This window comes from Oncorhynchus clarkii, chromosome 18 (genome assembly GCF_045791955.1).
Source record: "Oncorhynchus clarkii lewisi isolate Uvic-CL-2024 chromosome 18, UVic_Ocla_1.0, whole genome shotgun sequence".
Classification (NCBI taxonomy): domain Eukaryota; kingdom Metazoa; phylum Chordata; class Actinopteri; order Salmoniformes; family Salmonidae; genus Oncorhynchus; species Oncorhynchus clarkii.
In genome coordinates this window covers 11,648,274-11,717,086 of record NC_092164.1, presented here as the reverse complement: position 1 = coordinate 11,717,086, position 68,813 = coordinate 11,648,274, and the positions used below count along the sequence as shown (strand labels likewise).

The 68,813-nt window shown below is 43.6% G+C and overlaps 7 protein-coding genes across 13 annotated transcripts in view; 4 read left to right on the top strand and 3 right to left on the bottom strand.

Annotated features, from left to right (window-relative positions):
* Positions 1-10,960: 10,960 nt before the first annotated feature.
* LOC139372992 (serine/threonine/tyrosine-interacting-like protein 2) lies at positions 10,961-22,839 on the top strand. 2 transcript variants are annotated; one of them, XM_071112909.1, is made up of 6 exons: positions 10,961-11,116; positions 12,375-12,541; positions 15,041-15,159; positions 17,323-17,554; positions 18,219-18,436; positions 19,532-22,839. In XM_071112909.1, exons 2-6 carry the CDS (start codon positions 12,429-12,431, stop codon positions 22,285-22,287), a joined length of 3,438 nt encoding a protein of 1,145 aa, XP_070969010.1. In that variant the 5' UTR covers positions 10,961-11,116; positions 12,375-12,428; the 3' UTR covers positions 22,288-22,839. The 2 variants fall into 2 exon arrangements, with proteins under 2 accessions (XP_070969010.1, XP_070969011.1); XM_071112910.1 differs by having other exon boundaries at positions 10,969-11,116; positions 12,404-12,541.
* Positions 22,840-23,565: 726 nt separating this feature from the next.
* Positions 23,566-32,229, top strand: LOC139372990 (POU domain, class 2, transcription factor 1-like). Of its 4 annotated transcripts, none has more exons than XM_071112907.1 (13): positions 23,566-23,640; positions 26,548-26,610; positions 26,894-26,976; positions 27,618-27,809; positions 27,911-28,019; positions 28,110-28,198; positions 28,328-28,504; positions 28,804-28,945; positions 29,093-29,247; positions 29,425-29,671; positions 30,679-30,913; positions 31,012-31,070; positions 31,300-32,229. In XM_071112907.1, exons 1-13 carry the CDS (start codon positions 23,595-23,597, stop codon positions 31,566-31,568), a joined length of 1,866 nt encoding a protein of 621 aa, XP_070969008.1. In that variant the 5' UTR covers positions 23,566-23,594; the 3' UTR covers positions 31,569-32,229. The 4 variants fall into 4 exon arrangements, with proteins under 4 accessions (XP_070969008.1, XP_070969007.1, XP_070969006.1 ...); XM_071112906.1 differs by having other exon boundaries at positions 23,570-23,640; positions 31,012-31,082; XM_071112905.1 differs by having other exon boundaries at positions 23,570-23,640; positions 27,911-28,037.
* A 3,320-nt stretch (positions 32,230-35,549) lies between these two features.
* Positions 35,550-47,834, bottom strand: LOC139372991 (T-cell surface glycoprotein CD3 zeta chain-like). The gene is made up of 7 exons (XM_071112908.1): positions 47,586-47,834; positions 37,230-37,330; positions 37,053-37,100; positions 36,888-36,962; positions 36,754-36,783; positions 36,568-36,657; positions 35,550-36,257 (listed from the first exon to the last, which is right to left on the bottom strand). Exons 1-7 carry the CDS (start codon positions 47,644-47,646, stop codon positions 36,192-36,194), a joined length of 471 nt encoding a protein of 156 aa, XP_070969009.1. The 5' UTR covers positions 47,647-47,834; the 3' UTR covers positions 35,550-36,191.
* Positions 47,835-48,247: 413 nt separating this feature from the next.
* Positions 48,248-51,350, bottom strand: LOC139372989 (protein CREG1-like). Its single transcript, XM_071112903.1, has 4 exons — positions 50,962-51,350; positions 50,020-50,139; positions 49,710-49,910; positions 48,248-49,380 (listed from the first exon to the last, which is right to left on the bottom strand). Exons 1-3 carry the CDS (start codon positions 51,253-51,255, stop codon positions 49,710-49,712), a joined length of 615 nt encoding a protein of 204 aa, XP_070969004.1. The 5' UTR covers positions 51,256-51,350; the 3' UTR covers positions 48,248-49,380.
* Positions 51,351-54,799: 3,449 nt separating this feature from the next.
* Positions 54,800-59,133, bottom strand: LOC139372987 (histone-lysine N-methyltransferase SETDB2-like). 2 transcript variants are annotated; one of them, XM_071112899.1, is made up of 9 exons: positions 58,991-59,133; positions 58,740-58,853; positions 58,515-58,667; positions 57,513-58,362; positions 57,211-57,380; positions 55,844-56,119; positions 55,427-55,632; positions 55,266-55,354; positions 54,800-55,150 (listed from the first exon to the last, which is right to left on the bottom strand). In XM_071112899.1, exons 1-9 carry the CDS (start codon positions 59,016-59,018, stop codon positions 55,033-55,035), a joined length of 2,004 nt encoding a protein of 667 aa, XP_070969000.1. In that variant the 5' UTR covers positions 59,019-59,133; the 3' UTR covers positions 54,800-55,032. The 2 variants fall into 2 exon arrangements, with proteins under 2 accessions (XP_070969000.1, XP_070968999.1); XM_071112898.1 differs by having other exon boundaries at positions 55,266-55,632.
* A 747-nt stretch (positions 59,134-59,880) lies between these two features.
* Positions 59,881-64,164, top strand: LOC139372988 (uncharacterized). 2 transcript variants are annotated; one of them, XM_071112900.1, is made up of 8 exons: positions 59,881-60,056; positions 60,260-60,470; positions 60,658-60,780; positions 60,960-61,192; positions 61,806-61,943; positions 62,182-62,455; positions 62,564-62,647; positions 62,741-64,164. In XM_071112900.1, the coding sequence occupies exons 2-8, from the start codon at positions 60,284-60,286 to the stop codon at positions 62,923-62,925; spliced, it is 1,224 nt and encodes a 407-aa protein (XP_070969001.1). In that variant the 5' UTR covers positions 59,881-60,056; positions 60,260-60,283; the 3' UTR covers positions 62,926-64,164. The 2 variants fall into 2 exon arrangements, with proteins under 2 accessions (XP_070969001.1, XP_070969002.1); XM_071112901.1 differs by having other exon boundaries at positions 59,887-60,023.
* Positions 64,165-67,063: 2,899 nt separating this feature from the next.
* The window catches only part of LOC139372441 (coagulation factor VII-like), a 2,962-nt gene continuing 1,212 nt past the window's right edge, over positions 67,064-68,813 (top strand). The window contains exons 1-6 of the mRNA XM_071112157.1: positions 67,064-67,221; positions 67,545-67,717; positions 67,825-67,849; positions 68,246-68,359; positions 68,476-68,619; positions 68,811-68,813. The exon at positions 68,811-68,813 is cut by the window's right edge and continues 92 nt beyond it. Coding sequence (XP_070968258.1) covers positions 67,125-67,221; positions 67,545-67,717; positions 67,825-67,849; positions 68,246-68,359; positions 68,476-68,619; positions 68,811-68,813 — 556 coding nt within the window. The 5' untranslated portion in view covers positions 67,064-67,124. The remainder of the gene's footprint in view (positions 67,222-67,544; positions 67,718-67,824; positions 67,850-68,245; positions 68,360-68,475; positions 68,620-68,810) is intronic.

Genomic DNA, 68,813 nt, shown 5'->3' with positions numbered 1-68,813 from the left:
TCAAATATTTAAAGGGCAGATGTGATTCCACGTCATTATCCAATGAAAATGTCAGTCAAATGCCAACCTGTCGACAGAAAACTGTATGTGTGTCTGTGTGTCTCTCTCTGTATTTGTGTGTGTGTGCGTGTGTGTGTACTGTACTAGTCAAAAGTTTGGACACACATACTCATTCAAGGGTTTTTCTTTATTTTTACTAATTTCTACATTGTAGAATAATAGACATCAAAACAATGAAATAATACATACGGAATCATGTAGTAACCAAAAAAGTGTTAAACAAATCCAAATATATTTGAGATTCTACAAAGTAACCACCCTTTGCCTTGATGACAGCTTTGCACACTCTAGGCATTCTCTCAACCAGCTTCATGAGGTAGTCACCTGGAATGCATTTGGTCTCCGTGAGGTTGTGGCCCATTTGCGGTGGGCCTGGGATCCTTACTTGGGTATCTTCACAGATGGATCAAAGGATCCAGGCAGTGGGAGAGCAGGGTTTGTTTCGGATATACTAGGGGAGGTGGCTGTCTGATGGAGTTTGTCTTCTCTGCTGAAATGCTAGCACTAGTGTGGACATTGGGATGGGTGGAAGAAGTGGGGACTAAAAGAGTAATTGTGTGTTCAGACTCTGCTGCCAGCCTGGTTGCACTGAAAGAAGGGAAGTTAAAGGCACACCCAGACCTGATAATAGATATGTTGATGGTTCTTCATAGGGTGAGGCAGAAAGGGTGTAAAGTACAGAACCAAAGTTTGGACTCACCTACACACCTCATTTCAGGGTTTTTCTCTATTTGTACTATTTTCTACATTATAGAATAATAGTGAACACATCAAACCTATGAAATAACACATATGGAATCGTGTAGTAACCGAAAAAGTGATAAACAAATCAAAATATTTATTTTAGATTTTAGATTCTTCAAAGTAGCCACCATTTGCCTTGATGACAGCTGTGCATACTAAACAAATAAAAAATATATTTTAGATTCTTCAAAGTAGCCACCCTTTGCCTTGATGACAGCTTTGCACACTCTTGGCATTCTCTCAACCAGCTTCATGAGTTAGTCACCTGGAATGCATTTCAATTAACAGGTGTGCCTTGTTAAATTTCTTCTTAAAGCATTTGAGCCAATCAGTTGTGTTGGGACAAGTTAGGGGTGGTATACAGAAGATAGTCCTATTTGGTAAAAGACCAAGTCCAAATTATGGCAAGAACAGCTCAAATAAGCAAAGAAAAATTACAGTCTATCATTACTTTAAGACATGAAGGTCAGTCAATACTGCAAATATCAATAACTTTGAAAGTTTCTTCAAGTGCAGTCGCAGAAACCATTAAGCGCTATGATGAAACTGTCTCTCATGAGGACCACCACAGGAAAGGAAGATCCAGAGTTACCTCTGCTGCAGAGGATATGTTCATTAGAGTTATCAGCCTCAGAAAATGCAGCCCAAATAAATGCTTCACAGAGTTCAAGGAACAGACACATCTCAACATCAACTGTTCAGAGAAGACTGTGAATCAGGCCTTCATGGTCGAATTGCTGCAAAGAAACCATTACTAAAGGACACCAAAAGGTGAAGAGACTTGCTTGGGTTAAGAAACACGAGCAATGGACATTAGACCGGTGGAAATTTGTCCTTTGGTCTGATGAATCCAAATTTGAGATTTTTGGTTCCAACCGCTGTTTCTTTGTGAGATGCAGAGTACATGTCTGGTTCTCACCGTGAAGCATGGTGAAGGAGGTGTGATGGTGTGGGGGTGCTTTGCAAGTGACACTGTCTGTGATTTATTTAGAATTCAAGGCACACTTAACCAGCATGGCTACCACAGCATTGTGCAGCGATATGCCATCCCATCTGGTTTGCACTTACTGAGACTATAATTTTTTTTTCAACAGGACAATAACCCAAACACACCTCCAGGCTGTGTAAATGCTATTTGACCAAGACGGAGAGTGATGGAGTGCTGCATCAGATGACCTGGCCTCCACAATCACCCAACCACAACCCAATTGAGATGGTGTGAGATGAGTTGGACCGCAGAGTGAGGGAAAAGCAGCCAACAAGTGCTCAGCATATGTGGGAACTCCTTCAAGACTGTTGGAAAAGGGGGTTCCGGTGACACAACTTAGGAAATGGCTGCCTAGTTTTTCACACTGCACATCGGTTGGGTATTTCCCCTCCCCCTAAATTCAAGTATTTACTCTGAGCATTGTAATAACTTACGCAAAATTGAAAGGGGAAAATAGGAAAAGGTCGCGGAGCTACAGCAACAGCCCGTAACAAGACAGCAGAAGATATAATCGTTGATGAACCCGAGATGGCTAATGCCAGCGCAAATAAGATAGCAGCAGCAAAAGAACCCTCATTTCGTGAGGTGATAAAGGAGGAATTGCGCGAGGCGCTCACAGGCTTACAAGAGGAACTTCGAGAAGATGTAAGAAAATAACTAAATGAGTTCAAGAAGGACATTAACCAGAAACTTGGAGAAAACAAAGAAGAACTTCACAGCATATCTACAAGAATGGGTGTTAGGAATTTTATGAATAATGACTAAACAATATCCCCATTTTAAATAGAACTGTAACTAAGTAAACTTATACTCTGTTTTATTATATCTGATTAACAATATGAATTCATAAGTGAGGGATTGTGGAGCCTGAAACAGGGGGTAATTACATTAAATAAATACCATTCCAGCCAGGTTGGAGAAGATTGGAAGTGTTTTTTTTAAGTAAGCAGAAAGGGTAATTAACCTATGGTTGAACCGACTCAACTTAGCTCTGGAATGTTCAGATAAGGCAGTATGTGTCTTCTTAGGTTTTCTATTAGCTGGAACTGTCTGCTGAATGGTGATGGATGAAAACTTCGGAAGGTTTATCTCGAATGAACTTTTGAACTTGGGAGAAAGAATACCTATGACGTCATATTTTGTATATAAACTGTTGTTCGTGGTTACATGGCAGCGCGCTCCGAGAATAAATACTATTATCTATTTTTGATAAGACTGGTCTCTGTCTATTTTATACAAATAAAAATCTTACAAATTCTCATAAAATAGACTAAGTGAATTCAATTAATGAAAACATATTGGAATAATGAAATTATACTAACAATGGGGGACACAGAACAGCGCATTGGGCAAACAGACACATGGAACTCTGCAGTCAAGGAAATACTTGAACAGTCACTGAAAACCAACACGCACTACAGGTAAAAGTGACAGAACTCGAGGGTTTCTCACATCGAAACAACATTAGACTTTATAATGTAGTAGAGGGTGCAGAAAAATACTCTATGCCCAAATTCGTGGATGGTCGATTCAAAGACATAATTGAAGACGACACTGACGACACTGGGAATTGAGAGAGCACACCGAGCTCTGGCCCCAAACCCTCTCAGCAGCGCCCCACCAAGACCCATAATAGTACGGTTCCTAAAATTCTCAGTCAAAGAGAAAGTCTTACATGCAACCTGGAAAAAGCCTGTTAGCTTCCAAGGCCAACGAGTGTTCTGTGATCATGACTAAGTGGAAGAGATACTGAAAAGAAGGAAAGATTACACCCCCATTAAGAAAGCACTTAAAAAGAAGGGTATTCGCTTCCAAACACCATTCCCTGCAAAAATGTGAGTATTTCTGGAAAATGACCCGGTTACATACAAGCATGCAGACGAGGCGGCTGAGGATCTGAAGTCGAGGGGCATCCCAGTGGAGTATACCGCCAGGAGAAAGGCGACATCACCGGCGGAAAGACTCGAGCAGGCTCTCCTATGGATCGTTGTTGACAAGCAGAGTCATGGCGAAAGAGGGAAACCACCTCGGAGAGAGGACGTTCACATCCGAGAGAGACTCAGGCATTTCCAACGGGAAGGTGGAAGACGCTGAATCGGATTTAACCGAATTAATAGTTACCGCGAGCGGTAAGCGGGTTGTTACGGTTGACATGGCAATAGGTATAATATCTCCCCTATTTTCCCCCCAATGCTGAACAAGGGTGAGTAGCCAAAAGTGTGTTCTTTATGAACACACTAAGTAGCATCACGTTAATAACATGTATTTGAACTAAGGATTAATGACACATTGACAACGGGGTGACAGAAGGGCATATTGAGGGGAGGATTCATGATATGCAAGCATGACCGATATAGTTTTCACTTGTAATTAACCGATGTGTATAAGCAACGAAATAGGCGCCCTTATTATTTTCGGTTCCACCAGGTCTTGTTTGTGACTACGTCACGCATTTTCATATCTGAGCAAGGGGCCCATCCTGCGGACAGGCTCATCCCCTCAAACCCCAGAGGCAAGAGACAGTCCTCTGACATGGGAGTCCCACTTTGGTTTACTTTATTATCGCTCTTGAATTTTAGTTCATTTTTAGGTTCGAGATAAGCAGGCAGATATGGTGCACAGGTTTTTCAAATTTATATCGATGCATCATGTGGAATTTAAGCTCATAATAAGTCTCAACGTAAACGGACTGGGGAGTGCCATCAAGAGAAGTAAGGTCATAAGTCTCAATGTAAACGGACTGGGGAGTGACACCAAGAGAAGTAAGGTCATAGCAAAGATGAAACGGGAGAGAGGTGACATACTATTCTGGCAGGAAACTCACTTATCCACACCTGAACACGAGAAACTCAAGAAAATGGGAAATAGGAACACTTTTTTTCTTCTTACAAAATGGGTAGAAGGGGAGTTGAACGCTTGACACCAAATTCAGTTAATTTAGAGTTTATGTCAGAAATAAAAGACAAGGAGGGTAGATTTTTACTTGTTAAATGTAAACTGGATAACAAGGAAGTTACATTTATTTAATGTAAACGTGCCCCCATGGAGTGACATGGTCTTCTACAGGAAGGTGTTTGATTTAATTGCCACAGAAACCTCTGGCACTCTTATCTGTGGGGGGGATTTTAACACCATTTTAAACTCAAAATTGGACAGCACAAATCAAAATAGGAAAATGAGTCTAGTTGCTAAAAAGATCAATAGGATACTGCAGGATCTAGGACTGCTCGATGTATGGCGTGACACCCACGAGACCGATAAGGAATATACTTTTTACTCAGCCCGCCACACTGAATACTCCAGGTTAGACTATTTTTTCATGTACAGTGCAGATAGACACGGGCTTAAGGATTGTTGGATCAGGCAGAGCGACTTATCAGATCATAATAGAGTTTACCTTACTCTACACCTTGATAGCAAACCAAGAAATACTCTATGGAGACTTAATACAAGCATGCTAAATGATCCAGCATTCAAGGAATCAATAGAGTCAGAATTTAACATCTATCTGGAGAATAATTATAATGGGGAAGTATCTCCTGCTATATTGTGGGATGCAGCTGAGGCGGTTATTAGAGGAAAGATCATAGCCACATCATCTCTCAAGAAAATGATTAAAGCACAGAAACTGCTGAAATTACAGGAAACCCTGTTCTAAGAAACTTAGAACGATCTCATAGTCAATACAAAGACCCTTTTATATTATGAGAGATTCAAAAGGTAAAACAGGAAATTGACCAGATTTATAGAGAAGAAGTAGAGAAAAAGCTCAGGTTCCTGAAACAACAATGTTATGAAGCAGGCTCAAAAGCAACCAAATTACTAGCATGGGGACTCAATGCAATGAAACAACAAGCACAGAATACCATTTTCAAAATAAAAGACCCCAAAACAAAGAAAACCACATGCAAATTAGATGAAATACAGAATGCATTTGAATCATATAACACATCTGTACAAACAACCAGAGAAGGCAGATGCACAGACAATAGAGCATTTTTTGAACTCACTTGATCTCCCCTCAATTGGGGCAGAGCAACATGATGGACTACCTTAAGAAATATCCACTGAAGAAATTAATAAACAATATCTCAACTAAAAGTAAACAAGTCTCCAGGCCCTGATGGCTTCCCTTCAGAATGGTTCAAGACCTTCAGAGAACAACTAACACCTCTACTTAAGGCCCTGATGGCTTCCCTTCAGAATGGTTCAAGACCTTCAGAGAACAACTAACACCTCTACTTAAGGCCCTGATGGCTTCCCTTCAGAATGGTTCAAGACCTTCAGAGAACAACTAACACCTCTATTTAAGGCCCTGATGGCTTCCCCTCAGAATGGTTCAAGACCATCAGAGAACAACTAACACCTCTAATTAAGGCCTGTTTTAACTGGACTCTGCGGGAGGGGGGTCTCCCACTGTCTTGGAGAGAGGCCATCATATCTGTAATCCCAAAAGAGGGTAAAGATAAGAAGGAATGCAGTTCATATAGACCTATCGCAATTCTTAACACGGATTATAAACTATATGCATCAATAGTAGCCAAAAGAATGGAGAACATAATCCCAGAATTGATTGATGGAGATCAAACTGGTTTCATACAAAATAGGCAGACACAGGACAATATAAGGAGAACACTACAGTGCCTTGCGAAAGTATTCGGCCCCCTTGAACTTTGCGACCTTTTGCCACATTTCAGGCTTCAAACATAAAGATATAAAACTGTATTTTTTTGTGAAGAATCAACAACAAGTGGGACACAATCATGAAGTGGAACGACATTTATTGGATATTTCAAACTTTTTTAACAAATCAAAAACTGAAAAATTGGGCGTGCAAAATTATTCAGCCCCTTTACTTTCAGTGCAGCAAACTCTCTCCAGAAGTTCAGTGAGGATCTCTGAATGATCCAATGTTGACCTAAATGACTAATGATGATAAATACAATCCACCTGTGTGTAATCAAGTCTCCGTATAAATGCACCTGCACTGTGATAGTCTCAGAGGTCCGTTAAAAGCGCAGAGAGCATCATGAAGAACAAGGAACACACCAGGCAGGTCCGAGATACTGTTGTGAAGAAGTTTAAAGCCGGATTTGGATACAAAAAGATTTCCCAAGCTTTAAACATCCCAAGGAGCACTGTGCAAGCGATAATATTGAAATGGAAGGAGTATCAGACCACTGCAAATCTACCAAGACCTGGCCGTCCCTCTAAACTTTCAGCTCATACAAGGAGAAGACTGATCAGAGATGCAGCCAAGAGGCCCATGATCACTCTGGATGAACTGCAGAGATCTACAGCTGAGGTGGGAGACTCTGTCCATAGGACAACAATCAGTCGTATATTGCACAAATCTGGCCTTTATGGAAGAGTGGCAAGAAGAAAGCCATTTCTTAAAGATATCCATAAAAAGTGTCGTTTAAAGTTTGCCACAAGCCACCTGGGAGACACACCAAACATGTGGAAGAAGGTGCTCTGGTCAGATGAAACCAAAATTGAACTTTTTGGCAACAATGCAAAACGTTATGTTTGGCGTAAAAGCAACACAGCTCATCACCCTGAACACACCATGCCCACTGTCAAACATGGTGGTGGCAGCATCATGGTTTGGGCCTGCTTTTCTTCAGCAGGGACAGGGAAGATGGTTAAAATTGATGGGAAGATGGATGGAGCCAAATACAGGACCATTCTGGAAGAAAACCGGATGTAGTCTGCAAAAGACCTGAGACTGGGACGGAGATTTGTCTTCCAACAAGACAATGATCCAAAACATAAAGCAAAATCTACAATGGAATGGTTCAAAAATAAACATATCCAGGTGTTAGAATGGCCAAGTCAGAAGTCCAGACCTGAATCCAATCGAGAATCTGTGGAAAGAACTGAAAACTGCTGTTCACAAATTCTCTCCATCCAACCTCACTGAGCTCGAGCTGTTTTGCAAGGAGGAATGGGAAAAAAATTCAGTCTCTCGATGTGCAAAACTGATAGAGACATACCCCAAGCGACTTACAGCTGTAATCGCAGCAAAAGGTGGCTACAAAGTATTAACTTAAGGGGGCTGAATAATTTTGCACGCCCAATTTTTCAGTTTTTGATTTGTTAAAAAAGTTTGAAATATCCAATAAATGTCGTTCCACTTCATGATTGTGTCCCACTTGTTGTTGATTCTTCACAAAAAAAATACAGTTTTATATCTTTATGTTTGAAGCCTGAAATGTGGCAAAAGGTCGCAAAGTTCAAGGGGGCCGAATACTTTCGCAAGGCACTGTACATGTCATGGACCACATTACTCAGAATAAGACAAGTGCAATATTAATCAGTCTAGATGCAGAAAAAGCATTTGATTCAGTGGGATGGGATTACCTATTCCAAGTTATGGAAAGATTGGGTTTCAACAAAGAAGTGACACAGTGCATCAAAACACTATATTCGCGTCCGACCGCTAGAAAAAATTGACATTTGTCACGAACGATAAAATTAGAGCGAGGGGCAAGACGAGGCTGTAATCTTTCACCCACACCCTTCTCCTTGTACCTCGAACCATTAGCACAGGCAATAAGACAGGACCCAACTTTAGAGGGAGTAACAATAAGAGGCAGTGAACATAAGATATGCATGTATGCTGATGACGTTCTGTTATTCCTTAAAGACCCAGGCTCAAGTGTACCTGGATTGATGGATGTTTTACAAACATTTGGAACATATTCAGGTTATGTGCTTAACGTACACAAGACCCAAGCCCTAGTATATAATTATACCCCACAGGAAGAGCTGAGGAGCAGGTATAACTTCACCTGGACCTCCTCATCCATTAAATATCTGGGAGTATGTCTACCAAAAGATACTCCCAAACTTTGACATGAATTACCATCACATCAACAAGAAAATATATGACGACCTAGACAGGTGGAATTCACTTCCCTTAGATCTTAGTAGTAGAATTGAAACAATCAAAATGAACATCCTGCTGAGGTTCCTGTATTTCTTCCAATCACTGCCCATAGAAATCCTGCCTAAACAGTTGAGGTATAAACGGATATCAAGGTTAATCTGGAACAGTAAGAGACCAAGAACTAGATATGCAACATTACAATTACCAAACAACTGTGGGGGTATGGCCTTACCAAACCTAAAAGATGATTATGTGTCAGCCCATTGAGACCTCTGGTGTGTTGGCGCAATTCAGAATACGAATCCAAATGGAAAGACATGGAGACTACTTTGACAGAGATACCCATACAGTCAGTTTAGGGAAATAAGGACATGATAATAAAATATACAGTAGACAAAATCAGTGGATTCATTTCTCTCTGAAGACATGGTTTAGGGTAGTTAAGCAAAATAATTTAGACAGAGAGATCAAACTGCTGAGTTGGCCCGCATACGACCCCAGCTTCATCCCTGCAACTCAGGACAGCAGATTTAAACAATGGACGCAGAAAGGCATCACATCATTCAGTACAATTATAAGGAATGGGGACCTAGATAACTTCCAGGACCTAAGTAAAAAACATGACTCGGATAAACAAGATTTTTACAGATACCTACAAGTTCGACACTATTTCTCAAGGGAGATAAAAGTGACTGACCCTCGAGCACTTCCAAAATTAATCCAAGTATTCACTAACGCATACAACTTGGGGAGTAACAAAAAAACTCTCAAATCTCTACTTTGGTTTTCAAACCTCAAAGAAACATTCTACTATAATAAAAATAAATGGGAGGAGGAACTTAAAATTGAAATAACTAATGAAACATGGTTGAACATATTAGAGACTCAACAAAGCTCCACCAACTCAAGGTCATGGAGAAAATTCTGTTGGAAGAATGTTATACGTTTCTTCATAACATCTAAACTGAAATCAAAACAGACTGGTTCCCTACATCCTTGTTGGAGAGAATGCGGCCTATCGAGGGTGGACCACTCTCATATCTGTTGGACTTGCCCCGCAATCGAAACTTACTGGGGAGAAATAAGATCTATCATTGGAAAAAATAATGGGATTTGACATAGAACAAACATTCATTTCTTTGTACTTGGGTGAAATACCTGATAACTTACACAATTGAGAAAAGTACCTCTTGAAGGTCCTACTGGCAGCCAGTAAAAAGCCTATCACTACTAAATGGCTACAAAAAGACCCTCATACAGTGACACAATGGATAGACATTGTAGAAGAAATACACCACATGGAGCATATGACCTTTGAACACAAGAGGAGAGAGGTCAGGAATACTGGGAAAATGCGTTTCGTACATGAAAAAGTTCAAAACATTCAAAGATGTCAATGTAACTAATATGATGAAGGTATGACGTGCACTGTAACTGCCAGATCCTTTTTGTTGTGCTTTTGTTTTACTTTATTTGTACTTCCGTTGTGTTCCTACAATAAAAACAAAGTATATAAAAAAAAATGTACGACTGTTGGAAAATCATTCCAGGTGAAGCTGGTTGAGAGAATGCCAAGAATGTGCAAAGCTGTCATCAAGGCAAAGGGTGGCTACTTTGAAGAATCTCAAATATAGAATATATTTTGATTCTTTTAACACTTTTTTTGGATACGACATGATTCCAAATGTGTTATTTCACAGTTTTGATGTCTTCACTATCATTCTACAATAGTACAAATAAAGAAAAACCCTTGAATGAGTAGGTGTGTCCAAACCTTTGACTGGTACTGTATGGGTGTGTGTCTTGGTGTGTGTTAGTGTCTCTGTGTGTGTGTGTTTCTGTGTGTATCTCTCTGTGTGTGTGTGCGTGTCCTTGTGTGTCTCAGTGTGTGTGTGTCTATGTGTGTGTCTCAGTGTGTGTCTCTGTGTGTCCTTAGGTAGGTGTAAGAGCCCGACCCAGTGACTAGCCTGCATTCTCTCTCTATATATATATATTTAGAGCCAGACACATTGTCAGCTGGAGATAACACAGACTGCAGACCCCCTAAATAGAATGACAATCAAACACACACACACACACACACACAAATAATAACAGATTTATAAGACGAATCAGAAGTGCATCCATTGTCCATCTAAATAAACAGATATTTGTGTGTGTTTAACCAATTGCTGCACCTTTGTATCTGGACTTGGCTGGACCCCAGGCTCACAGGATTAATAATGTTCCTCTGAGAGAAGCTGTGGTGATGTCACAGGGGTGTAAGGTGTCAGGGGGAGTGTCCACAAAGGGGTAAGGGTGGGGGAGGGGGTGGCAGATAGGGTTGGGGACTCTCTTATAAGTTTGGTTTAGGTCTCTCTCTCGGCCCCCTACAATCCCACAGTCCCAACGTCCCAACAGTGAAAGGCGGACCACAGCTATAACCAGCTCAGGTAAGAGACAACGTCTGAGGTTAGGGGTCGAGGTTAGGTTCACCTTTGTGGGGGGAGGGGTGGTTACGGGACAGAATTGTGGTATCTTCACCCTCTTTTCACTGCTCTGTCACACCACTGGGCCTGAAGGCTCTGTGCAGCTGTCCTTGTTGCTAAAAATAAATACTCAGGCTGACATACACACACACACACACACACAAAACACATACACACACAAAACACATACACACATTCATGCTTTCAGTATAATCTCAGATGATTGCAGTTTTTCAGATGTGACAGTAAGTGACTGCCTGTTGACTATCAGTAGGGTTAAGAGTGATGAAGCATACGTACCTCATCATATTTATTGGGTTTATGTGATGAACAGTTGATACAGCCCTTTTCATCTCTCTAGTCTGTCATGATCCACAAATGGAGGCTGTGTGTCTTAGATGTTTATGTGGCTGTGAAGAAATAGCAATATGTTAGAATGATGAACTTCTTATGAGGCAAGGTTAGCACTTAATGTTATGGTAATGATAGAGACATTCAGGCTTTTAATGTTATGGTAATGACAGAGACATTCAGGTTTCCTTAATGTTATAGTAATGACAGAGACATTCAGGTTTTAATGTTATGGTAATGACAGAGACATTCAGGTTTCCTTAATGTTATGGTAATGATAGAGACATTCAGGCTTTAATGTTATGGTAATGACAGAGACATTCAGGTTTTAATGTTATGGTAATGACAGAGACATTCAGGTTTTTAATGTTATAGTAATGACAGCGACATTCAGGTTTCCTTAATGTTATGGTAATGATAGAGACATTCAGGCTTTAATGTTATGGTAATGACAGAGACATTCAGGTTTCCTTAATGTTATGGTAATGATAGAGACATTCAGGCTTTAATGTTATGGTAATGACAGCGACATTCAGGTTTCCTTAATGTTATGGTAATGATAGAGACATTCAGGCTTTAATGTTATGGTAATGACAGAGACATTCAGGTTTCCTTAATGTTATAGTAATGACAGAGACATTCAGGTTTCCTGGAACATCTTTCCAGGATCAAGAACTAGATTTTTTTTGAAAGAGTAATGTCTGCTTTCAAAACACACATAATTGTGTTTGGGAATCCAGTGAAAACACAGTAACTATCAACCATATTCTGTGTGTATTTGTGTCTGCAATAGTTTGTGTTTTGTCCATTAGTACATTCCTTGAATTCTAATCTGAGATTGTTTCACCAATGAATTTCCTCTGTGAATCAGAGGAATTTCTGTTTCCCACATCCTTGAAGACAAGAAAGGAAGGATTGCGTTGCCATGGCGTCACCGAGCGAGGGCGATCAGACGGTGCCTGATGGAGAGAGAGAAAAGGAGGCGACTAAGGTCAAATCTATTCAGTCCCACTATCTCCGCTGTCCCTCCCCCAGCAGGTAAGCATACGTGGAGACCCACTGTTCTTGTAGTTCTGTAATGGGAAATGACCCACCCAGGGCTGTCACGGCTGTTGAAGGAACTGGACCAAGGTGCAGCGTGGTGAGTGTACATTTTCTCTTTTATTCGAAATGACGCCAAACAAAACAATAAACAATACAAAACAAACCGTGAAGCTTCAGGCTTTGTGCCATCAAACAAAGATAACTTCCCACAATCACAGGTGGGAAAAAGGGTACCTAAGTATGGTTCCCAATCAGAGTCAAAGATAGACAGCTGTCCCTGATTGAGAACCATACCCGGCCAAAACATAGAAGTAGAAAATCATAGAAACACAAAACATAGAATGCCCACTCCAACTCACGCCCTGACCAAACCAAAATAGAGACATAAAAAGGAACTCTAAGGTCAGGGCGTGACAAGGGCTCTAATAGTGTGTTAAATAAATGTATTGTCCAACTTCAATTCAGCTTCCAAGCACAATTTGTTCAATTTGTAGAGAGTATAGCCATGTCAATTTTATAGCATATAGAACGTCTTTCATCAGAAGTGCTCACAAGAACTGATTACTACTGTCACACACTATGATGCACTCTAGACCTGGATCAAATACATACAGTTGAAGTCGGAAGTTTACATACACCTTAACCAAAAACATTTAAACTCCGTTTTCCACAATTCCTGACATTTAATCCTAGTAAAATTCCCTGTCTTAGGTCAGTTAGGATCACCACTTTATTTGAAGAATGTGAAATGTCAGAAAAATAGTAGAGAGAATGACTTATATCAACTTTTATTTCTTTCATCACATTCCCAGTGGGTCAGAAGTTTACATACACTAAATTAGTATTTGGTAGCATTGCCTTTAAATGGTTTAACTTGGGTCAAACATTTTGGGTAGCCTTCCACAAGCGTCTCACAATAAGTTGGGTGAATTTTGGCCCATTCCTCCTGACAGAGCTAGTGTAACGGAGTCAGGTTTGTAGGCCTCCTTGCTCACACGTGCTTTTTCAGTTCTGCCCACACATTTTTTATAGGATTGAGGTCTGGGATTTGTGATGGCTACTCCAATATCTTGACTTTGTTGTCCTTAAGCCATTTTGCCACAACTTTGGAAGTATGCTTGGGGTCATTGTCCATTTGGAAGTGTCACGACTTCCGCCAAAGTCGATTCCTCTCCTTGTTCGGGCGGCATTCGGCGGACGACGTCACCGGTCTTCTAGCCATCGCCAATCCACCTTTGATTTTCCATTTGTTTTGTCTTGTTTTTCCACACACCTGGTTCCCCCATGTCTGTGTGTGAAATTGTTTGATGTATAGTGCTTGTGCACTCTGACTGGTTCGCGACCGGATATTTTGTACCCATATTTTGTTGTTCTGGGTACCATTGGTTTTGCTTATTAAACTGCTCCGGTTATTACCCAGTTCTGCTCTCCTGCGCCTGACTTGCCTGCAGCCAGTCACACGCCCCTTACAGGAAGACCCATTTGCGACCAAGCTTTAACGTCCTGACTGATGTCTTGAGATGTTGCTTCAATATATCCACATAAATTTCCACCCTCATGATGCCATCTATTTTGGGAAGTGCGCCAGGCCCTCCTGCAGCAAAGCACCTCCACAACATGATGCTGCCACCCCCATGCTTCACGGTTGGGATGGTGTTCTTCGGCTTGCAAGCGTCCCCCTTTTTCTTCCAAACATAACGATGGTCATTATGGCCAAACAGTTCTATTTTTGTTTCATCAGACCAGAGGACATTTCTCCAAAAAGTATGATCTTTGTCCCCATGTGCAGTTGCAAACCGTAGTCTATCTTTTTTATGATGGTTTTGGCAGGTGGTTTCTTCCTTGCTGAGCGGCCTTTCAGGTTTTGTCTATATAGGACTCGTTTTACTGTGGATATAGATATTTATGTACCTGTTTCCTCCAGCATCTTCACAGGGTCCTTTGCTGTTGTTCTGGGATTGATTTGCACTTTTCACACCAAAGTACGTTCATCTCTAGGAGACAGAACGCGTCTCCTTCCTGAGCGGTATGGCGGCTGTGTGGTCCAATGGTGTTTATACTTGCGTACTATTGTTTGTACAGATGAATGTGGTACCTTCAGGCGTTTGGAAATTGCTCTCAAGGGTGAACGAGACATGTGGAGGTCTACAATTTTTTTCTGAGGTCTTGGCTGATTCCTTTTGATTTTCCCATGATGTCAAGTGAAGAGGCACTGAGTTTGAAGGTAGGCCTTGAAATATATCCACAGGTACACCTCCCAATGACTCAAATGATGTCAGTTAGCCTGTCAGAAGCATCTAAAGCCATGACATAATTTTCTGGAATTTTCCAAGCTGTTTAAATGTCCCAAAAGTGCCACCTCCACCCACCCTGCATGTCAGGCTAAATCAATCAATATTTGACATTACATATATTTGCCCCCCCCGGGGCAATATTAATATTGCTTAGTAATTATATTCATATGGTTATGACTATGTCTCTATACTTTTGCAGTTTCTCCGTGATCTCTGAGTCCAGATTCTCCATGATATCAGGGTCAGATGCCGAGAGCATCTATATGGAGCCCATTCACCTGTCCTCAGCTATAGCTGCCAAACAAATCATCAACGAGGGTGAGACACAGATTCAAAACAGCCACCACTAGTCCTGTTTGCAGGTTCACCTTATACAGATCAGCTTGGTGCAGCCTAGTGGTTATAGTGTTGGGCCAGTAACCGAAAGGTTGCTGGATCAAATCCCAGAGCTGACAAGGTAAAAATAACCCCCTGTTCCCTGGTAGGCTGTCATTGTAAATAAGAATTTGCTCTTAACTGACTTGCCTAGTTAAAAAAATACTGTACTGGTGCCAAGCACATTGCGTGTGCCTGGCTCCACATACATATTGTATTTGTCCCATAGAGATAAAGCTGTGGTTTGTCCCCGAATGGCCAATTTTGGCCATTCGGTTGGTTACACAATGTCTCGGACAAAGATACTTATATTACATACAAGGGTTAATTGTATTTAGCTTAAAAAGCAGTTAAATAATCAATCCAAGACAGTCCAGAGAGACCTTGAATACATACAGCGTGCACTGCAATGCTCTATTATCCAGGACCTATATAATAGGCGGTGTCAGAGGAAAGCCCATACAATTGTCAGACTCCAGTCACCCAAGTCATAGACTAGCAGCACGGCAAGCAGTACCGGAGCACCAAGTCTTAATAGCTTCTACCCCCAAGCCATAAGACTGCTGAACAATTGATCAAATGGCCACAGGACTATTTACAATGACACCCCCCCACCCTCCATTTGTTTTTTACACTGCTGCTACTCGCTGTTTATTATCTATGCATAGTCACTTCACCCCTACCTACATGTACACTGCTGCTACTCGCTGTTTATTATCTATGCATAGTCACTTCACCCCTACCTACATGTACACTGCTGCTACTCGCTGTTTATTATCTATGCATAGTCACTTCACCCCTACCTACATGTACAAATTACCTAGACTAACCTGTACCCCTGCACACTGACTCGGTACCCCCTGTATATAGCCTCGTTATTGTTATTTTGTTGTGTTACTTTAAAAAACATTTTTACTTTAGTTTATTTGGAAAATATTTTCTTAACTCTTCTTGAACTGCACTTTTGGATCAGTGGGTCCCACAAGGGACGTTTGAGCTAACGTACGCTAATGCGATTAGCATGAGGTTGTAAGTAACGAGAAAGTTTCTCAGGACATAGACATATCTGATATTGGCAGAAAGCTTAAATTCTTGTTAATCTAACTGCACTGTCCAATTTACAGTAGCAATTACAGTGAAAGAATACCATGCTATTGGAGGAGAGTGCACAGTTTTGAACTTGAAAAGTTATTAATAAACAAATTAGGCACATTTGGGCAGTTTTCATTCAACATTTTGAACAGAAATGAAATGGTTCATTGGATCAGTCTAAAACTTTGCACATACACTGCTGTCATCTAGTGGCCAAAATCTAAATGGAACCTGTGCTGGAATAATACATTATTGCCTTTCTCTTGCATTACCAGATCTAATGTGTTATATTCTCCTACATTCCTTTCACATTTCCACAAACTTCAAAGTGTTTCCTTTCAAATGATATCAAGAATAGCCCTATCCTTGCTTCAGGGCCTCAGCTACAGGCATTTAGATTTGGTTATGTCATTTTAGACAAAAATGTTTTTAAAAAAGGGGCGGATCCTAATGAGGTTTTAAGGGCTTGTAAGTAAGCATTTCATGGTAAAGTCTACACTTGTTGTATTTGGTGCATGTGACAAATAAAGTTTGATTTGATTATACTGTAGCATTAGAGTAATCACCTCTGTCTCTTACCTGAGAATACAATGTGTTCATTATGGCAATATCCAGCTAGAGACGTCCAAGCCATTATCCATAGCTAGACTGTCTGATTGGGGTAATGCGTTCGCCAACACACCACAATTATGCTCCTAACTAACTTTGAATAGGTTACTTTGCTTTCTAACAGTGTGTCCCTGCAGCAGCTGTCTATCCTTAACGGATGCTGTCTGCAAATGTGACATACTCCTGGTATGGTTTGTAAAGACTGACACAGAGGGTGGGGAGTTTTGCAGCACAAAGTTATTTCCTTCAATCTAGCCACTGTCTGTAGCCTACTTACACGTTTAGATGCAATGAATTATGTAATATTGTGGATTAGGCAGTAGGGTGTGTGTGTGTGTGTGTGTGTGTGTGTGTGTGTGTGTGTGTGTGTGTGTATCTGAATAGTCTGCTCTTTCCTTTCCTCAGAGCTCCCAAAACGGGGTATCAGGACAGAGAGTACCCCAGACAGCATGTTGGAGACAGCGGAACAGCTGATGGTGGAGGACCTCTACAACCGAGTGAAGGACATGATCGATGACCGCAGCCCCTATAACACCCCCTGTGTGATGGACATCCAGCGGGCCATGGTACAGGACCGCCTGGAGGCCCCCAACAACCCCGTGGACGAGGTGTGGAACAACATATTCATCGCTGAGAAGTGAGTCACTCACTGTGCCGTGGAAGTTACTGTATGCATTACATATCCCCATACACGCATCACACACAAGCACACACACACACACACACACACACACACATGCTCCGCCCTTCAAAATACAGCGTTATATGCATAGCTCATGGAACATCATTCCAGCCAGATTTACCCCCACCTCACTTTCACCATAGACAACTTCACTGAGTGTCAATAGAATGACAGATAGATAGCTGTTCACCTCCTATGGTATAATTAAGCAACAAGGCCCGAGTGGGTGTGGTATATGGTCAATATACCATGGTTAGGGGCTGTTCTTATGCACAACACAACGCAGAGTGCCTGGATACAGCCCTTAGCCGTGGTATATTGGCTATATACTACAAATCCCAGAGGTGCCTTATTACTATTATAAACTGGTTATCAACGTAATTAGAGCAGTAAAAATACATGTTTTGTCGTACCCGTGTTATACGATCTGATATACCACGGCTGTCAGGCAGTCAGCATTCATCCCTCGAACCACCCAGTTTATAATACTTTGTAAACGAGTCTATTTCGGGTCAGTGTACTTGTCATGGATACTCCATGTCCTTACCAGCCATTTCATAACCGTGACTCTATGACCACAACAACAACAGCGTTGCTTGTTCCTTCCTCTGTTTTGCAGATCCGTGGCTGTCAATAAAGCTCGTCTGAAGCGCATGGGTATCACCCACATCCTGAACGCTGCCCATGGTACCGGGGTCTACACAGGGGAGGCCTTCTACGCTGGCATGAACATCGGCTACATGGGTATCGAGGTAGATGACTTTGCAGAGTCTGACATCTCCCCTCACTTCAGAACCTGCGCTGAGTTCCTGGATGAGGCCCTGTTGACACACAAGGGTGAGTCAGTGTTCTTTTGTGTGTTCTTATTGGTGGATCAAGGCCCAATTCTCAATGGACCCACCTCAGACCCTACAGCCTATGCATTTGTAGATCTACCTGGATTTGATTGATGAAAGTAATATGGTGAAACTTCCACCTATCCTACCTGACAGCGAGGGAGAGCTATTACCAGGATATTTAATGGATACGATATGAACGTCTTCTTGTGTGATCTCGTGTTTTTCTCCCATTTCCATGGACCTTGAGTCTGGGCTAACCTGGACATAGTAGAACCAATCTCTGTATTGTTTGCTTTGGCTTAACTGGACTCAGTGACGATGAGGCTTGGAATTCAATCTCTAGACCAATCCAGAGACTACTTGGAGTTCCATCTAGATTCTAGACTAATCTATAGACTACTCCTAATTACTCATCATAACCAGGGGTGGCCGTCAGTCTTATTTTAGGGAGGTCATTCAGAGCCAATGGACAGGGATAGCCTAGTTATATCTGGACTCTGTTTAGGCGGGTGAATCATCTTCTAAAGCTTTTCACCCCCCCCAACTCTAATTAAACCCCAAATAGATTAGATCCACTGACCGCTTGAGTTAAATAAACACATATTTGTTAAGAATCAGGTTAAATGTCAGGCAGGAGTAACTAGTATTCATGTCATAGGTTTGGGTCTGCGGGGCCTCGCGGTCCTTTCCGCTACAGAGAGGGAGTAGGCAACGTATCACATTTCAAACCTGGCACCTTGGGGGTTATCATATCATGGGTTATGATGTCAGAGTTTATACCTGGGGGGGTACAGTGTTTAGGAGTGATACAGTCACAACTGGAAGGGAATACAGCCCTCTGCTGGTTATAGAGTGTCCTTGCAGAGCAGACAGTTCTACCTGCACATGAAATGTATTAGCCTCCTACAGCTACAGCTGTTATCATCAATCTGGTACCTAATACTTTCAGATTCATGAAATCAGTATTGTCATTTGCTTATCCCTTACGTTGCAAATGTATCTTTAATTAACTACATATAAACACTGAAAAATAGTTATTTCTTATGTCAAGTGTAACCAATGGGAAGTGTGTTTTTGTCTTCTTCTCCTGCAGGTAAGGTCCTGGTGTCCTCTATGATGGGCGAGAGCCGCTCCGCTGTGCTGGTGGCTGCCTACCTCATGATTTTCCAACACATGACCATCATGGAGGCACTGACCACTCTGAGGAAGAAGCGACCCATCAACCCCAATGAGGGCTTCCTAAAACAGCTGCGTCAGCTTAACGAGACGCTACTAGAGGAGCGTGATGACGATGATGACGACACCCTCAGCCAATGCTCCGTCATCGACGCCCACACTCGCGCCCACCTGTTTGACGACGAAGAGAGCATGATGGGCGTGAAGGCCCACTCCATCATGATGGAGGAGGAGGAGGACAGCCAAAGCGTGATGAGTAGCGTGGCCTCGTCTGCGGCAGCCGCCGCCCTCAGGGACGGTGTTTTTGGAGGGCTGCGGATGGGCCTGGAACGGGCAGAGACGACAGAGGGCCTGGCCCTGCCTGGAAAAGACGCTGGCGACGGTGGGGAGGATGCAGAGGATGGGGATGAAGATGGCATGAGCATGATCCGCGAGTGGCAGAGGAGGAATGAGAAGTACCAGAGCGAAGAGTGGTGGGAGCAACAGCTGATGAGCGAGGCTGGGGACGAGGAGTCTCTCCTGGGGGGCATGCGGGGTCCTGGGGCAACAGAAGACCTGGAGAGCGTGACCAGTGAGGACGTCCAGGCCATGAAAGAGCGCCTGAAGCGGCGCCCGCGGCACTCCCCCTCAGAGTCAGTGTCCACGGCCAGTTGCAGCAGCTACTCTGACCTGTGGAAGCAGCGTCTGAAGGAGATCGAGGAGCAGGCGGCAGCGCGCTACCGCAAGAAGGACGACGACAACAACAGTGAGAGCACGGCGATGGAGGGGATACAAAATAAGAAGCAGACAATCAAGGACGACGTGGAGAGCGTGCTCTCTGACACCAGCTCCATGTACAACTTCTGCAAGAGGAACAAGGAGAACCTAACTCCCCTGGAGCGCTGGAGGGTGAAGAGGATCCAGTTTGGCTGGAATAAGAATGATGAAGGGAGGGATGGGGAGAAAAGAGCCGGGGGTGTATGGGGCAGTGGGGAGCAGGGAGATGGCGATGCTGAGGCCCACACTCCGGCACTGGAGGACGTCAACCTGACAGCCTACCAGACCTGGAAGATGAAACAGGCAAAGCGGCTTGGAGAGGACAACAAGGCAACAAAAGATGACATTGTGGAGATGAGCCGTGGCGAGGACTCGGCCACAGCCAAGAGGAGACAGAGGCGGGAGGAGCTCCTGGAGCGCTCGCGGAAGACACTGGAGGAGAGTCAGTCCATGTGTGGCTGGGAGACGGAGAGCTCCATGAGCGGAAGCACCCTGCCGCTCTCTGCCTTCTTCGCCCAGCCTGACGGCTCACAAGCCGGACGTGTTGCCAATGATGACAACATGTCCATGCTGAGTGGCAGGTCTTCTGTATCCCAAGCCCGCAGCACCAGATCTCAGGCCTCTATGGGCTCAGGAATTCCACAGGGCATTCCCCAAGTCCCCATGATCCCTGTGCCCACAATGCAGGGACCTGGTGGGGAGCCCATGGTCGACCTGTCCAGCATTCAGAACTGGATCGCCAATGTGGTGTCCGAGACCCTCATCCAGAAGGAGCGTGAGATGAGCCTCCCCCCGTCCCAGGCTGGATCGGTGCTAAGTTTCGGTGGGACATCTAGTGTGTTAGGGCCAGCAAGACGTGGCTTGGACGATGACAAGGCTTCTATGCTGAGTGGAGCGTCCTATTCGAGCTCGCTGGCTCATCACGGTGTCAGTGCTGGCAGGGCCGAGTCTGTGCTCTCTGGTAGAAGTGCTGCTTCTTCTACCAGTAATCTCTCCAGCATCTCCGGTCTGGGCTCCCGCAGGAGCAAGATCACCACCACCAGCGTGCCCCTCTACAGCCTTTTTGCGGACCAGGTCAACCTACAGAAGCTGGACTCCATGGACAAGCAGATGCAGTCGGAGATGAGGAACAAGATGGCCTGCTACGGGGTGAAGAAGATTGTCGAAGATAACAAGCGCAGCACACTCTACAAGAAGAAGAAGCCCAAGGACGAGGGCGAAGAGGAGGAAGAGAAGGAGGATGACTATTTAACAGGAAAGATAAAGACGTCTCTCCCACCTGCACCAGAGAAAAAGAAAGCACCGACGCGAAGCTATGGCCTTTCGGGCTGCCTAAATCTCTCCACCGCTCTGGAGAAAGAAAAGAACACCAGTGTTGATGATTGGCTAACCAACGTCATGCCTCCTTCAAGGAAACCAGCGTCCTATAGTGCAGAAGACGAGACTGATCCAGGGCCATCTGCCTCTGTGTATAACTTCGGGGGTCAGAGGGACTCGTCTGAGGAGGAAGAAGAAGAGGAGGAGTATGAAGTCGCATCCAGATATCGCTCCAGATTCCAGGCAGACACAGAGTCACGTGTACTTGGCAAATTCTCTTCCAACAGCGTGGATTCCAGCAGCTACAGGACTAGAAGATCCTACACAGCCACTGAGGAAGAGGAGGAAGATGAGGAGAGTTATACATCGAAGAGGAAGTTTACTCATCACTCACAATATGAGAGTGGAGGGGAGACGGAGGGGAGGATAGAAAGGAAGGAAGAAAAGGAAGAGGAAGAAGATGTCGACAGATTCCTCAGCGATCTTAGGCAGAGGTCTCGGGCTCGGGCTGAGGCAGAAATGCAGGACGATGACATCGTTGCAGCTTGGAGGGCACAACAAGAATCCAAGTCAAATGGTTACAGAAGCAGTGACTCTTAACCAATCAAAGACAGTGTCACACTTACAGTAGGAAAGAAACTCAATCCAATGTTAATATGTTTCTTCAGCTAATAAATTAAAATTGCACACTTGCTACACAAGCCGCCTTTCTTAGAACATCGCTTGTGGTCTTTTTATTTTCAGAAGTGGGGTGACCTTTATAATTCTATAGGTAGTTGTTATAGATCATTCTGACATGTAAATACTCATCCAAATCAAATATCTAAGCTTTATTATAATGGAAAAGGGAAAATGTGCACGTTGCTTTCTAAACTCAAACGAGTTTATTTCTCATAGTCAATTTCATAATCAAATGGACGCAAAATATGAATATTTAAATATTGCCTCAGCCTAACTGCATTGCTTGTGCAGTGCAAGTAGAGTAACACACGTCTGCTGTTTGTTGCATTGATTGTAAAATGCAACAACTAACCTACAAAACAATCTAAACTAGATTACTGTTCAAGACAAAATATTTATGCTGTACAATTTTTGGAGCACAAACGCAATCCATTTCAAAGCATTTATAATTGCAATAAATGTTAAAGCAATTATCTGGTTGTTTTATTTTATTTTTTATCTCATTCCTCATGCCTAAGGACACTGACCTGGATTCTAGTTGATCACATCTTTAACGAAAACATGAGACAGAGTTAGAAGAATAGAAGACAGAATAAAAGGAATTATGATAATCAAATCGCATAGCACTTAACATTGTAAGGGGAACTCAACATATTCATCTCTACTGAACTGGGTGCTTTTTATCACAATATTTTACCCCATACATACTATCTACTTGTTATATTATGGATAGAAGACTACACTTTGACACGGCAGTCAATATCCTATTGAGCGTATGTCTAGCCCTACAAGTATGGGCATGTACTGTATGCACTCGCACAGTTCAAGCCAGAAGACATACACGCCCGCAAATAACATAGTCAATGCTACTATTCCACTTTGCGAAAGAAAACCATGTCATTACTACTCTCTGCCATGGTTTATTTGTAGTGGTGTTATTGTCTCAATTGATGCCAGGTGAGTGTTAGGCTAGTGACTAGATGAACATGCTAGACGGGCAAAAGTTTTTAAAAAGTATATGCAGAACTGAGCTAGAACAGACGATATCTGTTCTAAAACTAATTGTAGGATTATGTGGTTAGTCGGGTCTAAGTGTTTAAAATCGTGTTTGAGGTTTTTGAAGCGCTGTAGGCCTACTTCCGTCGGTTCTAGCGTGGTCAAATAGTGACGACCTGGGTGGGAGGGCTTCTATAGTTGACTGAATGCATTTGTTTTAAATATTCAATATGGCTGACGGAGGAGTAATGAGCCAATATGAAAGTTCAGGACCAGGTAATCATTACTACATTTTACATATTCATTTGCAGATTATATTTTATTAGGTCTGACTCCGTGACAAATAAACGAAAAGACCAGCACCATATGGTTGCTCTAGTTTACAATCTTACCCGGCGCGTGTAGGAGGAAAAAAGCTGACCAGGATTGTTGTTGTCGTTCGAGGAGAAGACATTCCCTCCTTTGTGTGGTGCGCGTTCCATATTCATAGCCAAAAGTCACAGCGATTTAACATATTTTATCTGTAATCGGCAACGCTGTTGAGTTGTTTGCTCTAGCTATTTAACTCCTTTAATAAAAATTGTAATGGAACATAGCTACAGAAAAAAAGGCAATAGTTAACGAGCTAGCTTCGCTTGCATGGACACTAGCTAGCAAATAGCTAGTGTTTCTTCGTGCTAACTAGCAGCTAGCTACATTTTGCATATTCATTTATCTCAGAAGTATGTTTAGAATTAATTTGAAAGAATCTAGCGAGGATTTGATACAACAATTGCAGTAAATCTAATAATAGTAAATCTATTATTTGCAATGCAGTGGGGGGGTTACCGCTAGGAGGAGATCACTTATTTTCATTACTAGCTGGCTACAGTAACTTGACTGTAGCAATGAACACAGTCAACGTTATGGGTACTGTATCAATGAGATCGCACCAACGAAAAACTATAAAAATCCATGGAAACGTTGACATCTTTATTGCGTAGTTCTCCTAACTTCTCTTCGACATTTGAATGAAAACTTTTTGATAAAATGTTAAACAGCTTGGAGTGGAGTTTGCCACGTACCTGTTCCAGGCCAAGGTCACAGACTAGCTATCAGGTTGAATACTTTTTGTGCAAAGAGGGCTACTGTTCCCAACTGGTTTGTTCTGTTTGCTAGTGAAAGCAGACTGAAATTGAAATGGCCAAGTTTGTCATTGTTTGTGTCTTCCCCGCTAGGCATGCCAGTGGAATAACTTTTATAGTTGTACTAGCTCAGCCTATGTTTTCTGAAGAGTAAATGTGACACAGTTGGGTAAAGAGACCCCTCCCTAGCCACCCCACGGTGTACTAGTAGTACTAGAGGTTGATGGAAGCACAAGGTCTTCTGTGGATCTCATGTAGACTACTCCTCACATAGGCTATCCATCAGTTAGTCTCTTTGAAAACAATCACATTTTTGACTTAGCCTATTCCTTTCACATTTTTCCTTTTACTACCGTCTAGTCCTGTAGTTGTCTACCTGAAGGTAAACGACTTCTGATAGAATGTTACAGTGTCGTAAAGCCCTGCGTCAAGGCCTCCAATGGTCAGGAGGAATCTTATGCAGTATTTTTCAGCTCCAATTTGACAGAATATGATCGATGTTTTGCATATTTTGGATGTCTGTTATTTGAATACGTTGAATTTTCATTTTCTCTGCCATCTCCTCTCTCTGCCCCGTCTCTCCTGTGCGCTCTCTCTCCCTTATCTACTTTGCATTATGCATTTGGGCTTTCAATAACATGAAAGCATAATTCATTGCTAATCTGAAATTCTATTAATTGAATGATTTGCATAATGCATTGTGTGCCAATTAGGTTTATGGAACTCAAAGCTCTTATCCACAACTGTCTGCTGAAGCTCAAACATTTTCAGTGTAGGCCTACAGCCATCAGTCTCGTATACAAATTCAATGTCATATGTTTTGTTTTGGAGATTTGCCATTGAAGAGAAGGCCATGATAAGGGTTTGCGTAGTCCTACACTCACTCACGCCTTCATGTCTTGGATTTGGAAACAAAGTTTACTATCAGTTTGCTATCAAATGGCAAAGTGGGGCCTACAGCTTGGAAGTAATTTATCCCCCTCGCCCTCAAATTATAAGAGTTGCGAGGGAGAGAGTGCGCACAAGAGTGAACTTATTTGGCACATGCCACGTACTCCTTAAAAGCTATCCAATTAATATGCAAATTAGCTAATAAATATTTATAGAGATTTTTTGAATTATGCAGAAAGCTTTCGGAGCTCTGTGTGAAATGAATTGCTCTCCGCAACTTCAAAGCACACGCCTTGGCTTAATGAGAAACGGGGGGCTGAATTTGCATACGGCTCTAATCAGCTGAATACTGATTACGCTGCTTCGTTATGGGCGCTACGCTGCCAGCTGCACTCTTTGTTTCTGTTCCATTCCACAGGGAGGGAGAGAGCGAGAGAGAAAATGAGGAGAAAAAGACAGGAATACTGTTTTGCCACACTCTTGTTGATTTGTTTCAGTGAGAGAGGCGGTGTGCTGAGCAGCTAGTTGTTACAGTGAGAGAGGCGGTGTGCTGAGCAGCTAGTTGTTACAGTGAGAGAGGCGGTGTGCTGAGCAGCTAGTTGTTACAGTGAGATAGGCGGTGTGCTGAGCAGCTAGTTGTTACAGTGAGAGAGGCGGTGTGCCGAGCAGCTAGTTGTTACAGTGAGCGAGAGAGAACACTAGACGGATCTCCTCCTGTTGTGTTCTGTTTAACACACCTGGCTGTGCCAGTCTTCTGGGTTCTGATTGCTCCTGGTCAGTGGGCCCAACTGAGCGGGGTCAGTGCCAGCTGGCCTGGATGGCACGCCGGTGATGCCACAGACTGTGGACTCTGCAATAGCCGGTGAGCAGAGCAGTGTGAGAGATCTGTTCCAATATCCACACTAACATACCACATACCACTTGAATGAAGCAATGTTTTGGGTTTGGATACAGTGCTATTCAATTGGTATGCTAGTAGTATGGGTATTGGACCGCGTGTCATGACAATAGAGTATTCCAGAACACCTGTGATGGTTTGTGGAATTCTACACTTGTTGATCCTTTGAATTTGCCATTTTCTTTTGTTTTCTGAAGGCATAAATTGAATTGTCATGTGTTGTTTCCGAGCTGTCTGGTTTACAAGCTTCTATTTTCCTCTCTGTTTCAGACGCGATAATCAACCTGTCAGTGTCCAGTAAAAGCACCATGGAGAACGGGGACATGGTCAAAGGTGAGTTTCTACAGCCTTTCTTTGACTACAACTAGAGCCTTTAGTATGTCATGGAATATGTGTTTCTTGGATTGAGCTTGGCCGTCTTTATATATTATGGCCTGTTTAATTTCCATCACAGAAAATGTAGTCCTGAACTGACTTGAGGTTTGATGGTGTTGTCCTCGGTGCTGTACTGTGGTAACAGAGTAGTAACAACTTTGAGTCTGTATATTTGGTCCAATGTAAAGATGTATGTTGGAGGATTTTGACTGTGTTGTTCTGACTGACCTCCCGTCTCTAGGCGTGCTGACCAATGGCCGGGACTCTCAGAAGCAGACGGTCATGTCCCTCACCAACGCACAGTCACCGGCTCTGCTGCAACAGGTAACACACACACTCCCACGCATTACTCATATTCTTCTTATTATTTTTTAACAAAAGCCAGAAATGCTAATTTGCATACTTTTAGTCTCTAATACTCTACAAGCCATCAGTCAGTTAGCTCCATAGCCAACATGATGCTAACACCAAGGCAAGACGGATAAGATCCCGTCCCCTTGGCTACTCAAGGGGTCCATTCATTGCGTCCAATGTTGCCATGGTGACGCCTTTAGCCCGCTACCCTGGCGCCAGCTTGGAACTAGCCGTTAAAATGGAAGTACAGCAGCCTGCTGCCTGGCATGCCTCCTCTCGCTGAAACAAAAAACCAGCGCGCTGTCTGCTGCATGCTAATTAGCCCACTCCAACTGTCGCTTAGAAACAGGTGGGGGTGGATATGCAAATGTATGCCAATTTACATGTGCCTCATAACCAGTCTTTGATTATAATACTCCCACCTTCTCTCTGCAGTCATATCCCCATAGGTTGCACTGGCTTTTTATAATTTAAAAGTAGTAGGGTTTAAGCCACAGATTAAATCTCTGATACACACGTACATGCCCCCTTTTATCTATCTTACTCACACACACACTCTCTCCTTCAATCTCTTCTCTTGTCTCTCTCCCTGTTTGTGTTTGTTTGTGTAGTTGACCTTGTCTCCAGCGCAGCAGCAGCTGTTTCTCCAGCAGGCTCAGGCCCAGCTCCTTGCAGCAGCCGTTCAGCAGCACTCCGCCAGCCAGGCCCAGAACAGCAGCACCACGGGGGCCGCCATCTCTGCCTCTGCAGCCACCCCCATCACCACCCAACTACCACTGTCCCAGCCTATACACATCACTCCTGTAAGAGATCTACTGTAGTGTTATATACTCACTCACACACAGTGACTCCATACTTGTCTAACACAGGCTCCTCTCTCTCTGTCTCTCTGTCTCTCTCTCAGCTCCAGCAGCAGGGCCTGCAGCAGTTTGTGTTGGTCCAGCCAGGTCATTCCATGGCCACCCAGCTACAGCCTCAGTTCTTCATCTCCCAGACTCCACAGGGACAGCCCAGTATGTTTCAGTATCATAGTAAGCTATACACCAGCACTGAAGTAGTTTCATGTTTCAGGACCTTTCACTAAACCATCTCTCATTTGACAGATCTTTTGCAAGCCCAAAATCTTCTCACTCAACTACCTCAGAGCCAAGCCAACCTCCTACAGACTCCAACTATCACAATTGCCCCACAGGTCAGGGGAAACACACTTTTTCACAATAGCCTAATTGTTAGTGGCTGTGGGTTGTTTCAGGACAGGAACACAGACCATGCACATCTCTCTAATCTTCCTCCCTCTATCTTTCTCTCCTATCGCACACAGCCGGCCGCTCCCACGCGGACCGTAACTGCCACCCCTGGCCAGCTCCTCATCCACAGCCAGACCCCGCCCCCTAAGGGTCTGGGCACGCCCACTCTGGAGGATGCCAATGATCTGGAGGAGCTGGAGATTTTCTCCAAGGCCTTCAAACAGAGGAGGATCAGACTGGGCTTCACACAGGTATGGCCCAGGGACTCTGGACTGGTTTCCGCTGTAATACGCTCATAATAGATTCCATTTTATTTTTTGTGTTTGTGATAAATTATTTAATCCAAAACTGATTTTCTTCCCTCCATTATTTTGCCATAGAAACAAGATATGAAAGAGTTCCAGGGATTGCATTTATATTGTACTTGAGCTTTTTTTCCTAAATACTCAGTGCTTCAAACTACATTTTTAAGGAAGGGAACTCACCCTATATACTACCAACCTGGTTGATGTCAGTCTTACTTTCCCTGCCCCCTCTCTTCTCCCTCTAGGGTGACGTGGGGCTGGCCATGGGGAAGCTGTATGGTAATGACTTCAGCCAGACCACCATCTCCCGCTTTGAAGCACTCAACCTGAGCTTCAAGAACATGTGTAAGCTGAAACCGCTGCTGGAGAAGTGGCTCAACGACGCAGGTAGGTCCTCATAAGGGAGGTGTGTGTGTTATTTGTTTACATTTTTAAATGCTGTCATTGTGTACATTTTTATATTTGGGTAGTGTATCTGCGAGTTTTTCTCCCTCTGTGTTTTCTGACCCACTCTCCTTGTCCCCCTGGCTGCAGAGAATGTGAGCTCAGAGTCCAGCCCCAGCCTCAGTCCCCTGGGCTCTGGTCACGGGTCACCCAGCCTGGCGTCTGACCTCAATAGCCGGCGCCGCAAGAAGAGGACCAGCATCGACACCAACATCCGTGTGGCCCTGGAGAAGAGCTTCCTCCAGGTAAGACCTGGTTCTAACAAAGAAGATTGTACCTGTTCAGGCGAGATTTAGATGCCTTTTAGAAGAGCTCGACCCAAATAAGGGATGTTTGACTGTAGTCGGGGTGTCTACAGACCACAGCCAGCACTAGGTGTCTACTTTCCCTCACTGAATCTGGTGCTCTTTGTCCCCTTGCAGCAAAACCAGAAGCCGTCGTCAGACGAGATCTCCCTGATAGCAGACCAGCTGAACATGGAGAAGGAGGTGATCCGGGTGTGGTTCTGTAACCGCCGGCAGAAGGAGAAGAGGATCAACCCTCCCAGCAGCTCAGCTTTCCAGAAGTCCATCTTCTCATCCCCTACTACTGCCAGCCTGGTGAACACTGTACCCCAGACCACTGTGACTGTCACCCCCTCTCTGCCTGTCACCAGCTTCAGCCTCACAGGTACGTGTGTATTTTTCTAGTCTTGGGTGTACTCGTCTGATCTTTCCATTGATAGTTTCTGTGATGGCAAAGCCCAAAGAGGGCTTCACCATCTAGTGGAAGTGTGTCCTCTGCATCTCTATGGGTCCATATACGTGCAGGCTATAACCACAACTGATAGCTGATGTTTGGCTTACATTATATATGGCTAATTAAGCAGCCCATATACTGTATAGTGCAGCACTTTTAGACTGACACAGGAAGGCAGCGCCACGGATGAAAGGAGAAACTAGTGATCAAAGCCGAGGTAGTAAGTAGAGCGAGCTGCTCGCCTTCCTCTCTCCCACAGTCAAACTGAGCTTTTGAGATATTTTTCATGAAAGTAATGCAAAGTAATATAAACCGTTACTTTTGTTAAATGTAATGAGTAATATTACTTTTTCAAGTAACTAATCCCAACACTGATGGGTAGTAGCAGTTCCGCATTAGTTTATCCAGACTAAGATCGTGGGAATTGCCAGGGACCTCACGATACCATATTATCACCATACATAGCATATGTATTGCGTTTCTCAATGTATTGCGATTTGATACTATGATTTTTATTGCGATTTCGATGTTCCAAACATGTTGCTCACCATATGTCTGCTGCAGAGGGATGAGGGAGAGACATGAGAACCGCTGTATCAGTCAGGGAAATAAAAGTGCTGAAAACAAATTGGCTTCCTATTTAAATAGAAGATGGAGAACAAGCATTTCACAACATCTATTAAACATGTGTATGTGACAAACACAATTTGATTTGAAGCTATGAAGGAAAAATCGTGCTGGTAGAGCAAACTAGCGCAAAAAATATATTATCAAAACAATACGATGTGCCGTCAAAAATAATATCCAGACTAACTATTGATAGTTTTTTCCCCTCATCACCGAAGGTGATGCAGACTTGTCTTTTGTCCTGTAGCTATTTATTTGATGTTGATAGTATATTATTTATACGGTGTAATGTTGACCATCCTGTGTTCTAGACAGGACCCTGGTGCCAGCCACCGGCAACACAGCATCCGTCATCTCCAGCACCCCTACAGTCCCCACTATGTCCCTTACACCCTCTTCCTCCGTGACAACCATGTCACAGCCAGCCGTTACCATGACGCAGGCGGGGCAAATGCTCTACAGCAACGGCGGGGGTCTGGCTGCAATGGCGGCTGCAGCGGCGGGAATCAGCCCGGGTCTCATGCCCTCGTCGCAGTTCAACACAGGGTGAGGCTCACACAGACACAAAGTGCTGTTTCCACTCGGTATCTAAGTGAAAAAGATGTGTTGTCCATTATCACATAAGTGACTCATTGCTCCTCCAGGGGGGCCTTACTGAACCTAACTACTGCAAGTTTTGGAGGAGCGCTAGCCACCATCCAAGGTGTGTTGAGTGGCAAGTACACCCTGCTACTATGCACCTTTATATACATACTTAAATATGCATTTAATGTGTCTTTTCTGGCTTGTTTAAAAGTCACTAGAGCTCTGAAATAGGGTTGTTTTGGTTACAAGAAGGGATGTGGAACCCTTGCTTTCTCTTGTCTTATCAGGGAGAAATGATCCCCAGTCACTATGCTAGTCTAACCTTCCCTCTTCCTCCTTCCTCACAGCTCTGGCCTCCAGCGGGTCCTTCCCCATCACCACCCTGGACGGGAACGGGAATCTGCTATTTGCCAACACCAGCATGTCTGGCTCCGCCCCCAGCATGGTGAACACGCCGCTCTTCCTGAACCCCCAGAGCCTGTCCTTATTGGGTAGTAACCCTGTCAGCTTTATCCCTGCCAGTGCCCTCAGCCTGCAACTCACCGCTGGCACCAACACCATCACCACGGCAACTACACCAGTCAATACCATCGTCAGAGCCTCTAAGGCCCAATGAATGAACTCGCGGGGCGGGTCGCTCCCCATTTCTTCCTCTTCATTGGTTGTTATTTAATCTTTGTTCTTTTTGCTACCACCAAAAAGTTGTTGTTGGAAAAATATTCTTAAGATGTTTTCCTCCCTATCTCTGCCACAAGGGGTCCTAACGGTCCTTTCAAAGATTGATTGAGATTTGGCAATAGAATCTCTTTTTCCTCAGAACTGCTTCTAAAACCAAAAATGTGCGTTTGATTTTATTTTGCTGAGTATTGAATGAAACTGACATGGTTTAACTTCTAGAGGGATTTCATGATGATCTGTGTGTTAGGTTCTCTAATTTAAAGTTTTACTTGAGGGCATGTTGTACAGGCCTGGACCGTTGACATCAGATTTACAACTAAAGATTAGATTTCTCTGCTTGTTTTTCCATGTGACCTAAAATGTTCTTTGTGCGGTTAGTTGTGTGCTCTGATATTTGCCGTTTGTACATTTTTCAAAACTTTTATTAAAAGTTTTGTTGCTTTAACATGTTTTTCAACATAGTACCAACTCTTTAAAAGAATCACTAGGCCGTGAGAGAGCCTGGGTGCAGACTTGCTATGGAAGAGCTTTACTGCAGTCTCTGGGAAGAGTTACAAACAGCGGACTTCAAGAGAACTTGGAATGTCCTTTATCCAACCTTTTATCCAACCAAAAAATATTAGTGTACTAGACTTAGCTCTATATTATCATCACCCTAGTGTAATGTAGCATAGGGATTTATCTAATGGACCTCTCCAGAGCGGGAGAGATTAATGCAATATTTTGAAGGGGACTTTCCAAAGACTAACAAAGATGTTTCTCTCTGATATTCTCCTCCCTTATGCCGAGGTCTATAGAAGACAGGCAGGATACCAAAAAGAGCGTCTGGAGAAGGTAGGGTAAGGTGTCAGTAGTATAGTGGGGTTGCATGGCCCATAGTGAATCTGCCTTGGATTACATGAGTTCAAGAAGGTATTTACAAGAGTAATGATCTTGAGGTAATTCTCAGGACAGCCATTTCCCAGTGAGTCACTGCATGTACAAGTTAAAGAAGATTGTCCAGGTCTGGCCTTCTCTAAGCTTATTCTTTCTCGTAAGACCAAATATGCTGCCACTAGAGCCCCGGGTACTGCATTCAGTACTGACTCAACATAATATATTGAAATACCTCAGCAGCAAGAAAACAATATAGTCAAGCAAAACTGAAACCATAAATTCTAAGAATGTAGAAATGTTGACCTGTCTTTTTGTTGCTTTGCTGTACGTTTGAAATGGTGACGACAGCAGAGAATCATATCTTGATACTCAACATGAGCTGACTCCACATGCACTGTAACTGCAGTGTCCAGTACTACTGCTATTATTATGTCATATATTCATCCAAATGGTACTTTATTCTTGTCTGATCCTACATACCAAAGCATTAGCGTTCTCATTTTGTAGCTGGTTTGATGGGTAGATCTTCTTTTCTTGGTGGTGTGTGTTTGTTCTGGGGGTAAAGCCTTATGGGAAATGTAGTTGTATCTCTGCTTGAGTCTTTTTGTTGTGGGTTTGCTCTGCTATATTGAGAAGTTTTTGAAATATGTATCCGAGGGCCATTTTTACTTTACGTCTAACGCTCGATATCCACATGCAAGTAATATATATACATGAAATATTCCTGTTTTCTATCTGAACTAGTAGGTTCTTGTAATTGAATGTAGTGCATTATCTTTAACATCCTCTGTAGGATAGAAATGTTTAAGTGTGACTCTGGACCAAAGTAAACCACAGGGTGTGGACTGATCTGTTTCTGGCCTGTTGACTTGCAGTTTAATGATTTGATTTGACACCTTAAAATCCATGATTCTTTTGTTTGACCTGGCAACAGATACACATACCAAACTGAGGATATAAACACAAAGTCCAAATGCTTGTTTCCATTATGGTCCTCTTGTAACTAAGGAAATGTACTGCGTTCTGTTTTTTACTTTTGTGTTGTGTGCTGTTTTATCAAAAACATGTAAAGCCAGAAGTTTTCACAATGTGTACTTTTCATGCCTTTATGTTTACATCACAAGGGAGAAAATGTTTTATTTTGTGGCCTTAATGGATGGGATATATGGTATCTGCAGACTACTGCTTGTATGTTAATGCAGGTTAGAAAACCTGTGTAAAACTTTACTGACATCCTAACTGATGGTTCCAGTCTTGGGGGGGACAGGATGTCTAGTGCTGGGTTCATCTGGGACTTTTGGGCCTATTCAACACCAGGAGGCAGCATCTCAAAAGAAACCAAAGACATAACGCTCTACCACACACACACTTAGATCAGTGGTGCTGCTGTCCTTTGTAGTCACTTTACCTGAATGTTGTGCAGTTAGTCATCACATCTCTTACACATTGTCTTAGTTTTATTTGTACGCCAAGTAATGCAGGGGTCGGCAACATACGGTCAGAGGAAAAAAACACTCCAGGAAACGTTTGAACGTTTAAAACTTTAAATTATAATGGACCTTTTACGTTTTAAAATAACTGCCCTTTTTCTGGCACACAAATTGCTTTTGCCCGAACAAATCGGCCCCCAAAAAAGTGCGGCCCTTCGCTGAATTTTGAAATCCCGATGTGAGTCTAAATGATTGCCCACCCCTTAACATCTGCTTGTTTTGTTACTACGTCAAGTAGAGGGCAGATATTTTCCTCCAGCTGTATTCCAAAGTAAATGTTTCATCTACACAAATACCAAAGAATACTCTGGCTGGGATTCAATCGATGGCAGGGTTATAGGCGTTGTGGCTTTTAAAGGCCATTCCTGATTCAGCTGAACATATGCAGCATTTATCGTGAATGGGACCTCTGCAAAAGCAGGGAACATTGCCTTTAAAATACGTAATACCTTTATAACCTAGGACCGGATTGAATCCCGACCTCTGACGGTCTTTCCCACTCTCTTCACGCTTCCCTTTCTACTCCCGTCCCTACAGCGGATTTATACTGTAGTAGACCGATACAGAACCAAGCACTGGCATCCAAAGCGCAATGTATATTATGGTACATTTCAGGGAAGATATCTTCAAGCAGAAAATGTGTTTTGAAAAGAGCTTAATTGTTTTTTTTCTCATTCAGTATGGATGTCAATGCAGAATGATCTTACTGTTGGTAGATGGTCAAATGTAAGGTATTTTTGTATGTTTTAGGATTCACTGCCTGTGTATTGTGATTTAATACTTTTTTTTAACAAAAAAAAGAAAACGTGTAGTCCTGCATATCTTTTTCTAACACCCACACAGAGTTGGGTAGGTTACTTTCTAAATGTAATCCGCTACTAGTTATCTGAAATTGTAAACAGTTAACTTAGATTACTCAGTAACAATCTGATTACTTTTAGATTACTTTCCCCTTAAGAGGCATTAGAAGTTGACAAAAATGATCCAAACAACACATTTGTGTCATAGTGGTCTCTGACTTGTGGTCAGACTCGCTCAGGGGAAATAAACGTAAATGCTTTTCAATGCCTAATTTAATGTAATTGATAAAACAGAAAGGTGTCAATGTAACATTTTTGTAAACCAAGAAGTAATCATCTAGTTTTTCAAAAGTATAATCTGATTACAATATTTTTTCTGATAACATAACGGATTACAGTACACCACTCCAAATCTGGTCCCTACTTCCTCCTGTCTCGTTTAGTGAGGTAGCAGTTGTCACACTAACACTAGGTGGTGACACCCATGGTTGTGGCAATGCAAGGTGTGATGTCACTACTTGGCAGACTACATAGATGAACACACCCACTCAACAGTATACTTACTAGCTTACTACTGCTATATCAACTACTATCACGCCACACTGTTGTCACGGGAACAACGTAGGGAGACCGTAGTCGTTTAACTATGTCCCATCTTGTCGACCTGTTTGTCTGCTGTATTTGGGGATTACGTTTTTTTTTTTACTTACAAATGTATATGAAAAATCTCTTACTGTAACTTTGTTATAAACATCATTAAAAGTAGTAACATTGTTGCCATTGTGTCTCTCTGCAGAAGAAAAGGACAAACCTGATAATCAGGTCTTTGTAATGGCTTTATTATAGTGCTGAGGCACATTATTTCTTATAAACATGAGGGGAAAGTTTACACTGTACACTGTATGCAAAATAACAACCTACATATTTATTCTTTAATTACATTACTCCAGGTATAAACTAGAAAAGCAGTAGCCAATGAGGAAGGGTTGGTAGAATGAGTTTCAAGGTCAAAGGTTACAGACTGGGGGTGTATGGGGAGAAGAGACGAGCTAAAGTCATAAAATAGTGATAAAATATAATCAAGTTCATATATTAAGACAGTTATGAAATTGTTACTGGTGCAAAAGTCTACAGATTTTCCAACAAAAGCCTGAAAGATAAAAAGGGAGTAACACAACTGCAAACATACTTTTTACACAACAAGGACTGTTCTAGATACCAGTGATTATTAGATGTTGGTGGGTAAATAACTAACTATTCACTAATTTAAAATGATTTGAGAAGAGGGATATGGAACTGTTGCATACAACAACGCTGTAGCAGTATACTGGTTGCAGATAGAAAGGCAAACAGGAGAGACCGCTGGACGAGGCGTGATCCTCCATGATGTTTCTGTTAGCGAGGAGGGAGAGGCTGCATCTGGAGAGAGTCATAGGTATCCTTGGTGGCGGCACTCAAACCCTGATAGAGAGATGGAGGGGGACACAGTCAACTAGGATTGATACCAAATCTCTGACTAAACCCTTGCCTCATCCACTTTGTTCCAAACCTCTCACTGCACACTTCCTTCCCTCTCATCTACTTCCCTACCACTGTCCCCTCAGAGAGAAACTAATAGTGAAAGGGCTGTTGTTTGTGTATTCGGGCCTTGTTAATTGATTGGTTTCAGCGGTGGGGCGTGGTCAATAGGGAACGTGCAAGTAAGCGTTTCATTGGACTGTGTGAACCATGTGTATCCTGTGCATCCCACAAATAAACTTCAACTACACACCTGGTACACCTGGTCGTTCTTGTTCCTGCGGCGCTGCTTGTCCTTCACAGCGATCTCCCTGTACGTGTCGTCTGTTGATTTTTTAAGGGACTGCGGAGGGAAACAGTGAGTTATGAGAAACATCCATATCTGTTATAATATCTAAACTAACATGAAATGATACTGCATGTTGGGTAATGCACTTACCGTGTACGTGTCGTCATTATTCCTGCGATTCTGTGAATAATGTAACAAGGTACACAGAATCAGGCTTTTGATGCATGATTGGGGTAATACGAATCTCATTCTTCTACATGACATATAGATCCACACACACTTACATCGCGTGCCGTTGCACTCTCTGGATCTTTTCTGTTTATTCGTCCATAACCGCTCCCCTCCGTTGGTTTCAGATCCTAAAAAACACAGGGACAGTGTTCCAGGATCAACAACACAACCCCCCCCCCCCCCCCCACACACACACACACACACACACGACTACTCACAGTGTAGATATCGTCATCCTCCAATATCTTGCCCCTGGACTTGAAGAACTACAAAACAGAGAGAGATCAGCCAAATATGTTGAGACAATAACTGGTCTTAATAAAACTGGTACCCGTAAATCCAGTCAGAGGTTAATCTGCATCTACCCATATAGTGGTGTATAAACTTGGACTCACTTTCTCTCTGAGCAACAGTCCAGTGATGACGAGACCATAGAGCAGGAGGAAGCCGTCCAGAATGTAGCAGAGTTTAGGGTCGTACAATGGGGTCATCGCTTCTGCAGGGGAGAGGTTGACATTAATGAGAACACACACACAAACACCCCCGGTAAAACCCACCCCTCACTGGTAGAAAGATTATGTCAGGAAGGTGAATGGAAGTAGGCGTGTGTGCGAGAGTGTGTATGTCTCTATGTGCACTCACTTTCTCACACACATTGAACAGAAACAGTTTGTTAACTTTTTCACTTCTCTCTCTCTCTGTGCGTCTCAGGAAGACAGTCATATGACAGTCAGGCTCAGTGTGGTTGCTGTGACTCTAAGCCTTTTTGTGGTGGGGGTGAGTGGAGCTGTATCTAGCTCAGTGGTTTCCTCAGCTGCAACACGTTCTGAGTCTGAGGTGGTATAACTGCCTATGTGAGCCCCAGGTGTGTGTTTCTGTTACATATATGGCAAAGACCTATTTCCAACTTACTTTGTACTAGGACTGATTAAAGCTTAGAGACCAAATCAGCCACATCCAAACGATAGGTATCGGTCCATGGACTGCAAAATACACCCTCCCCCCTCCTTATCTGTCATTTCCACTAGGACATATCTGATCTAGAAAAAGTTTGGCCTCCCTTCAAGAGAGAGACTGACGATAAGGACGCAGTCAGGATTACAGAAGCAGATGAAACACTGTGGTCAGGCCTCGGGATGGCTGAGACACTGTGGTCAGACCTCGGGATGGCTGAGACACTGTGGTCAGGCCTCGGGATGGCTGAGACACTGTGGTCAGGCCTCGGGATGGCTGAGACACTGTGGTCAGGCCTCGGGATGGCTGAGACACTGTGGTCAGGCCTCGGGATGGCTGAGGCACTGTGGTCAGGCCTCGGGATGGCTGAGGCACTGTGGTCAGGCCTCGGGATGGCTGAGACACTGTGGTCAGGCCTCGGGATGGCTGAGACACTGTGGTCAGGCCTCGGGATGGCTGAGACACTGTGGTCAGGCCTCGGGATGGCTGAGACACTGTGGTCAGGCCTCGGGATGGCTGAGACACTGTGGTCAGGCCTCGGGATGGCTGAGACACTGTGGTCAGGCCTCGGGATGGCTGAGACACTGTGGTCAGGCCTCGGGATGGCTGAGACACTGAAACACTGTGGTCAGGCCTCGGGATGGCTGAGACACTGAAACACTGTGGTCAGGCCTCGGGATGGCTGAGACACTGAAACACTGTGGTCAGGCCTCGGGATGGCTGAGACACTGAAACACTGTGGTCAGGCCTCAAGATGGCTGAGACACTAAAACACTGTGGTCAAGCTTCAGGTTGGCTGAGACACAAACACTGTGGTCAGTAAGCTCTTAAGAAGTGTATACAGTATACACTGAGTATACCAAACATTAGGAACACCTGGCCTTGAACTGAGTATACCTTCAGAGGGACAATAGGAGACCTTCAGCACGGTGAATACAGAGGCAAGTGTGTGTGTGTTTCCGCATTCAGAAAAGTTCACAATTGTCCTTTTTTCCTGATCTGTGTGTCTGGATGATCATGTGACCTCCAGGTAACTGTCTGCATGCACAGAGCCCTTACTGTTTAGTAATAATACATGTATTTGTAGATGTGGAGATGTTTTCTACTGCAATCTGCTGTCCGCTTGCACCTGCAGTGGATGAGAGAGGAGGCTGTGCAGTAGTCTACATGTGTCAGTCAGTGAATGAGAGAGGAGGCGGAGCAGTAGTCTACATGTGTCAGTCAGGAATGAGAGAGGGAGGATATGCAGTAGTCTATATGTGTCAGTCAGGAATGAGAGAGGAGGCGGAGCAGTAGTCTACATGTGTCAGTCAGTGAATGAGAGAGGAGGCGGAGCAGTAGTCTACATGTGTCAGTCAATGGATGAGAGAGGAGGCTGTGCAGTAGTCTACATGTGTCAGTCAGTGAATGAGAGGAGGCTGTGCAGTAGTCTACATGTGTCAGTCAGTGAATGAGAGAGGAGGCTGTGCAGTAGTCTGTGTCAGTCAGTGAATGAGAGGAGGCTGGGCAGTAGTCTACATGTGCCAGTCAGTGAATGAGAGAGGAGGCTGAGCAGTAGTCTACATGTGTCAGTCAGTGAATGAGAGAGGGAGGATATGTAGTGGTCTATATGTGTCAGTCAGTGAATGAGAGAGGAGGCTGAGCAGTAGTCTACATGTGTCAGTCAGTGAATGAGAGAGGGAGGATATGTAGTGGTCTACATGTGTCAGTCAGTGAATGAGAGAGGAGGCTGAGCAGTAGTCTACATGTGTCAGTCAGTGAATGAGAGAGGAGGCTGTGCAGTAGTCTACATGTGTCAGTCAGTGAATGAGAGAGGGAGGATATGCAGTGGTCTATATGTGTCAGTCAGTGAATGAGAGAGGGAGGATATGCAGTGGTCTATATGTGTCAGTCAGTGAATGAGAGAGGAGGCTGTGCAGTAGTCTACATGTGTCAGTCAGTGAATGAGAGAGGGAGGCTGTGCAGTAGTCTAGATGTGTCAGTCAGTGAATGAGAGAGGAGGCTGTGCAGTAGTCTACATGTGTCAGTCAGTGAATGAGAGAGGAGGCTGAGCAGTAGTCTACATGTGTCAGTCAGTGAATGAGAGAGGAGGCTGAGCAGTAGTCTACATGTGTCAGTCAGTGAATGAGAGAGGGAGGATATGTAGTGGTCTACATGTGTCAGTCAGTGAATGAGAGAGGAGGCTGTGCAGTAGTCTAGATGTGTCAGTCAGTGAATGAGAGAGGAGGCTGAGCAGTAGTCTACATGTGTCAGTCAGTGAATGAGAGAGGGAGGATATGTAGTGGTCTACATGTGTCAGTCAGTGAATGAGAGAGGGAGGATATGCAGTAGTCTACATGTGTCAGTCAGTGAATGAGAGAGGGAGGATATGTAGGGGTCTACATGTGTCAGTCAGTGAATGAGAGAGGGAGGATATGCAGTAGTCTACATGTGTCAGTCAGTGAATGAGAGAGGGAGGATATGCAGTAGTCTATATGTGTCAGTCAGTGAATGAGAGGAGGCTGTGCAGTAGTCTATGTGTCAGTCAGTGAATGAGAGGAGGCTGTGCAGTAGTCTATGTGTCAGTCAGTGAATGAGAGGAGGCTGTGCAGTAGTCTACATGTGTCAGTCAGTGAATGAGAGAGGAGGCTGTGCAGTAGTCTATGTGTCAGTCAGTGAATGAGAGGAGGCTGTGCAGTAGTCTATGTGTCAGTCAGTGAATGAGAGAGGAGGCTGTGCAGTAGTCTACATGTGTCAGTCAGTGAATGAGAGAGGGAGGATATGCAGTAGTCTACATGTGTCAGTCAGTGAATGAGAGAGGAGGCTGAGCAGTAGTCTACATGTGTCAGTCAGTGAATGAGAGAGGAGGCTGTGCAGTAGTCTACATGTGTCAGTCAGTGAATGAGAGAGGGAGGATACGCAGTAGTCTACATGTGTCAGTCAGGAATGAGAGAGTGAGGATATGCAGTAGTCTACATGTGTCAGTCAGTGAATGAGAGAGGAGGCTGAGCAGTAGTCTACATGTGTCAGTCACTGAATGAGAGAGGGAGGATATGCAGTAGTCTACATGTGTCAGTCAGTGAATGAGAGAGGGAGGATATGCAGTAGTCTACATGTGTCAGTCAGTGAATGAGAGGGGGAGGATATGCAGTAGTCTACATGTGTCAGTCAGTGGATGAGAGAGGAGGCTGTGCAGTAGTCTACATGTGTCAGTCAGTGAATGAGAGAGGAAGGATATGCAGTAGTCTACATGTGTCAGTCAGTGAATGAGAGAGGGAGGATATGTGGTCTGGTGCACTTGTCCGGCTGCATTAGCAGCACTGTACCACCAGGGTTGTTGAACCAGCCTAAAAGAAAATGGTTCTTCGCCTCATGTCACCTGCACTAAAAGCCATGGCAGAACACAGGATGTGACTCATAGAAGACAGGGTCAGGGCTCCAGTAGCAGACTGGTGCTGGGTCGTATTCATTAGGTACCTGGACGGAAGAAAACAGACAAACACGGAGGGGCCACCTGAAATTGTCCTATAATTAACATTTGTTTTCGTTTCCTGTTGCAAAATGTTTTGCTAAGGTGTGCGCTAATGAAGACGACCCTGTTAGGACCTTGTAAGAGGGGCCTCATCGAAACACTACAACAGGAAATGCTTTCTTAGTCTAATCAAGTAATAATGTAGTCATTTGGTGAATGCGTTTATCCAAGGAGACTAAAATATATACTCAATTCAAAATGTTTGCAGCTTGATGATTGAGTTCAGAATTGAACATTCGGCTGGTTTTACTTGCCTTTCAGAATCCAAAAAATGTATTTAATTAATTGTGCAAATAATAAAACCTACAGCAACAGCTATAGAACACAGCTAGATTGTATGGTCATTTGTGAATTGTTTCATTGAGGTCTGCTCTGTGTAAAGACTACAGCATCACAATGTCAAAGTTATTTCCATTTAAAATGTATTTCCTTCATCCTCCCTGACCGTTTGTCTGTTCTGTCGTTTACCCTCAGAAAGTGGGACGGAGGCAGAGCTGTTGAAAGTGTGACGGAGGCAGAGCTATTGAAAGTGGGACGGAGGCAGAGCTGTTGAAAGTGGGACGGAGGCAGAGCTATTGAAAGTGAGACAGAGGCAGAGCTGTTGAAAGTGTGACGGAGGCAGAGCTGTTGAATGTGGGACGGAGGCAGAGCTGTTGAAAGTGTGGAATCAGAAGCATAAAGTTGCACCCTGACCCTTAAAACAAAGTCCTACAGGTCCTGTGTGGGATTGTTCCTGCAGTCTTAGGTCAACATAATATACACTGAGTGTACAAATATTAGAAACACCTTCCCAATATTGAATTGCACCACATTTTGCTCTCAGAACAGCCTCAAATCGTTGGGGCATGTCGAAAGTGTTCCACAGGGGTGCTGGCCCATGTTGACTCCATTCTTGATACACACGGTAAACTGTTGAGCATGAAAAACCCAGCAGCGTTGAAGTTCTTGACACAAACCGGTGCTCCTGGCACCTACTACCATACCCCGTTCAAAGCCACTTAACTGTTTTGTCTTGCCCATTCACATTCTGAATGGCACACAGACACAATCCATGTCTCAATTCTCTCAAGGCTTAAAAATCCTTCTTTAACCTGTCTCCTCCCCTTCATCTACACTGATTGAAGTGGATTTAACTGGTGACATCAATAAGGGATCCCAGCTTCACCTGGTCAGTCTGTCATGGAAAGAGCAGGTGTTCCTAATGTTTTGTACACTCAGTGTAAACGGTAGAGACTGAGGCACGGTGCACAGCGTTGCACACCGCATCAACTGTATTCACTTGACTTTTTTGTATAATGTATGTAAACTCTGGCTTCAATCAGATCAAGGGTTAACTGGCGATAGCAGACACCCGCATAGCGGATGTTTTGCCGTTGTCGAAGGAGGTGGAACTGCGCTAGCGCAAATCGGCGAGCAGCTGCTCTTGCGATCATTGTCACGAAGCCACACTGTCCCACTGGCGTTAGAAGTTCAGAAGGAGAAAGTGGAGGCTGTATAGAAATAATGACGCTCACATTGAAAAACATTCAACCAAATAGTTTCTATCATCATAATGGAGGTGTAGATCACATCTCACATTCCACTGTTCTGACTTAGAAACAAGGCTGCATGGGATTTCTGTTCATGCCACTCCGTGCAGCCAATGGCAATGTCCGCTTTAGGTATAATGCCAGGAGCTGCTTGTGGATTTGACAGCTTCTAACGCAGTCCTACCTCCGGCACCGCCGAAACGACCGCTGTGCAGATGTTGGCTAAAGCGAATCTGAATGATTAGAGCAGTTTGTGTAAATTCTGTTTCTCTCCCTATATTGTTAATTGCTAGCAGCACCAAGTCATATTCTGGGCATGTGTAGGAATAAAAGATGATTCTGATGTTTAACGACAGATGGCCTACAGTTTACTGAGCGGAATTGGACATTGAGTGAGTGATTGACTAAATGAACAGCCTTTGTTCTGTGTTTGTAGCACCTTTTAATGTGTACATACCACAAAACAACATTTACAATGAGGTCATTCAGTAAACAATCGATTTGTTTTCAGTAACTTTTTGTCTTTTGACCTAGGAAGGAGACGTTTCCACTATCACTAGCACTGCCATGATCGTGGCTGTGGTCGCCTCACAGACAGTCCCTTCCCACCACAGGTAAACCTTAGTGTGGTTAAAGCCTCCTCAGGGGCCTCTGCAGAAAGGGCCAAACACATGTGGCAGGAACAGCAATACTTTGTCTCCACTTCAAAGTACTTGCTCCAGATAGTTCATCACGTTAACGTTGACATAAAAAAAATGGATCTGCGTTCTTCATCACTTCATACTCAAATGTGATGCTTTATAGCACCATATTGTGCAATACTTCCACTGTGCAACACATTTACATGTGAACAAGTTCTAGTGAAGGTTAACCCTGATTACATGTTGTGCACGTTAAGTTAGGGTCAAGTACACCCACACTCCAAACTGAACTACAGGGCTATGGAGAAACCACATGTCCTGTAAGAGGCCTACTGACAGGAAATTAAATGTAATGTGATTAACCCCAGCACCATGAAACGTGAGGTATGATTACGGTCAAGTCCTAGATCGCAGATCATCGTGAAGTGATATTATCTGACACAGGAAGCTTTGAGTGTGAAGCTGTCAGTGAGAGGCTGGGGGGGGGCATGGATACGGGTGGTGGGGGGGCGGGTGTATCAGACCTGACATGATGAGCTCTGTAGGTTGTGTGGTGGGGGGCGGGTGTATCAGACCTGACATGAGCTCCGCAGGTTGTTTCCTAATAACTATTTTTAAGAAACAGCTGCATCGCTACAAGAACATATCTGTCTCTCTCTCTCTGCATTGCGGTCAGAGTTCGTGTCTCAAACCCTGAGACGCTACAGAGTCCAGTTGTATAACATATTGCACAATTTTGAGTGTGTGAATGTATGCATGTGAATTTGCAAGAAAAAATATTTTAAACAGAAATATTGGAATTTGTCTACGTTGTGTGGGAACCTAGCCTGTTTTTCACTGAGTATGTGAATCCAACATTGATTATTACAGCAAGGGGAAGAGTTCATTTTGAAATAGCCCACCCATAAAACAAGGATTGTGTGTTTGATTGAATAGTAGCCTCAGTCTAGTCCATCTCAGGCCTGACCAGTGCAGTGGCCACAGGTAAACGGTGACAATTTGAATGTAAAGGTCAAAGGTTACAAGCTTTTTAATTGTTGTTAAAGAGTTTGCTGCTGAGGTCTTTTATTGCCAACTTTAGCGCCATGTACTGCCAGTGACCGTGTTGATGGAACATACCACCGATCTACTGGTCTCCTAAAAGGAAACTGACTGAAATCTTTGTTTTGATAGATTATTTTGCAGTGTGGTGACATCAACATCTATCATTTCTCGGTAGAAGTTTGTTGGAAAGAGAGAAACAAGTAGGTGTGTTAAAATCCTTGTTTAAAAAAAGTGACACTCAGCAACTTTGATGTACCGTCATTGAGTGATGTGATTTCACCCACGGAAAACTCTTTTTGAAGACGTGAAGACATTTCCATTCAGCTTTTGCCTCTGAAGACAGACTGTTTATGTTTCAATTACATAAGCAGATGATTTGAGTAGTAAAAAAAAACATGTTTCTTTTTCAGAGATTGTTGATCAGTCTTTAGAGCCTGTTGAGCAATGACAGCATCGTTTAGTTTAACACGCAGGCCAATATTAAGGGTGCAATTTAGCTGGATGAATTGCATTAAAACATTTTGAATAGACCATTGCATTTTTTTAAATACAAATTCTGCAAATCAACACATTAGTAATTTTACATAAACTGCATCTTAAACCCCAAAAGTTGCTCACTGTGATTAAATAAATATCACTACATGTCATTTCAGATTTTATGGACCTGCCTTTGTCATTTAATTAGTTAATAGTGTAACTGGTAGTATCAGCTTTCAAACGCTGTTGTTGAGAGCGGAAACAGAAGGCCCTCCTACATGGTTCTCTGTCTCAGTGGGATATGAGTGAGAGAGAACCCCAACCTTGTCATGGTTACAGTAATGTATCTCACACCAAACACTGTTCTATGACGGGTTCAAAAACAAAGCTTCCCCAAAATGGCACAGCCAACTGGCAGAAAGGAGAGAACCGCTGACTGAAAATGAAATGGAGAGGTGGAAATACATTGATTGTTTCTCTAATGCAAACACAATGAGCAAATCATAAAGCGCAAAGTGGAGAAGCTATTGACAACACTGACACGTTCTCTAATAAGCGTGTAAGAGGACTTGTCCAGTAAGGCAGTATATCGTAATCTATACATCTTTACCGTCCGAATAGGACACTTGTATATTGTCCAAAAGAACCCACCATTATTTAAACACATAGTACAGTAACCATAAACCTTTCCAGATTTTTAAATTGCTTATCTAAATAAAGAGTTGACCATTGACCGTCATTCACACGCATACGAACGCACACCACACACACACACACACAGTAATATGGTGGTATTATACATTTTGTATTGTAAATATGTATTGGTGTAATAATGTTATATGATGTACTGTTTTATCTTTTGTTTTATGTGTAATGTAAGTGTCTTAATGTGTTTGGACCCCAGGAAGAGTAGCTAATGGCAGCAGCTAATGGGGGATCTCTAATAAATACAAATTGGTTGACAACGGGGCCCGAGCGCTCACACGAACAGTCACACATACTGTAGACTAGCCTAAGTCGCCGACACTGCCTCTGCAAAATCAGAAAGTTACAATTATGAAATAAATATTTTTAAATGAAGTAATCATTAGCAATTTAGTTGTTAGCGTGAACCAATCCAAAATATATTTCTGCATTAGATATTCTTCAAGCGACCCCTCATTCTCTGTTTTTGAGAGAGAAAAAAAAAGTTGAAAAAGTAAAATCATGATGCTCTCTCTCCTCCTTTTCTAAACCTTACCATAACCTTTATTTCACTGGTTGTGTTCTAGGATTACATTACCCTTTCTGCTAGAACATTACACGGAGCTAAGTGATAATGACAAGGTAATGGTAAGGTATATAGCTACTCACAATGAAAACAGTATTTGTCCAGATAGACTATCCCTAATTTCAATATAATCATATTATTGATTGAGAGTAATGCACCACATACTTTGCACTATATTATAAACTGGGTGGATCGAGCCCTGAATACAGATTGGCTGAAAGCCGTGGTATTTGATACCGTATACCACGGGTATGACGAAACATTTATTTTGACTGTTCTAATTACATGTCTAACCAGTTTATACCAGCAATAAGGTACCTCTGGGGTTTGTGGTATATGGCCAATATGCCACGGATAAGGGCTTTATCCAGGCACTCTGCGTTGCGTCGTGCGAACGAACAACCCTGAACCATGGTATATTGGCCATACACTACACTCTCTTCAGGCCTTATTTCTTAAACACAACAATACCGTAACTTCCACTGACAGTGAGGATTTGAGAATGACTGTTGGAACAGGGAACAAGAATATGATAATTTTACTGGAATTAACAAATCTAGGTAGATGTTTTAAATTGTCTTGTTTAAAAAAAATATTTCAACCTGTCCCCTTTGATGAGAGAACACAACAATCAGAGTGGAAGGAGACAGCAGACACCTCTGTATTCTCCACATGATCAAAACCCAACTCACAGTCAGAGCCGGGTCTCTGTCCGTCTGTTCACTTGTGTACAATACAGATCACACACACACACACACACTTCACAGTAACGTAACATTTGAAAGCCAATCCAAACCAACGTGAGGGCATTGACACGATGGAGAGAGTAGTAAATGTGGTAGTAAAAAGTCCCTTCATTCAGTGCCAAGAAGTTAAATATGGGTCAAGTTAGCATTTCTTCTAACAATATGCCCTGGTTCTAAACACCTGTGTGATAATCTGGAACTCTTGTGTTTATTAAACCCTCTATATGACTACAGCGCTGTGTTTTGCTCTCCCTCATTTATCTTTTCCTGCTTCATCAAAGATGGCCGCCTCTTGTTGAGAAACAGAGGACACCACCATGAGTGAGCCATGTTTTACCCAGCCAGGATTCAAAGCACCATGCAGGCATCATAGGTAGTACGACTCAATTTGAGTGGGTGCCTGTACAGCTGTATAATGGTCTATAATGAGTAAACTAGACTTTCAGCTAAATACTACGGAGTTACACCAGCTCTTTGATGATACCAGGTTGATGGAGGCTTCGGATGGTTGAGCACCGATTGCACCTGTGCTCATCCCTGACCCCTGTCAAAGAGAAACAGGGTTTGGAGGGGTCTTACCGACATAGGGTAGTGCAGTAGACAGGACCAGCAGGCCTCCCGTCCACTTCCGAGGGTCCATCGCTCCTCTCTGGATGGGTGCGGTCGAGCCCCTTCTCTTAGAAACCGTCCCACACTCCTCTCTGCTGTCTTCCTGGGCCTTGGGGGATGATGGCCCTCCAAAGATGGGTTTTGTGGGCAACCTCTCGTTCTCCTGTCTCTCTCTCTCTCTGTGTTGGGGTGGTGTTGTCCTCCTACAGCAGCTGCTTGAGGCGGAGTGATGCCTCGACTCGCTGGCGGCTCCTCGCCTTAGCGTACAGGAAGTGGCTTAGTGTTGCTCCACCTGGTTACACAAGACAGACACACACGCCTCTCTCAGCCTGGCCTACACTTCCCTTATCCTCAACTCTAAAGACATGGCTCCTTCTCATTACTCAGAGGAGGCACTTCCTGTCAATGTTGAGAGGAATATGTTTTTGACTGAAGGGCTGTGTGTTACACAATTGTATTGGACTCATCTACTTAGTAGCCCAATGACTGAAGAGCTGTGTGCTATAAGTTCTATTGGACTCATCTACTTAGTAGCCCAGTGTGACCAGTCATGCTTACTTGCATCCTACATGGGAAAACCAACCTGATTATTTAATAAGATAAATATTACATTTAACAAGAACAAAGGAAAGTACATACAAAATATAGCTTTATTTATACAAATCATCCATCATTTTGTTTACAAAAATATGTACCGTGTCAGCATCAATAGAGAATAGAGGAGCATATAAATACTTATTTCACGTAGAAAATATACAAAGTATTTAAATTCCAGCAAAAATCAGAAGTGATGTTGTAAAACTGAATATATTTTGTTTTAAATGCATGTCATATTTAGTTATGTTTTGGCATGATATTGAATTTAAATGAATTAGACCCAAACTGATTAAATGAAGACTAGACTAAAAAAGGTTTACTTGTAAAATGAGAAATGGATTTGTAGATGACAAGTGCAATGCTTCATAATCAACACATACCACTAACTATAACACACAATTTAATTCAACAAGAGCGTCATGTTTTTCCTCTGCTTTAAAGAAATGGTTCACCCAAATTACAACTTATTCTAATTTGATGGATACCTACATTAAAAGGTATTCTATGGAGCTAGTGTCTGCAACCCAGAATGTGGGTTTGTTTACCTTGCTACAGCTTATTGGTGGCATTGTCCAAAAACAGAGTGGTGGTACCCTCGTTGGCATACCCCAAATGGCATTACAAACAAAAATTACCTCCATACTACTACAACAACATATGTCATTTGGTCAAACTACCCTTCAAGCCAGTTGCTTCTGTCTGTACCAAGCATCACACCTCCCCCTCTTGTGGTAAAAATACAACACTGCATATGGCTGCTCACATGGGAGAGATGCCATCAATTCTTTCTTATAACTACAAAAGCCAAATGAACTCCCTAACAACAAAGGCAGTCCTTCTTAAAATAATTATATTGCACAACAATAGAGCTTCCTAAAGGGTATAACCCACAATTACACACAGAGATCCATCCCTATAGCCATACATTTCAATTGGAAGCATATGAGAGAAACGCTGAATTCCAAACCATCCCCTTCCCCCACAGACACCCCAGTAGATATTACATTATTTGGAATTCAGCAAATGACCATTATTGAGCAAATTGAGTTGGGCGAAGAAAATAAAAAAAGTCTTAATTGTTCCAAATATTGGGTCCATCCTCCCCTGCCCTCTAGCTCACTATGAAACACTTAGGATTCCTCCTCATCAAACTGGCTGTGGTATCCTCCTAAAAGAATCACAAGACAGAAATACAACGGTCAGCTGTTCTGAAGCCACTGTAAACTAAAACAGTGACTCAGTACATTTTTGTCACGTGCACCTAGTGCTATTCATCACTTTCATTCCTGACAATAAACCATATCGATGACACATTGATCAAACTCCATGACATCTGACCAATCAGGCTCTGTTTCAGAGGTGCACTCCACAAAAGTGCATCCTAAGATTATTTGCACGAGGCAGTGAAACCCCTAGTCACTGATCCAGTGTCAGAGGCTAGGGGTTGTTTCTGGACAGGGCCTCAGAGGCAAGAGAAAAGCATCAATAGCTACTCACTCAGTGGTGTCTCTTGTAGGGTGTAGCCTTGAAGTAGTCTTCTGGTGTGACTGTCTTTACCCCTCCAAAGTAGTCCAGAACCCACACCTTGGTGATGTTCATCTTGGCAAAGAACCAGTTGTGGTCGGTGGGCCAGTCGACCATCTCAGGGTGGCGACTGAACAGGGCTTTCTTGGCAAAGGTGGCCTCTGTACCGTTAATCTGTCAGAAACATACAGGTAAACAGAACAGTGAGGATTCATGAAGATAAACACTGTGCAAGTGAGTGAGACTGATTGTGTGTGTGTGAGTGTCTGTCATTAACCCTCACCTCCAGCACAGAGCCAGAGAAGATGATGTGGGCACAAAGGGGATCCTGAGGGTCGTATCCTTGGTTCTTACAGAAGTCTGTCTGGGCCAGGGACATGGACAAGGAAGCCTGGGGGTTCACCTGAAACACACAGTCAGTCAGTCAGTCAGTATCTCCTTACTCTTCAGCACATCCCTTTTGAATGGCGTCACACATATTTATTAGAGAAAAGGTCAAAAGTTTAGCCTATGGCTTTAGGTATATGCCAGGAGCCGCTTGTGAATAATACAGCTCTAACAAAGTTCATGCGGATGTTGGCTAATGGTGATCTGACTGAATTGAGCCCAAAGAGTGTGTCAAACTGGTGTAACAGTATAACTTTAGACCATCCCCTCGCCCATACCCGGGCGTGAACCAGGGACCCTCTGCACACATCAACAACAGTCACCCATCGCTCCACAAAAGCCGCGGCCCTTGCAGAGCAAGGGGAAGTACTACTTCAAGGTGTGTGTGTGTGTGTATACTGTCAGAGCAAGTGACGTCACCGATTGAAACACTTTAGCGCGCACCACCGCTAACTTAAGCTAGCGTTTCACATCCGTTACACTGGCATACATGGTGCTGGCTGGGTCAGACTAGGAGCTGTCAATTCATTGCCACAGTCAACATAAGACTGAAATATGACGTCATTACAAAAAAATTGCTGTGTCACTCCCCAAAAGCAACTGACTCATGATAGGCCAATGAGTTGCATAATTTAACAACTTTCAGTCATGGCTCTAAATGGAAATAAAGTGTCAACTACAAATGGAACAAGGACTTTTTCCTTGCAGTAGGTGACATAATGCAAATAATAACCTTATCTGTCATCGACTTTACGTTATTGTATTGTCTTGACATTGTTGGCACCAGTGATCCATACCTTTCCTACGTTGCAATTGACAGAAATATTGTCCTACCCACCTTTAAATCCTGGACAGAGATCTCCATAGTGGTGAGGTACATGTAGGGCACCCCAGTCCCAGACCCAACTGGTCCGTCACTGGTAGAGAACGCATTGGAGAAGGGTTGTCCTTGCACTGGCTCATGGGTCGATATTGTGGCCATGGAAGCCCAGTTGCACTGGTTGGCGACGAATCTAGCCATCCTGGCGACTTCCTCGTGCGGAGGGATTCTGTAAAGTTCTCCGGGCATAGCGAAAAGCAGTAGAAGCCCTGCTGCCAGCAATGTGTTCATGTTGAATTCCATCTCCTCCATAAACCACTGAGGTATAAGAACGTCGTAAACACAAGTAGAAAGAAAGGAACGATGAGTGTTTTGTACGCTGCGGTCACGTGATCAGGGACGTGTGTCATGTGACTTTACAACTGGGCGCAGTGATACCAATTTAGCAATTTTGTTGCTAGATTTAGCAACTTTTCAGAGTACCCTGGCAATTTTTTTTCAACCAGCACCTAGCCACAAATGTAGCTACTTTTAAAAATGTATTTTGAACTTTTAGCAACTTTTGAAAAGTGACTCAAACGCTAAAATGCATTTTCCCTCTAAATGACACAAATCCGATTTCCTCTGTCACAACACACGTGCCTGACTGCAAAAGTGCATTGTGAGTGACGTCACCAGCAGGCGCTCAGCTCGTGCACAGGCAGCAACAGGCCAGCAGTAATTTCAGCAAATTGCAAGTCATTGTTGGCTGACTGCAGCAGCAGTAGTATGCTTTCGACGAGACAAACACAATGAATATAGTTGGTCACAAATGTTTGATCTTGAACAGAACTTACAACATCAATCAACATGGCTCAATCAAAATTGTATAGCCAGAAGTACAGAAAAGAGTAGGAGTCTGCACCTGAATTTAATTAAAAGGTGGCTGAAGCCAGTAATTGGGGATGATTTTTGGGCATACTGTGCGTAGTGCAAATCAGACATGCTTGCAAAAATGTATGACATCAAAAACATTGTGCTACAGCAAAGCATATAAATAAAGCAAAACCGTACAACCCCACAACGCAGTCTACATTACCACAGTTGGTTAAGAAAGTGGATGACTACAAAAGGGCAGAAGCTACTATGGCAATGGCCATTGCGGAGCATTGTTAGATGCAAGCATGCAACCATTTAGGTATGGCTTGCAAAGCTGCCCAGATTCTGTGGCAGCAACAAACTTCCAAATGCACCGCACCAAGTGCACAGAAATTATTAGGGGAGTACTGGCTCCTTGTTTTCTCAAAAGGGTAACATCAGAAGTTAGGGATGAGAAGTTCAGTCTCCATTTGGATGAGTCCACTGATGTCAGAGTCTCGAAATACCTGCATGTGGTGATTCAGTATTTCAGTGCTAAAAAAATAACCGTTGTGTCCACATTTCTCCGGCTGGTTATATTGGAGGGGGGTGATGCCAGATCAATAGTAAAGGTGGTAGTTGAGTTTCTTGAGAAGTGTAACCTTAAAAAATAGAATATTCAGGGTATTGGCACTGATAATGCGTCCGTAATGACTGGGGTGCACAAGATTTTAAAGGAAGAATGTGCATTGCCCAATTCGGTACTCATCCGCTGTGTGTGCCATTCTTTACAATTGGCTGTCAGTGCAGCATCCAAAGAAACTATCCCTAGGAGTGTTGAGTACTTAATCAGGGAAACCTACAACTGGTTTTCGATTTCCCCAAAACGGCACGAGGCGTACAAAGCAGTGTATGTTACCATTAATTGTGGCCAGAAACCCCTGCAGATCACCAAAGTGTGTGCCACACGTTGGCTATCGATTGAGCCTGCGGTAACTTGTATATTGAGCCAGTGGGAAGAACTGAAACTCCACTTTGAGGTGACCAAGGCCAGTGAGCATTACTACATGGCGGATGTGCTCCATGCCACATACATGGACAAGACCAACTATGTCTACCTGACGTTCTTGAAATCAATCCTGTCTGACGTACAAGTTGCAGTGAAGTCATTTGAGGGAGAGCAAACAGATCCTGTCAAGCTTTAGGACAATCTGGTATACCTCTTAACATCAATTTGCAGCAGAGTAGTCAACCCTATGGCAAAAATGGATGTCCTGAAGGATGCCATTGATGGACATCTCAGTCCATCACCATACCTTGAGTACCTTTTAGAGAGCACGGTGTACCAACTCAGTCTTGCGCCAGAGGACAAAAAGGTCATTCGGAGACAGTGCATCAACTACATTGTTGCATTAAGCAAGGAGCTGCAAGCAAGGCTCCCAGACAACATTGAAGCCTTTTGGCACAAGGCCTTGTTCAGTGTTAAGGAAACACTAAAGCACAATAAAGGCACCACTGAAATTATTAAAGTAGCTGAGCTACTGGGATACCAGCCCCAAACAATTGATAAAATTGTTTCCCAATCGAGAAACATCCATCTGTTTAGGTGGGACTCAACTGAAAATAGTTTTGGAGTGAAGTCAATAACTACACGGACTCTTCCGGGTCGAATCCATTTGAAGAACTGCGCAAAGCTGCACTCGCTGCCCTCTCCTTGCTACACTCAAATGCGGAGGTTGAATGGCTGTTTAGCCAAATGAGTGTGGTTAAGTCAAAGTTAAGAAATAGAATGTCACTGCACACTCTCAACTCTATACTCCTGGTGCGGTATGGACTGAAGCTGGCTGGTGATACCTGTTACCAGCATAAACTACCAAGTGAAGTTCTGCAGCAGTTTGGCACCACAGCAGCATACAGCTTTAAGGCCACTCCGTCCTCTACTGCTGGTTCCAGCTCCGTGACAATTTTTTATTTTGAGCCAAATCAAGTTGTGTTGATTAAGTAGTCACTGAATGATTTTAGTGGACCAGTTCAGTTGACTGCGTTGTCAACTAAGACCAGTAGAAATGTAAAGCAATTGAAGGGGTTCAACGGTCTAAGAGTTTACCCAATTGGAAATTCTAAAGGAAATGTTTTCCAAATCAAGGTGTATTACATGGTCAGGTTTACCACCAACAGGAGGGAAACAAATCCCTCACCAGACATCACTGGCAACAACGTTGTCTATGGGCACAAACCCACCGTTGCTGGACCTGACAGGACTGGAAAAAAGTGCACTTCAATGACGAGTCGCGGTTTTGTCTCACCGGGGTGATGGTGGGATTTGCGTTTATCGTTGAAGGAATGAGCGTTACACCGAGACCTGTACTCTGGCGCGGGATCGATTTGGAGGTGGAGGGTCCGTCATGATCTGGGGCGGTGTGTCACAGCATCATCGGATTGAGCTTGTTGTCATTGAAGGCAATCTCAACGCTGTGCGTCACAGGGAAGACATCCTCCTCCCTCATGTGGTACCCTTCCTGCAGGCTCATCCTGACATGACCCTCCAGCATGACAATGTCACCAGCCATTTTGCTCGGTCTGTGCGCGATTTCCTGCAAGACGGGAATGTCAGTGTTCTGCCATGGCCAGCGAAGAGCCTGGATCTCAATCCCATTGAGCACGTCTGGGACCTGTTGGATCGGAGGGTGAGGGCCAGGGCCATTCCCCCTAGAAATGTCCGGGAACTTGCAGGTGCCTTGGTGGAAGAGTGGGGTAACATCTCACAGCAAGAACTGGCAAATCTGGTGCAGTCCATTAGGAGGAGATGCACTGCAGTACTTAATGCAGCTGGTTGCCACACCAGATACTGACTGTTGCTTTTGACCCCCCCTTTGTTCAGGGACACATTATTTCATTTCGGTTAGTCACATCTGTGGAACTTGTTCAGTTTATGTCTCAGTTGTTGAATCTTGTTATGTTCATACAAATATTTAAACATGTTAAGTTTGCTGAAAATAAATGCAGTTGACAGTGAAAGGACATTTCTTTTTTTGCAGAGTTTATTTTTTATTAAGTATACAAAGGCCCATTTACAGGTTAATAGACAAAGGTGATGAGGGCAAAGCATAACTGGTTGTCCACCATCATACACATCTTGGGGTCATTGTGGCCTGGTCTGAAGGCAGATTTGTTTACAGCACAAACAGACTATGTAATGGGTCTAGAAGCAGGCTATAAAGGAGTATTTTGTTTCTGTGTTCATCTCAAGGTTCAGGCCAGCAGTCCCTGACAGCCTTCACAGCCACACTGACATGTCACTTTCTGTTCCAGGTCACTGTCAGGGCTGTGGGAGTAGTTCCAGGTCAACTCAGTCCCCGCCTTCACCACTCTGCAAGAAAATATAGAAAAAGCTAAATCTGCTATTGGTACTGATATATCAACCCATCGCGTAGTTTTATCACAAAATCATTACCCATTAAAAAGGGACTATTCAGGACACTTACTTGCTGGTGAAGAAGGCGATGACGGGGAAGTTTGGATCATGAGAGTCAGTGAAGACGTTCTGCACAAATAGGTTGGGGTCGCAGCTGTGCTGTAGAGACAAGTGGTCAGAGGTTATGAGTGGGTGGGTTAAAGAATGGGAGTCACACCGGCATACACCTACATTTATGAACCTTCCCACGTTCCCCTCCTTCGTGGCATCTAGGTAATACAGGTGCTCCATAGGGTTCTGCTTTGGGCCCAGTTTTTTGGGGCTTGTGCTTGTGGACACAGACAGCTTCACATCCACTTCTTTCATGTGTGCTTGGGAATTCAGCTGAGGCTTCTGTACCCCATTCTCTTGCTCCACACCCTCCTCAACCTCCATGCCTGAAGAAGGAAAAGTGTAACAGGAAAGAAAATAAGTTGTACTGCATACTATCTAGGCACCCATAATGCCTTGTTTCTCAATGTTCATCATTGGGAACCATAGCCTGGTTAAACCAGTGGAACAATGATGAGTGCAGCTGTCAGTCTGGTGTAACCAGGCTAATGGAACCATGAAGCCCCCTGAAGCATCCATTGGCCCAGTTTCCAGTACCTGTGAGAGGTTGAACTGGCAGGGAGTTTCCCACCAACACGGCTTGTATCTGTGGAGAAAGCTCCACCCCGGGCCTCTGGATAACGGGCACATGAAGCCCGTCAGGAGGTGAGGAGGGGGGCGAGGGCTCCAGGGTCTCTGCAGGCGCTCGTCCCTCCCCTGCCGGCGCCAGCCACTCATCTACCACCTCCACCTCGTCGTCGGAGGGAAGGTCCGCCTTCTGGCGCTTGGGTGGGAGGGGCTCGTCGGAGTCCAGTCCTGCCCTGAGAACTACACCTGAAAGGAAGGGAAGTTAATAAAGTTTCAGATCCTTGATTTGGATCCACAGTTGAGCCTTTATTAAAGGGATGGTTCTCATGCAATACAGTGCCTTGTCAAAGTATTCATCCCCCTTGGTGTTTTTCTTATTTTGTTCCATTACAACCTGTACTTTAAATGGATTTTTATTTGGATTTCATGTAATGGACATACACAAAATAGTCCAAATTGGTGAAGTGAAATGAAAAAAAAACGTTTCAGAAAATAAAAAAATTCAAAACAGAAAAGTGGTGTGTGCGTATGTATTCACCCTCTTTGATATGAAACCCCTAAATAAGATCTGGTGCACCCAATTACCTACAGTCACATAATTAGTTAAATAAAGTCCACCTGTGTGCGATCTAAGTGTCACATGATCTGTCATATGATCTCAGTATATATATATATACCTGTTCTGACAGGCCCCAGAGTGCAACACCACTAAGCAAGGGGCACCACCAAGCAAGTAGCACCATGAACACTAAGGAGCTCTCCAAACAGGTCAGGGACAAAGTTGTGGAGAAGTACAGATCAACAACAAAAATATCTGAAACTTTGAACAACCCACGGAGCACCATTAAATCCATTATTAAAAAATTGAAAGAATATGGCACCACATCAAACCTGCCAAAACTCACAAACCAGGCAATGAGGGCATTAATCAGAGAGGCAATAAAGAGACCAAAGATAAATCCCATTAACAGCTTTGCAGCTCCTTCAGGGTTATCTGTTAATTGAATGATTAGAATATTCATAGAGACATACCCCAAGAGACTTGCAGCTGTAATTACTGCAAAAGGTGGCTCTACAAAGTATTGACTTTGGGGGGGTGAATAGTTAAGCACGCTCAAGTTCTTGTGTGTTTCACCAAAAAATATATTTAGCATCTTCAAAGTGTTGTGTAAATCAAATGATACAATCCCCCCAAAAATACATTTTAATTCCAGGTTGTAAGGCAACAAAATAGGAAAAATGCCAAGGGGGTGAAATATTTTCGCAAGCCACTATATGTACATTTTCGCTGAACAATCATTTTAAGCTTACAGGACCAAACTGTCAGTTTCCCCTACCTGCGTATGTGCACACGAATGTGCCCCTGTCCAGGTCGTCACGGCAACGCACCCCCCATCCTTTGTTTCCAGTGGGGAAGACCTGCAGCCGGACACGCAGACCCCGCTGAACCACACGGTTCTGGCACATACCACGGTCACACCCACACCAAGGGCCGCATTCGTACAGCCTAGCAGACACACACAGATACATATCTCATGAGTAGTTGGTAATGGCATGCACTCACCAGGCACAATAGATACACAAAGGACATGAACACAACAGGATTGCTGACAAGGACCAGACGCCCAGCCCAACTCACCCTTTGGGCACATGCTCAGACAGCCTCTGGTGGGAGTAGTGTTTGCCGCCTGGGGTCAGACAAGCGCAGGCGCAGCTCTCCGCATCACCACAGCCGTCAGTGCAGTCGCAGCAGGTGGTGAACAGCGGGCCCGAACTGAGGAAACAGCCGTGAGGCCAACGCTCCTTCCTGTAGCGGAAGTCCTCCGGCCGCACTCCTTCCTCCTGCAGGCACAACTCCACCGGCGTTGGCTCTGATCCCCGGCTCAGGTCCCTCTCAGCCAGCCCGGGTGGGCGCCACTGCGGTGGCCGCAGACACTCCAACTGCACCAGGGGGTCAAAGGTGAAGTCGTCCACCTGCAGAACGCCGTGACTCTCTGTGGCAACCAGAAAACATAGCACCTCCCCTGGGGTGCAGAGACTCAGCCCACAGGGAGCTTTGTAAACAACACCCCGCGCCGTGACCTCAGAGTCCAACTCTGCACCCTCAGATTTCTCAGAGCCCTCCCCCGTAGAGTCTGGTTCAGTCCCATCACAATCGGTCTCAATCCCAGTAGTGAGAGGTGGGGTGGGAGCACACTGCCGCTGGAAGGAGCAGAGTAGTGGGATCCTGAGAGGGTTGTGGCCCCGGAAGTGGTGTGTGGACGGGGGCAGGTGGGGCACACAGGCCTGGCTGCAGGTATGGAACTGGTAGGGGAGCTGGAGGGGCAGCAGGGGAGTCATGAGGTCCTCTCTGTTGGGGTAGGGGGGCGACAGGGGGATGATGGAGCCATCGTAACGGAGGGGTGAGGGAGGGGATACGGGCTCTGTCTGTTGGGGGGGCAGTGGAGTCTGAGGGTCGTCAATGTCAGGGACTGAAACTGTGAGGATTTCTGTGTGGTGGAGACAGATGTTGGGAAGATGTTAGGCTAGCAGCAAACTGAGATATTGGGATAGCTCACAGACCACGATTGGATCCAATCAATCCAAACCTCACAGTCAGAGATACTATAATGATATACTGGGTGTGAAGTAGGCTATGTACCTGCACCAATAACCACCTCCACAAAAGACTCATTCCCAGTGGCAGGGGCTGTAGTTGTAGCTGGGGCTGTAGTTGTAGCTGGGCCTGTAGTTGCCGGTGTCACAATCAGCCCGGAATCCAATAAGGTAATCATATTCATCCCCTGGACATATTCTAAAACAAAAACAGAACAATTATTGCATCAATGGCCAGTATGTGTATGTGTGTGTACTGTATATATGGTACCTATGTCTGTAGCAGTGCAGGTCTTGATGGCATGCTTCAGGTGTGTCAGATATTCATATAGCTCATCAAATGTTTCTTCCACATCCACCTGTACCCAGAATGACTTTGCCCTCGCTGAAATCAGAGCAAAAAATGTCAGGAACAAATCATTTGCATGATGATCTCCAACAACAACTGGGTCCATCTTTCAAACTGGATTAAATGTATGTGAAACTAGAAACAATATAACGGTATAAGTGAAAATTCCTCACCAACTTCTGTTTTCTCTGACCCATCCATTTTCAATATTGATGGATGGTCAGCTGGTTATGATTTCCTCTGATACCTGCTAAGAAAATGTGCAATTGGCTAAGCACATAGTCAATATTATGCCGGATATATAGCCTACCAAAGACCAACCAACGTCGATGGCCTAGCTAGTACTACCAGCTAACGTACACCAGTAAGGATGTTGTAAGTAACAACGTTAGCTAGATCTCTAGCTATCTTTGCTATGCTGCATGCATTGATTTCAGGAAGTTGCTTGCAAAAAGCATTATTATACAAGTGTCGACACCAATTTACAGTTCGTTCAAAACATAAGCTAATGTACCAACTGCCTTATCTATTTAAACCTGATAGTATCGATACATTTTACTTTGTTACTTCCATTGATGAAATTCGAATACCCATAATGCACTTCACTATTTTGTTCATATAGAAGACAAATCCAACATATTACCGATCTGCAAATCCACAGTTTCATAACAACGGAATGGGAATCAGATGAATTTACCAATTTTACATTAGCTTGAGACAAACGTTTCAATATTTAATGTCTCCTTTTTAAAACTGAATATATATCTATTCTCCATTAGCTTTTTATGAATTGACCCAGTTGAAAAGTGAAACAGTTCAATTTTACTACGAATATGAAACTTTAACTTTAATGTTCGTCATCTTGCAAGTTGAGGGACTTATGTACAGTTGGCGAGAGTTGATTGTCTGACGGTTACAATATGTAAATTGGTAGTTATGTCAAACTCTGGTTATGTAGCGGGCTATTTTCTAGGTCTATTCATTAGAGCAAAACGTTTTGCAACGGAAACGTTTTGCAACGACAACGAATTTCTTATTGGACAAGTTTAGGTAGTCCCTCCCCGTTTTGGTCCGTTTGGTGTCAAGTGAATACAACCCTGTGTAGTTTTGTAACACAGCAATAATGAATTTACGCAAGTTCTATATCGACATTATTATGCGCATTCTGGTGTTCATACGTGCAGCAGAAACTACACCTTCAATAGGGTGAGGATCATTCTACAATTTGACATTTATACGGTAGGACCGCATATGTTTCTTAAACCACTAAACAATGTCAAGGAATTCTGTCCTGTCTATGTCCACGTTTGAACTCTTTATTACAGCTCGCATAACGTTACCTATATAGCCTCCTGGAGCACCAGTAGCCACAGGGTAACCCATCTGAACATAGACTACTATTATTATTTAAATATACATGTTTTTGTGTTTGATTTCTGAAGTAACGACACCAGTCTCTAGCCGAGATGACCCAGGTGCGAAGGTCGGTGGGAGAGGCGCTGTGGGGAATGTGTGCCGCTGACGCCATGTCCATGCCCGCGCACTGGTACTACAACATCGATGACATCAAGAGAGATTTTGGAGGATGGATCACCGGCTTCAACGCACCCAACAACAGACATCCGTCCAGCATCCTCACCCTCTCCAACTCAGGTATGTTAACATCACCCTTTACTGAATTTGAAAAAATGGTTGTTTATTGGTCATGAATTATGACATGAGTGTTTGATATATGCAAGAGCATTCATTCTTCACCTGATGTTCATCAAACTGGCAATAGGTACATTGAAACATTTTGAGTTAGTCCTTAATCTGTTCTCTCTTTCCCTCCGGTCCATAGCGGGGAGCGGTCGCACTGCATGGTCCTCTGGTGGGAACAGACCCCATGTTGTGGGTAGCGTAATCCTCCATAACAAGCTCAAATTCTGGAAGGCATCGGGTGGATCGGTCCACTATCACCAAGGTGCTCACTACTCACTTAATTTCAGTTCATCTCAGGAATGAATGTAACTAAATGAAAAAAGTAACTGTCTCTGACCTTGGTCTGTATATATCTTTAAAAACAGTTCTGTAAGGAAAATATTTATTGACAATACATATGATCAATTATTCAGTTAAGTATACATCTATATCTCTGTGCAGGTCTCCAGGCAGGTGAGAATACCCTGAATGCCATCTGCTCCCTGAGGGTGGCACAGGCCCTGACAGGGGGGAAGTTTGCCAGCGTGGCAGAACCAGCGGCGAGGGGGGCGGTGCTGGCTGATTACGTACACTTCATGACCACGCCAGGAACACATGGAGACACCTACGCAGAGTCCTTCCACAGAGCATTCTTCTCCGACTGGCAAGACACCAGACCCACTTCCTCAAGCAAGGTAATGCACGCGCACATGCATGCAAGGTTACACACCTAACCAGACATTGTCTCACAGTTTGTCTTTTCCATGTGTTAGTCATGTCTTGTCCATGTGTTCCAGGTGTTACGTTTGTGTGTCTTGTCTGTGTTCCAGGTGTTACGTTTGTGTGTCTTGTCTATGTGTTCCAGGTGTTACGTTTGTGTGTCTTGTCTATGTGTTCCAGGTGTTACATTTGTGTGTCTAGTCTGTGTTCCAGGTGTTACGTTTGTGTGTCTTGTCTATGTGTTCCAGGTGTTGCTTGTGTGTCTTGTCTATGTGTTCCAGGTGTTACGTTCGTGTCTTGTCTATGTGTTCCAGGTGTTACGTTTGTGTCTTGTCTATGTGTTCCAGGTGTTACGTTTGTGTGTCTTGTCTATGTGTTCCAGGTGTTATGTTTGTGTGTCTTGTCTATGCGTTCCAGGTGTTATGTTTGTGTGTCTTGTCTATGTGTTCCAGGTGTTATGTTTGTGTGTCTTGTCTATGTGTTCCAGGTGTTACGTTTGTGTGTCTTGTCTATGTGTTCCAGGTGTTACGTTTGTGTGTCTTGTCTGTGTTCCAGGTGTTACGTTTGTGTCTTGTCTATGTGTTCCAGGTGTTGGAGTTTGCAGAGCAGCGCTACCAGCAGAAGATGAACGTGTCAGTCCCTGACAGCCAGCTAGACGCTATTGGCTGCCTCCCCATGGCCATCCCCTTTGTGCTTCTCTCTGCCACAGCCAATGAGGACCAAGCTGCAAGTGTTGCACCTTTTTTGGAATATTTTAATAGGAGAATTTCAATTGCATTTCCTTGATTCTTCTCTCCTTGCCTCATCTCAAAACCCATTGGATAAGAAGGTCAGAGGGGAGGGACCGTTGAACTCATCCAATGGGTTTTGAGAAGGAGAAGAGAACACAAGAAATTAAGATTTTCCCAATGAAACTCTCTCTCTCTCCCCCTCTTTTACTGTCCTTTCTCTCTTCCTCTCCCAGGTGTCTGCAGCAGTGGAGTTTGTCCGGCTCACCCACCCCCACCCCAAGGTGGAGAAATATGTGACGCTGTACGCCCGAGCCCTCCATGCCACTCTGAATGGGGCGTGTCTGAAGCAGCAAGCGGAGGCCTTCCTCAAGTCACCCGACCTGGACGCATGGGACACTTGCAAGCCCTACATACAGAAAGCAGCCAGGTTTCCAACCTCTTCTGCAGAGGGGCTCAAGGTTCACCAGAGTGCAGTGGAAATGCTTGGCATGGCCTGCTACACCCGAGGTGTCTATCACTCTGTCTACCTATCCACAGCAGTGTGATTTAGTTCCATTTACGTGTGTGATGCAAGTGTCCACTGAGTCTAATAGAAGTTTGTGTGTCCTTTTATAGGTGCCCTCAGTAGTATGTTCTACCTAGCACATGAGTTTCACAACGACCCTCATGGAGGGATCCTGGCAAACACCAATTGTGGCGGTAAGTTTTTTTTTTTTCATGTGGTGCCAATTCATCTGTTTTAAGGTGTGTGTTTTGAGAATTGTCAGTCTAAAGTGTCTGTGTCTTTTTCAGGAGAGAACTGCAACAGGGGTTCTGCTTTGGGGGCTCTGCTGGGGGCACGGGCAGGGTACACGGGTGGATCTGTACCCCAGGAGTGGAAGGATGGATTGAGGAACACACAGGAACCAATCCATGAAATACTAAAGATGCTCCGAGACTGCCCCCTACAGGACTTAAAGCCAGCATCAGAGCACTGACACACATACCTTACCTCCGTTTAGTTGGTGTTCACATGCTGGCCGTTGTATGCACAAAAAGATACCTTACAATGAAAGATTACTATGCACCTTGTGTAAAAGTGCTTATTTTCCCAATTTTACTCTTAAGGCCTTCCAGGTTTACCTTGGTTTACTCCCCAGCTGAAAGCTCAGCTATCTCTCTCGACCATACATCAAGTAACTATTCTCAGCTGTGTCTCCATTAAATATATTTTAGAGATCAGTAGGTTCGGTTTGCTCCTAGCAGAACTCGGCCAGGCGAAGTGAACGTCTGTGCTCGCATACTCCCTTAATATACCTTCGCTTGAAAAATTAGAAAGAAGTGGAAATATTACTGTTTGTACCTCTTGAGACGCCATAGTCAGTACACTCACTTCCTCAAAATAGTCTCAATTAATTTAAGAGAAATCTGTAAATCATTTTACGTTTTTGGTGAGGAGGTCTTAGTTGCGCAAATTTACATCTAAGATTTTTGGTGCAGTATTTCTTAACATCTGCATGAAAACTAGTCGTCTCGTTGAATGACAACAAGCACTTCATTGCAGATTCCCTATTGTTGACCAATCACCGACGAAGGGGCGTAGACTTCGTCTACGGAACTTTGACAAGCCTCAAGAAAAACATGTGTGATGAACAGCCGGGGGGAAAACCCTGCCGGACGTTCTGTAAAACGTTACAGAATTTCATCATAATATATGCGCGATCTTTTTCGAATTTGAATCATACCATAAGCTTTAAACTCATATCGAGTTTGAGTTGAAGAAGAAAAAGTTAACCTAGTTTAAAGTACATTTGATCATATACATTGATTGCAGAAGCAGGTAGACAGTAGCCTGCAACATTTTTACATTCCTTGTTTCCAAGTTATGCAAAGGGAAACATTGTGAATGGATTATGGCAGTTCAATAGTAACTTATTTTATCAGTCTTATTTTCATTTTAATAGAACCTAGTGAAGTTATTTGAAAGGTAATATGCCCTGCCAAATTGTGTTTTAAAGTTGAATAAAAGCTTTTATGCTGGTCGATTATGCGCACATACAATAGTATACACTGTTACAATCTTATGTACTGTAATTAAGGTGTGAAAACCTTCATTATCTAACATCTACAGTACATGCTGCTTTTCACATGGATCATGTTTATTATCTATATATTTTTGTATCCTTCAGGCCCAATAAATGGTGTCTCATTACCAAATCTAACCACCTGTCAACAACTGTTATTGTACTGTCTTCTTCATCATTACAGTGCCTTCAGAAAGTATTCACCCCCCCCCAAAAAAAAAAATAATAATAATTGTGTTACATGGATTAAATTGAGAGTTTTTTGTCACTGGCCTATTTTAAATATATATATATTTCACCTTTATTTAATTAACCAGGTAGGCTAGTTGAGAACAAGTTCTCATTTACATTTGTGACCTGGCCAAGATAAAGCAAAGCAGTTCGACACATACAACAACACAGAGTTACACATGGAGTAAAACAAACATACAGTCAATAATACAGTAGAAAAAGTCTATATACAGTGTGTGCAGATGAGGTAAGATAAGGGAGGTACGGCAATAAATAGGCCATAGTGGCGAAGTAATTACAATATACCAATTAAACACTGGAGTGATAGATCTGCAGAAGAAGAATGTGCAAATAGAGATACTGGGGTACAAAGGAGCAAGATAAATATATACAGTATGGGGATGAGGTAGTTGGATGACCTATTTACATATGGGCTATGTACAGGTGCAGTGATCTGTCAGCTACTCAGACAGCTGGTGCTTAAAGCTAGTGAGGGAGATATGAGTCTCCAGCTTCAGTGATTTTTGCAGTTCATTCCAGCCATTGGCAGCAGGGAACTGGAAGGAGGAATTGGCTTTGGGGGTGACCAGTGAGATATACCTGCTGGAGCGCGTGCTACGGGTGAGTGCTGCTATGGTGACCAGTGAGCTGAGATAAGGCGGGGCTTTACCTAGAAAAGACTTGTAGATGACCTGGAGCCAGTTGGTTTGGCGATGAGTATGAAGCGAGGGCCAGCCAACGAGAGCGTACAGGTCGCAGTGGTGGGTAGTATATGGGGCTTTGATGACATAACGGATGGTAAACTGCATCCAATTTGTTGAGTAGAGTGTTGGAGGATATTTTGTAAATGACATCGCCGAAGTCGAGGATCGGTAGGATGGTCAGAGGGTAGGATGGTCAGAGGGTACGTTTGGCAGCATGAGTGAAGGATGCAAAATAGGAAGCCGATTCTAGATTTAATTTTGGATTGGAGATGCTTAATGTGAGTCTGGAAGGAGAGTTTACAGTCTAGCCAGACAACTAGGTATTTGTAGTTGTCCACATATTCTAAGTCAGAACCGTCCAGACTAGTGATGCTGGACGGGCGGGCAGGTGCGGGCAGCCATTGGTTGAAGAGCATGCATTTAGTTTTACTTGCATTTAAGAGCAGTTGGAGGCCATGGAAGGAAAGTTGTATGGCATTGAAGCTCGTCTGGAGGTTAGTTAACACAGTGTCCAAAGAAGGCGTCGTTCCTAACTCAGTTGCCGGAGAGGAACGAAGCCGCTTAGGTATTTCACCATGAGGTCAATGTAGGTAGCCTAATGGTTTGAGCATTGGATCAATAACTGAAAGAAGTTCAGATCGAATCCCTGAGCTAACAAGATAAAAATCTGTTTTTCTGAACAAGGCAGTTAACCCACTGTTCCTAGGCTGTAATTGTAAACAAGAATTTGTTCATAACTGACATCCCTAGTTAAATAAAGGTAAAAAATGTTGACTTTAAAACAGTTCCAATGTTTAATGGCTATGATAAGAGAAAAGTGAGGATGGATCAACAACATTGTGGTTACTCCACAATACTAACCTAAATGACAATGAAAAGAAGGAAGCATCTACAGAATACAAATATTTCTAAACATGCATCCTGTTTGCAGCAAGGCACTAAAGAAATACTGCAAAAAATGTGGGAAAGGAATTCACTTTTTGTCCTGAATACAAAGTATGTTTTGGCCAAATCCAATACAACACATTACTATGTACCACTCTCCATATTTTCAAGCATATTGGTGGCTGTATCATGTTATGGGTATGCTTGTAATCGTTAATGAGGAGAGGGGAGTTTTTTTTAGCATAGAAATTAACATAATGGAGCTAAGCACAGGCAACATCATAGAGGAAAACCTGATTCAGTTTGCTTTCCACCAGACACTGGGAGATGAATTCTTTCAACAGGACAATAACCTAAAACCTAAAACACAAGGCCAAATCTACACGAGTTGCTTACCAAGAAGACAGTGAATGTTCCTGAGTGGGCGAGTAACAGTTTTGAATTAAATCTGCTTGAAAATCTATGGAAAATGGTTGTCTAGCAATGATCAACAACCAATTTGACAGAACTTGAAAATGTTTTAAAAGAATTATGGGCAAATGTTGCACAATCCCGGTGTGTGAAGCTCTTAGAGACTTACCCAAAGGTGTTGACTCTGGTGTGAATACTTATGTAAATGATATATTTCTGTATTTCATTTTCAATACATTTGCAAACATTTCTAATAACATGTGATTATGGGGTATTGTGTGTAGATGGGTGAATTTGATCCATTTAGAAATCAGGCTGTAATACAACGAACTGTGGAATAAGTCAAAGGGTACAAATACTTTCTGAAGGCCCTGTATCTTCCTCAGTGACAGTTCTGTCTTCCCTCCCTCAATGTGAAGTGTTAGTTCTATAGTGGCAATAGACTACATTAATATTGATGTGGGCAGTTATTTTAGGAAGCTGCGTTGAGGATATGTTGCCTCAGAGCCATTATAGCTTTCTGCACTGTAAACGATACTGCCTTACAAAGCAAAAGAGCAGTAACTGCACATTTTATCAACAATTAGTTATTTACAGTTTTGATACATTGAATACATGCTTTATCATGTGGACAAATATCCTGCCTCCACTGTGTTGTTATACAACAGCACCTCCTGTTGGTGTGATACTAGTAATGCCTCCATGGCTCCAGTCCAGTCATTGTATTTCACAATGTTAGTCTCCCAGTCAACTGCCCTGTGGGTTTACCCTGATACATGTTCTGTCAGGGAGGGGAGAGAGAAATTGATTTGCTGTGCGTGTGTTTGTGGAGTATGTGTTTGTGGGAGGACTGAACTTGGATTGAGCCCTGAGAGCTCAGTAATGGAGTCGTCTACGACCACGGACGCTCTGAAAGTGAAGCTCAGACACCTTATCCTGCTAGTCCTCTATATCCCAGCCTGCACCGGACTCCCTGGAGGTGAGTCTCAGATCTGAGGATGTGAATTACTTTGGTGGTCTTGGTTCAGCCCTGTACCTTTCAAATACAGCACCACACGCTGCTGGCTATTCAATGCCCTGCTTGACTTCCTGTCCGTCTATCTGTCTTTCTGTCAGTCTGACTGTACAGAGACTGTTTACAGCCTTGTGTGTGCAGTAATAGCAACTTTTCAACCACCCATGGTCTTCATTGGGATTCTTCTTCCTTTTCCTACTATTTGTACTCTGTTCCTATGGAAGTTTGTTGGATGTCTATCAATTTAAAGTCTATGTAGTGTGAGCAGTCATGTCCCGTCCTGGCAGCTCCAGTGTTCCTGAGCACACAGGAGGCCAATGAGGTGCTCCATCATCAGCGGTCGCGGCGTGCTAACAGCCTGCTGGAGGAGCTGAGACTGGGAGACCTGGAGAGAGAGTGTCTGGAGGAGCAATGTGGCTACGAGGAGGCACGGGAGATCTTCACCCTCCCCGAACAATTGGTGAGCTTAAACTGAATGATCAGATGGAATCTGAGGAGGTAGGTTCTCCATATTTGTCCCAGAACATTAGAGTCTTTTTAAATAGCCCTCTCTCTTGTTTTATGCAGGAGGAGTTCTGGAAGAGCTACTCAGGTAGGCTATCTTCAGGGGACTCACCTACTCATTCCAGGGGTTTTCTTTATTTTTACTATTTTCTACATTGTAGAATAATAGTGAAGACATCAAAGCTATGAAATAACACATATGGAATCATTTAGTAACCAAAAAAAGGGTGGCTACTTTGAAGAATCTAAAATATATTTAGATTTGTTTAACAATTTTTTTGGTTACTACATGATTCCATATGTGATATTTTATAGTTTTGATGTCTTCACTATTATTCTACCATGTAGAAAATATAGTAAAAAATAAATGAGTAGGTGTGTCCAAACCTTCGACTGGTACTGTACATTTTGCCAAATCTACATATATTTCTCGTTTCTCATTATAATGGTTCTAATAATAATCTAATATTGTCTCTGTCTGTAGTGGTGGATCAGTGTGAGTCTGGCCCCTGCTTGAATGGGGCTACCTGTGTAGGTCAGGTGAACACCTACATCTGCATATGTCTCCCTGGGTTTGATGGACGAAACTGTGGCCAAAGTAGGTACAACACACCTCTGTCGAATCACTGAAATTGGCTCTTGGATATTCTTCAATAATGGTCTCCATTTCTCTTGTCTCTTGGTTCCTGTCTGTCTCTATCGCCACCTCCACAGCCTTGATGAACTCTTATGATGGTTGTCTGTACAGAAATGGGGGATGTGAGCACTTCTGTACAGAGTTTCCAGACCTGTCTCACCATTGTCACTGTGCCCCTGGGTACAGCCTGGACAATGACAGCAGTAGCTGCATACCCCAAGGTCTGTATCACACTGGGCCAAACCCTAACAACTACAACTCCCAACAGCCCTGTGCTTCTTGAGGCCATCTCCATACAAGCACTTAATCTTCTCCTTTTGTAGTCCTTCTCTTGCCTGTATTCTCTCTTTATCCTCAACTCCTAACCTCTCTCCCTCTCGCTCTCTCTCTCTCTCGCTCTCTCTCCTCTTAGTTC

What these genes read in the sequence shown, in the direction of transcription:
- LOC139372992 (XM_071112909.1), top strand. Translation starts at nt 12,429, where the DNA reads ATGGCGTCACCGAGCGAGGGCGATCAGACGGTGCCTGATGGAGAGAGA. An exon ending in CAAACAAATCATCAACGAGG is followed by an intron (nt 15,160 to 17,322) that starts GTGAGACACAGA and finishes TCCTTTCCTCAG; the next exon opens with AGCTCCCAAAACGGGGTATC. An exon ending in AACATATTCATCGCTGAGAA is followed by an intron (nt 17,555 to 18,218) that starts GTGAGTCACTCA and finishes TCTGTTTTGCAG; the next exon opens with ATCCGTGGCTGTCAATAAAG.
- LOC139372990 (XM_071112904.1), top strand. Translation starts at nt 23,595, where the DNA reads ATGGCTGACGGAGGAGTAATGAGCCAATATGAAAGTTCAGGACCAG. An exon ending in AGCCTATACACATCACTCCT is followed by an intron (nt 27,810 to 27,910) that starts GTAAGAGATCTA and finishes TCTCTCTCTCAG; the next exon opens with CTCCAGCAGCAGGGCCTGCA. An exon ending in CATCCAAGGTGTGTTGAGTG is followed by an intron (nt 31,083 to 31,299) that starts GCAAGTACACCC and finishes CCTTCCTCACAG; the next exon opens with CTCTGGCCTCCAGCGGGTCC.
- LOC139372991 (XM_071112908.1), bottom strand. Translation starts at nt 47,646, where the DNA reads ATGGACCCTCGGAAGTGGACGGGAGGCCTGCTGGTCCTGTCTACTGCA. An exon ending in TACTGCACTACCCTATGTCG is followed by an intron (nt 37,331 to 47,585) that starts GTAAGACCCCTC and finishes TCTCCCCTGCAG; the next exon opens with AAGCGATGACCCCATTGTAC. An exon ending in ATAATGACGACACGTACACG is followed by an intron (nt 36,658 to 36,753) that starts GTAAGTGCATTA and finishes TTCCCTCCGCAG; the next exon opens with TCCCTTAAAAAATCAACAGA.
- LOC139372989 (XM_071112903.1), bottom strand. Translation starts at nt 51,255, where the DNA reads ATGGAGGAGATGGAATTCAACATGAACACATTGCTGGCAGCAGGGCTT. An exon ending in TCTCTGTCCAGGATTTAAAG is followed by an intron (nt 50,140 to 50,961) that starts GTGGGTAGGACA and finishes TGTGTGTTTCAG; the next exon opens with GTGAACCCCCAGGCTTCCTT. An exon ending in TCTCTGGCTCTGTGCTGGAG is followed by an intron (nt 49,911 to 50,019) that starts GTGAGGGTTAAT and finishes TGTTTCTGACAG; the next exon opens with ATTAACGGTACAGAGGCCAC.
- LOC139372987 (XM_071112898.1), bottom strand. Translation starts at nt 59,018, where the DNA reads ATGGATGGGTCAGAGAAAACAGAAGTTG. An exon ending in CTGCACTGCTACAGACATAG is followed by an intron (nt 58,668 to 58,739) that starts GTACCATATATA and finishes TTTTTGTTTTAG; the next exon opens with AATATGTCCAGGGGATGAAT. An exon ending in ATCGCCTTCTTCACCAGCAA is followed by an intron (nt 55,151 to 55,265) that starts GTAAGTGTCCTG and finishes ATTTTCTTGCAG; the next exon opens with AGTGGTGAAGGCGGGGACTG.
- LOC139372988 (XM_071112900.1), top strand. Translation starts at nt 60,284, where the DNA reads ATGACCCAGGTGCGAAGGTCGGTGGGAGAGGCGCTGTGGGGAATGTGT. An exon ending in ATCGGTCCACTATCACCAAG is followed by an intron (nt 60,781 to 60,959) that starts GTGCTCACTACT and finishes ATCTCTGTGCAG; the next exon opens with GTCTCCAGGCAGGTGAGAAT. An exon ending in GACCCACTTCCTCAAGCAAG is followed by an intron (nt 61,193 to 61,805) that starts GTAATGCACGCG and finishes TATGTGTTCCAG; the next exon opens with GTGTTGGAGTTTGCAGAGCA.